The sequence below is a fragment of the Aplidium turbinatum genome, chromosome 1 (assembly GCF_918807975.1).
Source record: "Aplidium turbinatum chromosome 1, kaAplTurb1.1, whole genome shotgun sequence".
Lineage (NCBI taxonomy): Eukaryota > Metazoa > Chordata > Ascidiacea > Aplousobranchia > Polyclinidae > Aplidium > Aplidium turbinatum.
This window is the reverse complement of record NC_137472.1, coordinates 42149779-42204406: the sequence shown is the minus strand read 5'-3', so window position 1 is coordinate 42204406 and position 54628 is coordinate 42149779. Positions and strand designations below refer to the sequence as shown.

The 54628-nt window shown below is 36.8% G+C and overlaps 2 protein-coding genes across 2 annotated transcripts; one reads left to right on the top strand and one right to left on the bottom strand.

Moving 5' to 3' along the window:
* The first annotated feature begins 11527 nt into the window (after window positions 1-11527).
* LOC145773726 (ubiquitin-conjugating enzyme E2Q-like protein CG4502) lies at window positions 11528-17372 on the top strand. The gene is made up of 3 exons (XM_082584862.1): window positions 11528-11767; window positions 15060-15217; window positions 16448-17372. Exons 1-3 carry the CDS (start codon window positions 11584-11586, stop codon window positions 16982-16984), a joined length of 879 nt encoding a protein of 292 aa, XP_082440988.1. The 5' UTR covers window positions 11528-11583; the 3' UTR covers window positions 16985-17372.
* A 2317-nt stretch (window positions 17373-19689) lies between these two features.
* Window positions 19690-48342, bottom strand: LOC145779988 (protein FAM3C-like). The gene is made up of 8 exons (XM_082591686.1): window positions 48252-48342; window positions 47083-47208; window positions 45979-46080; window positions 41041-41167; window positions 37726-37835; window positions 28272-28356; window positions 27818-27944; window positions 19690-23684 (listed from the first exon to the last, which is right to left on the bottom strand). The coding sequence occupies exons 1-8, from the start codon at window positions 48268-48270 to the stop codon at window positions 23598-23600; spliced, it is 783 nt and encodes a 260-aa protein (XP_082447812.1). The 5' UTR covers window positions 48271-48342; the 3' UTR covers window positions 19690-23597.
* Window positions 48343-54628: the final 6286 nt, after the last annotated feature.

The window sequence follows — 54628 nt, the reverse complement described above, 5'->3', positions numbered from 1 at the left end:
TATACAGTGGGAAACAGATCACATGAGGTGTAGACTACAGGTACTGGACAAACAATTAGAACACACACAAAAGAAACGATGAGCCACAGACGAATAACTGCCGGTTGAGAGATGGATTGTTACATTTGATAGGCTTCCATGATCTTACTCCGAAAATCAGATCTGCCTCGAGAGATGATTTTAAATTGGTCGATCGAGACATTGTCAGTGCACGTTTCACAAGATGCGATGTGCTCTTTAATTGCACTTTTAGTTGTTAGGTTTGGGTTTAAGTGCTTTTTAGTCCAGAGTGTCGTTACAGTTAGCCTACAGTGCAAACTCAAATTTATCTTACGATTTTTCATTTTAAGTATATGCCTACTGCAGATTTAATTCCTGATGAGCACACACGTAGCCTACGTGTCGAAAACGTTTGAGTTCATTTTAATTAGCCTATGTAATGTTTTTGTGTGTAATAAAGTATGTTAAACCCGCTAAGGTTACTATGTTTTATTTCTCTATGGTTCAACATAGAAAAGAATCTATCCAAAAATGTTAGCCAATTAACCTTGAAACAGTTAAGTCATACTGAAAGATTGTTGGCAGTTTTGGAGTGATAAAACGAGCTCATAGTAACTTCTCATACTCAGGTTATTCGAATAAAACTTTCTACATGTAGATCGGCAGTGTATTAAAACCATCTGGATCATCTAAAGTTAGTCATCAATTGTTGTGTGATGAAATGTGGCCAGGTCTAAGTGCAAAGATAGTTTCTATACAATACATGCTATTGTATATTTGTGAAGCAAGTGAGTGTTCTCATGTTGTCCAATCGATTAAACAAACTGATTAACTTTAACAAGCAGTAAAACATACAGACATGGAAACAGTTAAAAATACATAAGCTGCAGAAAGCAGTAAATAGCAAAAGTTAAATACTTATTAAATAGGCTAAGTGAAGAAGATAAAACGAACTGGCTATTGCTGAAAACTTGTACCTGAGGGGAAAGGATATGCCAATATAGGCGAAAAAAGGAGTGGACTCTGGTTAGAAAGTTAATATGAGAAAATGGAATGAACGGGATTCGCAAACCAAAGTAAAATTAGTAGTGTTGTAGCCGAAAACGTTACCTTATTGTTTTGTTTTTTGTTTTTATAATGAAGAATGTAGTGTTGTTGCTGAATGCTGAGTTATGTCTGTTTATGGTTTAAAAAGTTATCTCTCTACCCAAATTGCATTACAAAGTAAAATTGCAAAGCAACAAAACAATGTAAAAGTTGAGGTCCAAAAAAGAAAAACCACATGAATGTGGCTTGCTCCAAAGAAAATTTAAAGAATTGAGTCTTGTTTTGGACATTTATTGTGCATTTTGAAGCCTAATAATGTTTTTAGACCAAGGCACAAGCTTTGCATTTGAACAAATTAATCAAATTAAAACTGGATTTCCGTAAAAGTTTGAGTGACAAATCTTCGTTCAAACTTGAAGTTACGTTTAAATAATTTTTATTTTACAACCACAAAAGGTTTTCTATCAATTATTTGTTGAAGGTTTGTGTAGTCTGTAGTCTTTCAGTAACATTTCCAAGATCTATTTATTGTGTCCCGACTTCTCATGTAATGTCACTACGATACAAGCAGGAGCGTAGTCAAGGGATTTCGCATCTATCTTTATTTTTGTCTATTATGAATCTTTTTGTGTTGGTTGTATCTTATTATTGCAAAAATGCATATAGCCCAGTATTATTGCTAATAGGTTAAATTAGAAAAGGATGCATGGCCAGGGTTAATTACAAATGCGTTTAATGATAATGGGTAAAATTTGGAATGTTGTAGACCAAAAAATGCCTGTGACTACATCTTCATGTCAAGTTAATATTTGTGCTTCTGGAGTGCCCTCTTCCCCCAATCAAATGAGTCACGCTACGTCCCTATGCACAAGACATATTTCATTTCTGTTGACAAGAAATTTCATTGTGAACTTGATAAGTAGGCAGTTAATTTTCTTTGGAATATTGCATTCTTTTTTCTTAGTTTTTGAGGGGCACGTAAAATGTCTATCCCTTAAATCCACTGCTGAAACCCTACGTCGGCAATATTGCCAGTTAGACTAACCAGACGAGGTTGAGCAAGCGAAGCGAGCGAATTACATTTAGAAAAAGAGAGAATAAGTACATGTTTTTTATTTTGATTTTGAGGGGTCACGTGACCAAGTGCTCCTGGGTCCGCTACTGTAGTGACCCAACCTCAAATGAAAGTGAAGGCAGAAGAGGAACGGTTACCCAACGCAGTGCAGCAACACCGGCAAATAGCAGTGTTGGTTTCTACATGGTACTTCCAATGTATGCCTACTAAAATCTAAGGAACACCCATTGGTTTAGTATTCACCTATATTAACTTAACCAAAAATAACAAAATCAACCAAAAGTTTTATCAGGAATGTAAATATGAATTGAATTTTAACAATCAAAGTAACAATTGGAAAAGTTCTAAGCTGCCTTTACTTATTTGTAAACAAAAGTTTTCACCAGCCAATATTAAATTTAGCCTTTGTGTCGTTTTTGACTCCAAATTCCTGGAATGGGAAGTACGTACTACTGGAAATAGGCCTGCTTTCTGCAGTGTACTTGTATGCTCTATCGTGAATTCTTAAAAATGTTGTAAAATGACCTTTCAAGACAAAAATATCCAAGTTTCTCCAAGTCACTGCATGCCAGTTGCACATCATCGACTTAGTCATAGAACGTAAAAAGTCGAATAAGAGCGAAACCACATTCTTGTGCAAAATTTCTTTGGCAAGCAAAATAGCCAAAGATGTAACCATCCCAGATTTGGCAAATGCGTATTTTTGTCAAAGCATTGTAATTTTTTTTGTATCTCAAATCTTTTCAGGCTTTATGTTTTATCAAAAAAATTTAAAGTCTGTTTCTACCAATACTGAACCAAGCTGATAAAAATACATACGAAACTAGCTTCAATTAATTTAATCACAGTTGCTTTGGGTTGGAAAGTTCTAGAATCGTACATGTTTACACGGAAAAAAACACTCTGACACCTTGCTTAACTCACGCTGTTAGGCTATTTGAGTTTATCAATACTTAGCCTACCTCAAAACTTGCTGACACCTGTTGTATTACTGAAGTCCTATTCGTAATATGCATTTTTATTAAACTTGTACTTTCTAAAGATAACATTGCACATTCGACAATGTTCTTGATTAAAGCATCTATATTGCACATAGGGATAGAGTACATTTCATTTACAAACAAATTATAGTTTTATGTCAAAAATACCACACAGCTTTCCAAATTCGATACATTTGTTCAAATTTTGGTGTTTTTCCGTCAACACAACTGGTTTATCATAAATATCTATAAAGCATAAAATAGAAAATAGATGAAGCCTCTAAAATGTGAATCTGTGGGTCATGGGCGTTTATCAAATGTTAAAATTCAAGCAGATTTTCCAGTACGATTTACCTCCTAAACTTTAAATTTAAACAATTTTCATCCCTTTTAGATCTGAAAAACATGTATTGTACAGTAGGCGGAGTTTCATCTTAAGATCTATTCGACCCCAAACGAGTTGCTATTGTTTAAAATTAGAAATTTGTTCATAAGAATTTTACTTTTGCATAGCACAGCGAAGTGAAACTAAAAAAATTATTTTTATTTAGAAATTCGAGCGCAATCCGAGCGTCATTTCCTGCCAAAATGGATTGTTTGTCAATCCTTATTAACTAAAACTTAGTCGGTTAGATTCAGGAAGTGTTGTCATTTTGCGAAACGTTTCATGGATTAATGAAAATAGGCTATTGTTTATTTTCATTACCGCCGTCTCGTGATAAACTGTCTTCTGACCTATGATTTCTTGCCACAATTCCAAAATTGGTTTCATCATAATGCACGTGAACAGACAAAGCTGGTACCGTAGAGACAAACTATTGGCAAAGAATTGTGTAGTTTTGCTTTATGCAAAGGTTAGCAGAATGTGGTTTGAAAAGTGGAGAACTAACTATTGATTAAGCCAGTTTAGTCTCGCAGTTCTCATGGAATCTTGAATGATTTCCAATTCTATCAACAAATATACGTAAGTTATCAATGGAGCTTCCAACTGCTGTAGAGAGGTGTTTCAAATTGTAATGAGCCGTAGCCTACATAGCGATCTGTATAAAGGGCGCCATGGAGCCGCATGAGTCAACAACTGCAAGCGTAGAAGTTGTTTTAAGTCACATTTGAGATATATCAATAAAAGAAAAAACAGTATCATGAAAACATTCCCTCTGCAACAGAGCATTGCTACCCCACTATAATCCATAATTATTGTAGTCACATGTTTGGCAACAATGCAGTGAAAAAACTGACAACATTGGCTGGAAAGACCAGAAATACTAACAAAGGAAATTAATTTTTAAAACACAATAACACTAATCTTTCAAAAGCTATAGGCTACTAATTGTAAGATTGACCGTAAACAGGATGAAAGCCCAGACAATTGAAAAGCTAAGTAGCGCAAACGTCTCGAGAGATGACTGGGATGCAGCCTACGATCCGTTAAGTTTTAAAAATAGACTTTGCTATCATTAATGTCAATATGGGTTAAATATGTTGCTAAATCACGACGATAAATTAAAGATCAGTCTTTCAGGATGGAAACTCAAGATAGTAAATCCGTGTTTTTACATTGATCCGGCTTCTGCAAACTAACTGGTTACGGTTGGAAACTGATGAAACGCTTTTTCTCCACATATTACAAATTTATCAGCGAGATAGCAAATACGTTGGTTTACTTTATAAAGTTTATCAGTCATGGGGTTATACCGCTGCACATTTTGTGATTTGTTGATCCATTATTTCTGCTTATTGTTTTGCACATCCTTCAATCAAAAGCTCATGACGGAAGTTATTTTCAATTTGTTTTAGTCCATACAGTTTCTCATTGATTTAGAACCTAAAAAGGTGAGTAACTCCAGAAAACACAAAAAATAAAAGTTGTTCAGAACAATTTTTGGATTTGCAATTCTTAACCTGGGGTAAATTTCTTGATTTGGAGTGTTGAAGCTACTGTATTGGTGCCATGGTTGACTAAAGAATGCCTTGATTCTGTTTCTTTCAGTACATTGCAGTGATGTATTTGGGTAAATCTGGCAGTCCTACTTGATGAAGAGGTAAAATGAGCAAAAAATTTAAGAACCCAATTTCAGATATTAACTCTAGGTGTCTATGCAACATTTATTGTCTCACACTCTCACTGTCAATGCTTGTACTGGTTGTTTAAGTGGAAGGCTGTTGTTACTGTTTTAGTTTCGCTGAGCTTCAGTCTCCATCGCTGAAGGTATACCGAAAGTGTCGACATATCCTGGTTTAGAGTCCCTTCCAATGTTTTCCAATCGTTCGACAGGTGTAGAATGGTCAAGTCATCGCCATAGGCGTACTTTGCGGATACCGTGTTTGGCGTGTCGTAGGTGTAGGCCTAGATGTAAAACAGAAGGTGGGCCAGGACAACAATAATAATAAACGGCTGTGTTGTTTCAAAAAAAAATAATGAAATTTTGTGTGGTTTCCGTGTTGAAATTTGATTTCAATAAAGCTTTTTTGATTGTTTATATAGATCCTTAACCTAAATATTTACTTCGATGCAGGATTTCCTGTTGCGATTAACCGCCTTTTAAGATTTTAAGCTCCAGTAAGGGGAAGATCCAGCAAGTAGCCTTGGGAGAAGCGATTTCAACAAACACAATGATTTGTAAATCTTGCAAATACACCGTGAATGAAGTCACTTTACTGTGTTTTAGAGGGAACGATTGCTCCAACCTTCCTCCTGGATCCGCCACTGCCCTAGTTGCTTATGTCAGCCATGTTTCAGCTTAGATACAAGAAATTAAGGCCATCGCTGCTGTGATATTGATTTAACTAAATCTCTCTTTTTAGTAGGAAAATGTTAAGTGAAACATGAACTACCTTGAAGCTTTTCATAGACGCACCCCAAGTTGTGGTGGAGATGTAGCATAGAATCATGAAAATAAAAGTTTTGTTGAAATGAAAAGCAGCACAGTACAGTAGGCCTACTTGCATGGTCCACGTTGTAACCTAATCGAAACTGTTTCACGTGAATTCGAGAGAAGGAAATAAACTAGAAGATTTTCTATTTCAAGCGATGTTATTTTGATGAAAAAGAAAGCGATTGGTGAATCCGATGATCTCCAAAAAAGCAAGCGAAAGTCGCCTTATTTATATCAATTCAGTATCTGCTTATGTTGCCATTGAATCAATGTAAAAATATGGAGTTTGTTTAGTAACGAAACCAGTTTCTCTGATTTCATGATATGCGTCATGTGGTCACTCAAAAAGAGATTAAATTTAGTCGAGACTCAGGGCTTTGTCAATGTGCACTGCACAGTATTTGACGTCAACTGAGTGTTAAACCCTTGCACCTTGATTCCGGAATAAAATCGCTGAAAGAAAATTAAAGAAGCAAATTTATATGTGGAAAAACAAGAAGGTCATCAAAGCGAATTAAACTAATATATTTGTTTTGTAGCCGTGTCAAAAATACTATTTTTGTGTCAACTATTCAATATTTGTTTGTTTATGTAAAATATCAAGTAGGGGCATAGTCGGCTATTAAATGATAATTTGTTGCACAAAAAACAAAAATTGAAAGCTAGCAAATTTAGAAACTTTAGATGGAACATATCAAATGCAAGGAACTACGTACTACGTAGCGCAATAGGTAGTTGGTTGTAATTTGACAGAGCTGAAGTTATGTTCAGCTTGTTCAGCCATACATAACAATGGCGCAACTGGTATGGCCAACTTACTTTGCATTTGTTGTAAGACTGGAAGTATTTACTTCAGTGACATTGAAATGTTTCAGTAGTCGTTAGACCGTGGTTCGATACCAGTCCGGATCTTAGTAAAAGCTAAGGATTGTACCAGCTTTGTGCTTTGATGCCTAAAGCTGTGTAGATGATGTAGGAGTACTAAACTGCTAATTCGATCCATTTTTCGTTTGATCTAAAAAATTATTTGATCAAAATTACAACTCAGTGCTAAACAATTCAAGCACTAACAATGATAATTGTGTGATTCATTAATTTTACGAAATTTTAAATTAAAAAACTTATTCTACAGCCTTAGGCTACAGAACAGAATTGGTTTTGCCCATATTTATTATTACCCGAAAGAGAATACGTAAACATCAACAAAATATTCCTTTTTTTGTGAAGCAACATTTTGCTAATTTTAACATTCACAATTTTAGTTCTATTTTCTTCCACAAAACTTTTTCAAAAGAGATCTGAGCAATAGAAATATACGTTGGCATGCGTTTAGTGACGTTACAAAACACCGAAGATATGTTGACTTTGTCGACTTTAGCGGATTCAGTGAGAGTAGTTCTTTGTTCCTATCATGTACGTGATGCTACATTGAAAAGTATATAATTGCTTAAAAGCTTAATTCATGGTTGAGCGACATTGCACACATAAACCGTATCATTATTATTAATTGTAGAAAATTATTCTCACATCTTTTCGTTTTGTTGTGATGGAAACACGTCCTTTTAGATTTTTCAGCACTGTTTTTTATGCTCTTATTTATAGTTTGGTGATAAGCTGTGTCAACATAAAGTGCTTTAAAGTACATGACGCAGTATGGTGACCAGCAGTGAAATGACTAAAAATGTGTTTACGTTTACATTATTAGATCAATCGAGATTGGATTAAATTAAATCTAATCAATAAATCATAGAAAGGTTTTTGATTCATATTACTTTAAATTTATATTGTTTAAAAAGGCGTTTACTTTATCTACGACGCGTCTATTGGAACTTCTCGATACAATTGTTGAAATTTTGCTGATGCGCACGTAGTGGCTGTGGGAAATTTAAAAAGCCGATATACAAACTAAGCTTATTTTGTAAAGTGCTTATTTACATTTCTGCTTCGGCACTGCCTCTGGCCCTGTTGTGTTGACGCGACTAAATAACAAGCGGAATTGTTTTGAGTTGACGAGCAAATAATCTTCGCCCAAGGCGTTGCACTTCTTACCTACGCTGCAAGCTTTCATTATTACCGTCACAAACCTTTTTGGATGTACAGGTAGCTCAAGTGCTTTATTGATTGAAAGTCGGATGTGGCCTTTTCTGAAGCTGTTTCCATATCCGTGCTTTCTCATCGTTGCAGCAATGTACTGCAGATTAATCGATTTACAATCAGTAATATAACAGTCAGCATAAAGCCAGCATCTTCTTGTAACAAAACCGAACAGGAAAGATCAATTTTCCAACTGAGTCTGGAGGCTAGGGTTTACTTGGACGCCAAAGCAAGACAACCTGCCGGCAGGCTGCACAGGTGATGATAAGTTGATAACACCATGATGCTTAGAGTAAAAGCGTCGTGGAGATAGACATGTTTGGGCTCAGTTGGCACAGTACGTCTCTTTTGCATTGATTTTAATTCAACGTGAGCAGACTTGGGCTTGACGGTTTGCGTTCATTGAAAGAGTACTGGCTTGTCATAAAAGCTTCGTTTTCGTTTTGCCTTTACATTTTGGTTTTTTGTCAGCCGGCAACATTAACATTATTTGGCTTAAAAATAACAAATGATTCAAATTAGTACAAATGTCAAAAAAATGAATACAAAGAAATCAGTATAAACTTCACCAAAATGAATACAGAAATTTCAGTAGCTGATCCTAGAATCAAGATACATGTTTGGTTAGTTGCATTTGTGTAGTCAAAGTTTTATTAAATTTTATGTTGTTTCAATGGTGGTGGATGCCAAAGTGTTGACACTAACAGGCTTCAGTAGGCAAACTTTGACATGAAAAATCGAAGGCTTGGGCTACAGTAGCGTGTTTTCAGTACTTGGCAACTGGCATATTGGAATCCAAAGAAGACAGAAAGAATAGAGTCTGTTCACAAAACATTAAAATTTCAGTTGAGTTTACCTTATAGTTTTAAATTTGTGAAGAAATTGCTCCTTTTCAAAAGTGCTTAATATCTCTGATAAAGTAATACGAAACAGTGAAACATTGTGTTTACCTGCTGCAACATAAACAAAATGTACGCCTGCAGTGCAGACTCTCCACTACAGTCTACACTTCTGAAACATCATGGCCTAACTGTGTAATATTCTCATAGTTAACTTAAAGATTATTTTGTCTACTTTGAATTAATTTCAAACTGTAATACCCGTGTTTGTTTATGTATGTCCTTACCTGCGTCATAAAAGAGACGCGTGGAAGCCTAAAGGTTCGTTATCAAGTTTGTGATGTCCTGCAGCGATGCAGAAACCTATTTATTTTTCTAATATTTAGATAAGCTGCAATAAAATACAGATGAACTTGACGTCGGTAACAGCGCAACCTGTGCCAACAATACGAATCAAAAGTTCAATCGATTTTCATATATAGTATCGATGCTTAAAGCGTTGCCATTTTTCTTCATAAGAAATACCAAAGGTTAAAATGCAGTTAAATATTTATGGTTTGATTTGAATAAGTTACGTATGAATAAAGTCACGAAGTCACAGGTTTATTTCTTCACAGGCTTCTGTTGTATGATAATAATACTTTCCATTGTTTCTATATTTACATGTTATTGAGTTGATCAGATTTGTATAAATGTTCAATGAGACAATATTTGAATAAAACGTTGATTGATGGGTTTTCATATTGTCTTGTTCGCTCGTTTCTCGAATTTGTTTTCACAGAATAAGATATAATGACGTAATTAAATCAATTTGGCGTTAAGTAAGATCACACCAAAATATCTTGCCGGTACTTGAGCGGCTCAGTACCGAGACTGAAGTAGCTTTCTAAGCAGTGGTGTAGAAGTTTGAGACAAGCGGCGAGTGGTGCAGCTTGGAGCTCACTGGTTGCCATTTTTTGTGCGACGCAACATATAACATAAACAAAAGCAGTTCATTTTTACATTGCTTTAACGTATGTAGATCTTCTTCTTGCGTTTGAGGCTGCCGCAGCCCGCAGGTCACGTTGTTACATCTACGGACAGCAGCCAATGGATTGCATGTTCATCCAGCGTTGTTAGGTCTACATGTCTATCTTAGGTCAGTATACAGGACACTGGTAGATAATGTGGTATGCAGTCTGAAAATGTGAGCCACATGCACAAGATGTTGAGTCGGCGAGGCCACATTGGAACATGTTGCTATTAAAACGGCCCACCCCAGTTCGCAAACGATTGAGCTTCTCCCATTCCTTCCGAGTTAGTTCTGCTCCTGGTGGAGTATTGGTACCGATATTTGGTATTAGTATTACATTATATGGCATTTCGTATTGGTATTATATGGTATTGGTATTTCAACATGTAGACGTTGAATCAATGTCAAAACGGACTAATTTGCTGCCTGAGTCTGTGTGGGAGGTTTTTTCTGTTCTTGTTGCAGATACGCCCATGCTACTTAAGCGAAGTAAAATCGATTTTTAATGGTAATAAATTGCAACCAATTTGTAGTTAATTTATAGTACGGCAACCCACCTTTTTATGTTTTCTTAGAACAAAAAGTACAATGCTGACGTCACACTACGCATTTTGCATGAAGAAAAAGTGATGACATCACGAGTTCGCTTCAGTTTATTACTTTTCAAGGGTTTTTGAAAGCTTGCTTGAATCGATGCTGGCGCGACGATTATTTTTAATTATTGCAGTTGGATGCTAGAAATACAAGCAGACGTTTCAAAGACTGTAATTCTGTCATCGACATATCTTCAACTTTACTGACATTAGTCACTGCAAAGCAGATGACGCAGTATCAACTGAAGAAATCGTGTCAAAATTTCTATAAATATGCAACAGACAGTTTTTTACAGAACAAAAGCGAGATGGGCAGTTGGGTGCTGACAGATCATGTAACTACTTGCAGTAGGTTACTGGTATAGAACAGCTGAAAAGAAAAGAATGCTTGCTACTGGTGACTTACTAATCTCTAGTCAAGAAGCTGTCACAGAGTGAAGTTTCCCATACAGTTTTTCAAAAGCATTTTTTGTTTTAACGACAGTATGTCAGCAGAGATACCTTACTGCAAATGTGCACAATAAGTTACAAGAAACGAATTCCCAATATGAAGAAAACGAATAAAACCATGCTTCTTTAGTGGCGTGAGTCGAGGTTTGTGCTTGGAAAGTAACCATAGGTCCACCGGCTACACTCTTAGTACAAATTTTGCATTTTAACCCTCTCATAGATAACATGACGATTTTCATCCATCATTTGTTTATTAGATACAGTGTGATAGTTTGTAACATGCTTTGTTTGTTTTGACTAATTACTGTACATTTCTTGGCACATGTGGACGCATTTTAGGTCGGGGTTGTCTTCCAGACAATTTATTAGCAAATAAACATTTTACAAGTTTTACAAGTTTTCAAAAATATTAAGTAAGTTATGTAGTAACATGAGGGTCATTGCCTAAAGTAGAAATAGAATCCTTGTTTGCTGCTTGAATGCTCATAAACATCTCAGAATCTTAAAACATCTACTTTTCAAAACTCCAGACTTGATTGACTCATATATTTTTTCTTTATTCAGGATATTTTAGCAATTTAGATTAAAACTGATTCAATACAGTCGTAGCTTTAAAAATGCCTAACACAATTCAGAAGTTTGCAAGGCAATTTTGCAAGCGCCTTCGTCGGGTTGCCTCCTCAACTTCTTCCCCACCAGTCGCTGCAGTTCCAGAAACTCAAAATGAGGATGGGACAATTGAATTTGAAAACGCTCCAAACACCCCGGAAATCTGCCCCACCACAAAGCAAACTGTTCAAAGTAAGATACATTTTTGTATGTTTGATGAGTGCCCCTTTCAATATTTTCCAAGTAGCATTGTTGTTTAAGTCAGTTTGACACTGTTCACTAAATTAGATGGCTGGTTCTTGTTGACAAATATCGTTTTCACTTGGAGTTGTAATACCAGCAAGCAGTTCTGAAATAGAAGATTCAAAAACTTCTGTATGTCGTTATCGTTTATTGCTTTTTTCTGACAAGTGTTTGTCGCTTTCTTGTCATTGCACCATCAAAACTAAAATGATATAAATGTCAAAACGATGCATCAAGGTAATTAGATTGTAGAACAACGGCACCAAATAGTCTATCGTGTTGAATAGACTAACTTAGATTGGCCAACAATGTACGCATTTGTTAAATAAGATTTCTATCGATGTGACATTAAAAGAAATTGGGAAAAGTATTTCGTGGAAATTGTGTCATTAAGGTCTTGTGATGAAAGGTACTCACTAACATATTTTCATCACGGGGAATATTTCTCACCGGAAATGTTTGTTATACCACGAGGATTTTCATCGCTGGGAATATTTTCCATGTAAAATTCTAACAGAAACGAGATATGCTTACTTGGTGGAATTTTGCCAAGCTTACATTCGACAATGAAATTTATGAAACTTTTCCATAGTAAAACCCGAATGGTTTTGGTTGTCAACCAGCGATGGATTCATATGACAATCCAATAGACAGCAACTAGTCAGAAACAATACCTTGTGATATCATAGTAGCTTTTTGTGACAGCATACATGAAGAGATTTTCTGCTCAAACGAACGGATATGCGTGATTTTAAAAAAGATAGCAGAAGCTTGCATGTCGACAAGATGCAATTAAGAGTTTTGATTTAACAAATTTCAGGCATCTCGCCTTACGCATCATTCCTTTTTCATGCGTTGCATAACATATACTAGTGGTTGTTGTGTTGGTTGATTTTCAAAGCAAAAACTTATCTCCAAACATGAGAATTACCAACCAAACAGTCCGCGTTTTATCATTTCTACTTCTAGACCTCTGTTATGTTTGGTGTAGGCCATATTGTTTTTCGTTGTGATAGTTAGAAACAAAAACAAAGTAAACCGAACAAGAGAGAAGAATCAAAACTGCTTCTCAAACTCATCTAACTGAAAATATTTTCAAGACGAAACGTTTGTCTGGTTTGTGATCCATGGCAAAACGCCAAATAAATTAAACCTTTCAAAACCGAAAACACAGTTTCTGACGCCTGATACATTTGCGAACTTTTGACAGTGGACGCGCAGATGTATTTACGCAGAAGAGACCACTCAAATATCAAAGTGATTTGTAAAACGTACAAGGAAATCTGAAGCTGCGGCAAGAAGTTTAAGTAATTGGCGTGAAATTTCAATTGGCTTGGCAACCACCTTAATTATTTGCGTCATAATGAGAATAGATTGCTCTAATTGAGTGGCGACATAATTTGAAATTATTCCGCTTATTTTGTCAGACACACTTCTTTTGTAAGTGCTTTGTGGTCTGCCACTGTAGCATCCATGCAACATTTGATGACGTCAAATCAGAATGACTGTTTTGTGGCGGCGTGCATCAACCTTTGTGGTATAAGTCATTGTTCAATCGCGTTTGTAAAACAATATCTTGCGACATTTCGGTAACTTCAATTTGCGATGATTTAGATCTCGGGCGGAGTCGCGTATAATACAGAACTGACAACTGACAAGAATCTCCACAGTTAGCTTCAGTATCAAATATCCGACAGCTTGCTACAATTACTTGGAAGTGGATATCATAATGCTTCGACGTATCTTCTTCCACTTTCGTGATTTTGTGTACATCAGAAACGTTCTAAAATTATTTGCAGTCTCATACGGAATTTTGGAGTTTCATTGAAAGACTATACCCGATAACATCATACAAAATTATTCAAAAATAAAAGTTACTGAAATTCTTCGGGGGCCATAAAAAAATGCCTTTAAAACTTAATTTAAATTCAAACCAAACCTCATAACTATTGAAAAGTATGTTAGATGGAAAAAAATGCATTGGAAAACAAAAGTTTAAAGATGATTGTTACTTTTATTTGATAAATTTAATCAAAAACAAAGTGTTGTCTCACTCACAAAAAACATTATTGTTCCACAAAATACGGAAAAAGCAACTAAGACAAGATAAGTTTGTCACAGATTTTTGGGGGGCAAGCTCCCCAGACCTCTGTCAGACTATTTTCTTCTTGGGACCTCAGCTTTTACGTTCGCTTTGTTTTACAATTTTTGCTTTGTTGAAACTCTGGTGCCCCCAACTTTTTCTTAGATTTGCTACTGGCGTGATATGACCTATGACATGATGCTACATATCTATGACACACGCGCGTAGCACACTAAGCACATCTAAAGTTTTGCGTTCCCAGAAGTGAAACACGCGTGTACTTGCTGGGCATCATCTCACTTATTGCAGCAATATTTCGGTTTTGGTGCAAAGTGTTAAACTAATATAAGTCACCGTTTGTAAAAATAGTGATACGAACAGCGTCTGTGGTGACTAACCTGCCTTAGTAAAAGAGTTCAAATTTTACTTTCTGAACAAAGCTTTTGTTTCAAGCTAAAAATTCATCGCTGTAAGCCCATAAAGTACCGGTCACCGTTGACGGTTGCTTATTTGTGATTTAATGTTTCCAAATGAATTGTCGTAACGTTCTGATGCTGTGATGCTGTTTTAGTTTAATACAGCAAGCTTTGTAAAACAACTTCGAAATGAGTCGTTTGCCTTTTGTTTTTTAAACAAAACCTTGCACTAAAAAGCTGAAACTTATAAGTAGCTCTAGATTAATTAGGCCGTGGACATGCATTCGTACCACACAAAACATATGTCACTGATTATGTATAATTGTGTAGCTTACATATTATGAAAACAAGATAGTATTAAAAACTTGCCCACACTCCCAATCTTTAGATTATTCTGTCTAGATTTTGTAACACTAGAGTTGTGTTGTGTTACTCAAAGGATTCATAGCCGATTAGCCGTGATAATTTTGAGGTATTACGTCATCACAGACCTTGATTGTTTCACAACTAATTTGTTCTTACCTGCAATGAGCCTGAATACTCGAATAAGAGGTCAAGTAGTCGATCAAGTTTAGTTCACCTATAGTTTAAAGATCAGTGTCGTTCGGTGACCAAGTTCACAACAGACTTCAAGCAAGCAGTGTTACGCTTGACAACAAAAGCTCCCCTGGCTATATTGTATTTTCAGTTTGACTGTTAGATTTTTCTCTTTTAGGTTTTAATTTAATTTGTTACTTCACAGTTACTTCGACCCCCAGGAGCGACGATCTTTCCCCCACGACAAACGACGATGAACCGGACATAATGATAGAATTAGAAGCCATCAAGTCTCTTCGTGTAGAAGAAGCCTTGGCAGAGTCCAGGAGAATCAAAGAGACTTATGAAGACAAACCCAAAATGGTACGTAACCAAATTATCCTTCAAGCAAAGTATATTGGAGCCAACTCTTTTATAATATGATTCTTTCGCTTCAAAAAATCGATGTTTAATCTTCGTATGTAAACACAAGAGAAATACGAAAAATGAAAATGAAGCAGAGCAGTAAATCAATTATTCATGACTTTGATACTAAGAATAAAATCGCTCGTTTTGACGTTTCAATTGGATCTAAATCACTGTAAAATCAGCTATTACAGTGAAATAAAATAAATTAATTTAAGTTTTCAAGCAAAAAATGTTAAATTAGTCGTTTCTTATGCTTAGTCAAAGCACAGTGCTTAAACGAGCTATTAACGTGTTTTTTAACTCATTAAATTTTGAAAGTCAATAAATCAATAATAATTCATTATTGGATTAACCAAAAGCCATGAGCGCCGATCTAGTTCTTGGTCATCTCAATATAGCGTTTTTTACGTTGATGTAACAACGTTTTTGCACATGCAAAAACCATGACAAACATACAGTAGAATGAGATTAATTAGTCAAGTATATCGGAATGTTTTCAGACAAAATAATCCTAATGGAAAACTGCTGTTTTGGCTGACTATGCATCGGATAATTCTGAGCTAGGAGTTCTAAAAAAACAATAAAACAATGATATAATCCGCAATTTTACATGTCGTAATGTTTATTGCGCATGCTGAGTTTGTTGTGTTGCATAGTGTTTATGTCAAACTAGTTTTCCGGGCACTATAGAATATAACTCTTGGTACTATGTGATAGAATTGTTCAAAACGACATTTCGACAAATGTTAGATTTGTTGTTCGTTGTAGTCCACAGGTCTCAGACCTTACACCTTTTTCACTTCGTTTATTGACAACCTCAATACAGATTAGTGGTAGGAGTCAGAAAACATAACATTAACGATCGAAACGTGATTAGTTGGAACCTGGTTCCAGCTTAGACATTTTTGTAAATACAGCAGCTCATCACTCATGTCTATAAAATGTTTTGTTGTTTTGTCGATCATTCAAACACTTCTAGGCTCTTCTTTCTTTTTGTAAAATTTCTCCTATCTAATTGTAATTGTTTTGTTCAAATTGAATGTCAAAAATTAGCATGTTTTGCAAGCGAAAACTAACCATTAAACGTATATATTTAACTTTCTTGAAATAACATTATTTATAGACTCGCTTGTAAGTGCTCTAGAATGTCACAGACGTGACTTATTAAACAACTTTTACCTTCAGGTTAATGTGAAGAGGCTGATGAAAGAGCTGAAGCTGGTGAGAAAAGCTTGCGAAGAGAGCAATGGAGCATTCATGGTAGAACCGTGCTCCAATGATGACGATGATACCGACGGTAGCGATCTTTCCGAATGGGAAGCGAGATTTTACAAATTTGACGAATCTTCTTGCCTTTGGCAGTCAATGAAAGCATTCGGCGTAGATTGCGTCACGTTTCGAATATCCTTTCCGGCGGATTTTCCTTTTTCACCCCCATTTGTAAGACTGGTCAGTCCGTACATTGAAAATGGTTTTGTAATGAATGGAGGGGCAATTTGTCTTGAGGTTTTAACCTCACAGGGCTGGTCAAGTGCGTACACGATCGAAGCTCTGCTTGTTCAAGTCGCTTCTGCTCTGGCACACGGTGGTGCAGTTGTAAGCAAGCACCAGAAGAAAAAGCAACAAAAGCTCACTAAAAAACGAGCCGAGGTAGAATTCCGCCGGATAATTAAGATCCACAACAAGTACGGATGGGTTAAACTTGACAAAGACGAGGGCTAGACTTCATATTTATTTCATTTGTGTCTATATGCAGGCTGCATGACAGCTTTTGCCCTCGAAGTTCCCCCAAAACAATAACGGTGAGCAGATTCCGGAGCGGAACGTATGATTTGTATCTTTTGCCAGATGGCAAAATCCATTCTTTTTTTATTGATATCGAGTCCGCAGATGTCGAATGAAAAGGGTGAATTTTGTTCGTTGGTTTGCGTGCAACTCTTTGAAGACTTAATCAACCCCTGATGCATCATTTAGTCACAGTAATCGCTAACAAATTTGCTACAATACGACTAGAACCTTGCAGTGAAATTGTACTTCCGAAAAAAAAAACAGGTATATGGAAAAAGGTTCATCTCACTGTGTTTGTAACTTGGGAGCTTACATGTATTAAGTTCAACTTTTTGCCTGAAATCTGGAGCCAAACCTTTTAAAAGCAATACGCTTGCATTACGTTTAGTTTCAGTCCATTCGAGTATTAGCAAACCATCGGTGGATATGCTTCTTTTTATGTTTTGTGGTTTTCTTTTGTTATTCATCTGCTGATGTTCTATTAATTTGTTTGATGAATAATCATTTTTCTACTTTTGCAAATTATTTATTTACGTCGATTCATTACACCACCACCGCGATTGTGTTTCGAGGAAAAAGAGCTTTGTTTTGTAAGTTGAAAATCGAAATGTTGCATTGGACAAAAATGTGACTCCAGTACGTTGCTTTCCTTCCAGCTCTTTATGTTTGTATCAGCGTCATCAAATAAGCTCGAATGTAGCAACCTTTTGCAGATAGAATAGTCTCGTCAAAACTTGGTGCGATGCCACATGCATTTTGCGTCGATTCAGTGATTCAAACGCGTCTTATTGTTAGTTGTTGTTTTTATTATGTTGGTCGCTTTTTTACTTTTTTGATCTGTTTGTTTAACTTATGATCCAATATAAAAAAAAATCGAACTCAACATTGCTTGAAGAATTGCGTCAAAACAGAGATTAGAAATATTCCAAGAGTGATGGCCTACGCAATTTACCGTTCATGGTAGAGTAGTCTACACTAGAAACCTGGTTGGAAGGTTTTGAATCTTCAGCCTCCGACTGACAAAGCCTTGATTGGTTATTCCTGGTAGTTTCGCATACTTGTAGAGGCTCTTGAGGCAGGGCCGATTACCGAGATTGGCAGAGTAAAGTTTTCTGATTGTTGAAGTGTTGTTGCCGGGAAATTATTCCATTCACTAGGTGCCACTGAATGGAGAGCAGTCTTAAATGCGTTGCTCAAGTGCACACCCCGAGAGTCGAACTTGAGCCGGGCGCGTAACCACTGAGCTAACGGGGCGGACACAAATAACCTGACCGCACACAAAGTGGTGAACGAGAAAATTGGCAACAACTCAACGAAACGTGAAGAGAATCCAAGAGAGTAACGATCAAAGAGTTACATCAGTCCAGAAGTTGCTGTGATTCATTGAGTTTATGTGGCTCAAACTTTTCGCCACTTTTTTGGGAAGCACTTGTTGAGCGTGACCTTTTAGCTCTGAACATGGACTCAGCCAACTCAACGGACCCCTTCGCTCTCGACAGACAAGCCACATCCTCAACATGAGGATTAATTCACGACCTACCAGTAGATCGCAATCGATTGGTTGGGCGCCCCTGGCCTACGTGCAGTAGGTTGACAAATTCAAAGTCAGTCGACCGCTTCAAAACATTCGCCTGTTTTTTCTAAGTTCAAAAAAAGATTGTATTTAGGTTGTTAATATCAAGATAATGTTTAGAGGAAAATATGAAGTTTCGTGGGCGATCGTCCCTCCAAACATAGGCTACGTCCCTCATCTAAAATAACAAAAAACAGGAAGACTGAAAAGATGCGGGGTGATGTAAAAGGATGTATGGCATACTGTAGATGAGACCACAAAATAGAATGATGAGGAAATACTGTAAATATCCAGGTCATCTGCTAATATTGGCAGAAACGGTTGATGATGAGACCTAGTTAGATCGAATACAAAGTTTTTGAAGATCTATCACGACAGCTACGAGCAGGAAGCACTCAGGTTTAATCATTGACATCGTGAGTTTGAAATCTCATCGCCTGAACTAGAGCACAAACTGAACTTTAAAAAGCGAAATAACTCGATTGTTAATAAAAATCTTTGTTCTCAAACTGAGAACATATCGTCTGGATCTTGGCAGTATCTAATACTTGGAGTTACTTGAACTGCACTCCTGGGTTCGTTCAAGTATGGAGAGTGAAGTTTCCGCTTGTGCTAAAGTTGCGTTGCCTGTAAAATTACTCTACCCATTATAAATAGGCCTACCACTGAATGAAGAGCTTTTCTTGACATGTTCTGCCTGCATATACCAAAAGTTGAACCGTGGTTACTATGTCTCAGTTCTTAGTGCGCAAATCAGGGTGATTGTCGAACTGAGCTTTCAGAGCAAGACTTGCTACCTCAACAAACAAACCTCCCCTGATACAACGTCTCCCGACGTCAAAGCGATTCAACAATAGAAACCTTTGGGCTTATCTTCTCAGCCAACAAATCAGCCCTTTTTGTACATTGATTCTACGACTGAAGACGTTGAATCAATGTAACAGGGCTGATTTTCTGGCTGGGTTGACAAACGACACGCCCACCCAAAGCAAAGGGCATCCAAACTTTTGCCGGGTCACTTTAAACACCTTGCTTACCGCCGTTCTCATAATCCACATAATTTCACTAACACCATATAACCTTTTACTAACGCAAAAATAGAATTTTCCACACGAAAAACTCGACCTGCAATATCGATAATTTAGAACGAAAACGTAGAAGATCGAGTTTTACGAATTGTCATCGATAAAGAAAGTGTCGCTTTTTTGCAAAGTGCACGGTAGGTCTGCACAATGTGGACACTTTCTTGAGAAATGACATTAACCTTCCTCGTATTCTAACGCTGAAGCACAAGTTTTAATTCTTCCAGTCAACAAAATTCATCTTTTTGCAGTGATTCAACGTTTGCAAACGTCCAATCGATGTACGGGTGAAATTTGCTAGCTGGTTAATGCATCTTAAATATACAGTAGATATACCAATAACTTTAAGACAGAAATTGAGTCAAGACTGTTAAGAGCAGAGTTTCATACAACAAAAGTGAAAAAAGTTTGATAACTTTTCTGTGGATTCCGTTAACTTTCGTGTGAGCTATTCGAAACAAAGCGCTCTTGGTTTCGTTTCGATGCAAAATTCCTTTAGTTTCTTTGGTTTTGTTTCGTTGAAACGTGTGAGAATGGATGAAATCAACAAAATAAGCTTCCACTGAAGGTAAGGAGAGGTCTTGACATACGTAGACTAGATTAAAAAAATTCCGTACCAATTATGTAAGCTGAAAAGTATTTCAAAACTGAGTTGAAATAAACCAACTTTCTTTCCCATGCAAATTCCTTGGGCATTATTTTGCTTTGAATTGTTTTTCTTGTATTTTTTTCATTTTGAGCCCTTTTTTAGAAGGTAAGATAAAATTTCGTTTCATTCCGTCTGAAGGCGCTCCGAACAGTCTGACTGACTTCAGGTAAAAACGCCACCTCCGCACATCTATCAGCAGCGACAAGATTACGCAGAAATCATTGAAACGTTAACGAAAACCAACAAAATATTTAACTGAAAATAGAAAAAAATCATGAAGAGGGAAAAGAAACACGCTTCTTTCATGGCCACAACATCACATCCCAGACAACAAAATCCGTCATTTTTACATTGATTCAATGTCTGCCAACGCTGAATCAATGTAAAAATAATGCATTTTTCTGTCTGGGTTGAGATGTCAGTTTGAGTAAGCAACACACAAAGTGACATTACAAATCGTTAGCCAAAAAAGCTAACTTTTACATCGCAATAACCACATTGAACGTGGCATCAACGCAGAAACGTTGGTTTTGGTGGGAACCGCTTCTCTCGCAGATTTGCTACGAAGTCAAGTCGTAAGCTTCCGGTGTCACTTCAACTCAGCTAGCAACGGTTGCAGTTTAGAATCGGCCACTTTCACGAGCCAGAAACTGCTCCAAAGAGTCAGTTAGGAAGACAAAAGATGCGATAGCAGTTGCCAATCGAAAAAACAAAGCCACCACAACCGTGTTTTCTGATGAATTTTACTCATCAGACACCAGGAAAACCAAGAAAGGGGTAGTCAGATCACTCAAATGGATGAGCGGTGACAATGTCACAATGGGAAAAATGCATTGGAAAGACATTACAGAAAAATATACAGCACACTACTACAATATATTACAGTTTGATAACATGGTATTACTTTGACGGTTATTTACATAAAAAAGTTTAAATAATTATCTACCAATTCAACCACAAGAATGGTGCCGCCAAAATCAGCGATTTCAAGCTAAAACATCACAAAACGTTTCCGAAATTTACAAGAGAGTTTGCTTGAGACGTTAACATGGCGGCAAGCGAAATGGCTATTTCTTAAAACAAAAATTGCACAAGTACGCAATCTCAGCACCCAAAAGTTGCCTATTTTACATCGTCTTCAACGTCGCTAGAATGGCAACATTTGCTGGATGAATGTGACTTTGCCATTCGACGGATGATGGATGAACCAGACTAGTAAGCATGTCCTTCTAAACCCTGTAGTCACATACCCTGCTTGTTAATGATATAATTAATGGCGTTTGCGATTACAAGAAATATGTTTACCCAGCCAACAAAAGTTACCGCTAGCACATCGTGTTACTGTCTGAAGACGTTGAAACGATGTACAAACAACACCTCTCGCTGGCTGGAAATGTTCTGGATCGTTGAAACGAGTTTTCAGGAACAAGTTGCGGCGAGAGCGAAACTTTCGACACAAACCAGTTATTTAAAAAGCAAATTTGAAAAGGAAGTTTGAATTGGCCACCAGCCCACCATAATATAAACTAACTAGAAAGCATAGCTTTGAGTGTGTCGATTTGGAACTTTAGATCACGGTGGCGAAGTAGGCTGAAAGCTCAATTTCAAGATCTAGCGAAAGTACATCACTGCACTGTCTCACAAATTACCCCATTCGAAAACATGTACAATATGTATTTCAAAATCCATGACTTTTTGTACTGACGAGATGGCTCATTTATGACGTTGCCTTCATAACAAAAAATTTTCTGTTCAATTTCTAGTTATATTCTATATTTAGATTCCTGATGTGCTCTATGGAAACTTTTGGCGCGCATTTAAAATTTTTGTAAAATTGCAACAATGGAAAAGTATGCAGTGATAACGCATTTTCGTATGTTTATGACACAGAGCCAAAATTATTACTTTTATGACAGAAATTGTATAGTGAGATATTTTTCCAGATACTTTTAGAAATATATTGCGCTATGTAACCATGTCACAACCCACACATTAGCTAAAAAATAGCTTGCAATTCTTTCATTGTTCAGGACGTAAACAAGGCTACTTTTGCTAGTGGAGCTTTGCTGAAATCAAATATGTCTTCCAATGAAATCAAGTTGATGAAAAGCAGTTGATGGGCTATCAGCGAAGACTAACAATCATAGGCAGTGTGCACGCCATCTACCGGAAATATATATAATATTTTTTAAACTTCAGATCTCTGCGCACGTATGACCTCACGGACAGATACAATTGTTCAACATAACAGAATAATACACAACCTAAACTTGCAGGATGACGAAGTAAATCACTCAGATAAACAGCAAACAGTTTTACAAGACAGACCTTCACAATGCAGTGACGAAAAATAGAATATTTTTGGAACATATGGATTATATTTATTATTTATAATACAGTACATTAACATAGAGCAGTGCTGCAATTGTAACTTCAATGAAAGTAACCTCATGTATGAAGAGGAGAAAGACCTGTGAGGTCCCATACTGAAGTTAATTTACTCTTAAAAAAACATAAATAATTCCGAAATAGTTTTCGCAAACTGTTTGCCAACAGAATAAAAGTGAAGAGCAATCAAAACTTCAAAAAGGTAAATCACAGAAATTCTTCATACTTGCATTCACATCTCTGGGTCTCAATCAGAACCATTGGTTGGGTAACACAACCTAGCTAGTAGCTCAGTCGTTTGAGGTTATTAATTTACAACCATTCAACGTCTGCAGACGATGAATCAAAGTGAACACACAGCTCAAGAACTGGATGGTAAAATCAGCGGCTGCCTAGAGCCTATGATACCCTGACGTCTCCCTTTCAATAATAGTTAGTTACCGGACTACACAACATTTTCAATCCAGGGACATTTATGATGCAAGCAAAATGTAAAAGCTCTAGCTGTGTCACAACCAGAAGTTCAACATCGGCAGATGGTAAAAATTGAAAGGAAATTTGTTGTGCCCTTCGAGACTGGTCATGGCGTGCAAAAGCGCCGCGTGCCATCGGCATTATAACATACCGTACACCACAGTACAGAGTAGCCCACATATGTACTGTGATGCTTTGTAGAAAACAATATAGCAATGTGTGATCAGAAGCTCTGTAATCTGAGGCACCATTACAAGAACTCAGCGGGAAAGCTTAGATTAAAAGTTTCCGGAGTTAGAATTTTAAAAACTAATCAAAAAGCACTCTGAAATCAAGTTTTGCTGGCGACAGGTAGTCAGCGATCGCTTGCGTGCAATGTCGTCACCTCAGCCTGGGTATGCAACCTTCCAACGTGATCGCTTCTGGCCAGTCGCCATACTTGTTCTTGTCTTTGTTATTCTTCATAATCTACAGCAGACAAAACAAGTCGTTAAAGCAAATATGCTTCTGTGCCTCCGAAAAAACTTACCTTTCACGAACATTCAATTGAATCACAGGGTCAATTACTCAATTTATTCATTTTAGGGCTGGGTCACACAAAACACCATGTCAATTTAGCTAATGAGATTTTGGAAAGAATATTTGAATACACGAATATTTTCGGTGCACTTAGTTTCACAAAAGCATGATGCCCAACCACACTCTTCAGAAGTAACGACCAAGACAGCAAATCAGTCCTTTTCTACATTCTACAACGTCTGATTTGCTGCTTGGAAACCGGTTAGCTACCACGCATGCGTGGTTGTTACGTCATTGCCGCTTTGATGTAAACCATCATCCAAAAATGAAAAACCGCTGAGAACGTTTTTACAACGCTAAATTTAAGATAAGTGAAGGTTTTCCCGGTCAAGTGCAACCGTAGCGAGTATATAGACCGTTATGGGTGCAACCTACAGTTGTCCTTGAAATAAAGCGCATGAATACACAAAAAGCTTCCATTTTTTTTTGTCCTAGTGGCAAAGGAATGTTAACACTGGGTCATTCCATTATATTTCAGGTCATGAAAAAACCAATACTCTTGGAAATGTTTCATACTTCGGCAGTAAGTTCACAATCATTAACTGAGCACACAAAAAAAAAATTTTTGAAATTGACCAAGTGGTTTAGAAGTTGTGGGGGTTTGAAATTCACCACCTGACAGGGGCATCGTGACCCCCCAAAATTCAAGTTTTGCTAATATCTCGTAATTTATAGCTAAAAAAACAACCAAAATATGTAGAATACCATTTTTGGGGGCAAGGAATCTGAATTTCTTGTCAAAATTGGTGAAAATATATCATTTATAGATGAAAACAACGTTTCAAAAATTTTGGGGGGGATAACTTTGGGGGGTGCTTTGGCCATGTAGCCATGACCAAACTCAAATTTTTTTTTTCTGAAATTATTTACCTGTTCATGTTATGTCTTTATGATCAGTTATTTTAGTTGTTCCATCTATTTTTTGAGAGGGACTGCAGTTTAAAACTGATACTCAGTTTGGCAAAATTCCAATTTCTTTGACGTGAAGTTTTGGCATTTTTGAAACAGCAAATTGCAATGTCTGTCATCTGACAGTGATTTGTTTCAATCCATATGATCAAAAAAGTTAAAAGTATAATTAAATCCCATAGGTACAGCTTAGAAATTATTGACTGAGGATCAAGTAATAAAAAATACACCAAACTGCACATCAGTCTAGTTAAAAAGTTTTTCAAGTTTGTTCAGTTCTTGCGAGCTAAAAGTGTAACTTCTACCATTGGATGTAACCATTGAATGTAGAAGGTGGAGTTAGTTTCAAAAGTGCAGAAATGGGTGGCATCCAGCATATCGTCTTTTCCAAACCAAACTGTTTAACAACTCTTTTCCTGCTGAATAATAAAAACATCATGGCCAGGCAGCTTTCTACTTCAATGAAAAGTTAGTTCAGAAATGATAAGGGTGCATGTGCTATTTTGATAAAAAACGGTAGTAAAATCTTGATCAGACTAGCTGTGTGATATCAGCTGAATAATAAAACATTGGTAGTTTGACACATAAAACAATTCTTAAAGAAATGGACCATAATATGGCTGAACCCTGCAAGTATTGTGACAAAGCATCAGTGATGTTTCAATTATTTTCATTTTTTCGATATATATGGGTTGATATTTTCTAAGTTGAATATTTTGGTTTATGCAAAACTTACATCAATCAAATTTCGTGAAAATATTATACTTCAATTGCTTTGTTTAAAAAAAAATTTTTTTGGGATCTTTTTCTCAACGCTCCGAAATATTCCCCCAAACTTAGCGTATCAAAAATAAATTAAGAAAAACTTTAAACCTAAATTACCATTTGAAATGTTCATCTTAGCATATTTTTAATTGCAATTTACGGTAAATGAATTCCTTGGATCTTAAATTGGTAAAATGCATGTTTTCCAGGGTTGTCGGTATTTTACCCGACCCAAAAAAACCTGTGTGGTTTTTTTTTTTAAAAACCCACTTAAAAAAACCCTTAAAAAAAACCCAGAGCATCATATTTGTCCAATTTTTATCAGAAAATTGAAAAAATGAACCAAACTACTACAAGGTACTTAAAACAAACTTCAAATTAGGACTTAAGGATGTGATTGTGAAGGAAATTTCCAAGGATAAATTGAAAACACAGTGGATATTTCTGTACACAAAAATCAAGTAATGCCACTTTGTACTACACTAAAACTCATTTATGCAAGAAGGCCTCATCAGCCCTAGTGCATTATTTTATTGAGTTATGCCAGCATGTACTGTGAGTGAGAGGCACTTCATTGGTAAAAAGTAGTATTTGAGGTGAAATAAGCATGAATCTACCTTTTTTGCATCTTTTTTCTGTGCAACCCTGATGTTTTCAGTGCGAAAATCGTTCAAGGTAAAGAGTTATTGTCAAAAAATGAAGGCGCAAAATGAAAAAAATGACTGTGCTCAGCTTCCAAAATTCTACTAGTAGCCGAAAATTCAAAGTGCTTTATCTCGGCCCCCAATGAAGATACTTCAAAATTTTTTTTTGCTACTTCCATCATTTTTTAGTATGTACAAAAAAAGCAAAATCTGTGACTGGTGGTTACAAAATTTGAAAAAATCTGATGATTATAAGTGGAATGCCCCACTGTACAATGTTAAAACAGCATTTAAAATTTGCAAAATTTTAGAAAGAATTTTGACCACCAGTCCAGGCAAGGAACAATATGGAACAACAAAATTGGAGTGTGTTTATCAAAATATAAGTCCAACTTAACATCCCCCCCAAAAAAAATGTTTATTTTTTCTTCGGCTACATGGGCAAATTTCTCCCCAAAATATATACCTCAAAAAATATTTATAATCAAATTACTCCAAAACTACATGTTTTTTTTATATTCTGTTAGCAAATTTGGATTCCTCATTCCCCAAAATGGTATTCTACATATTTTCATCAACTTCCTAGCTTCAGTATAACAGATATTGGGGCATTTTTACTCTTTGGAGCTGAAACACTGCCACCGTGTGGTTAAAATTGAAAATGGTGTAACTTTAAAACCCCTCGACCAATTTCGAAAAAAAAATTTTTGTTGAGCTCAGTGGGTTGCCATCTCTCACATATGTCAAAATCAACCAAATCGGAGAGGGTGGGTGGCATTTCCTCTAATTTTGACCTGAAATATAATGGAATGACCCCACTGTCAGTGACAACTCTGTTAGCAACAGCGGCCAATTTTATATAGTCAAGGTCGCTACACGTTGAAACGATGTAAAAATGGCAACGCTGCTTGGAAAAGAAAAAACCTAGACCGTTCGTTGCTGAGATGCAATGATAGACTTATGCAAAAGCGCCTCTCGCAAAAAATAACAGATCAGACAGTTTCCGGTGCGATTAAATGAACTTACATTAGCGATAAACTTACCATACTTGAACAATCTATAACAATTATCAATTATCATAATTCGAATTGCATAGGAAATTTAAAAAAATCTCAATAAAAGGCTTTAAATTCGTGTCAAATTTAAATTCATAACTTTGTAGATACAATTCATTACATTACTCAAGAAGAACAATAAATTGCATGATAGTTGATACAACTTGAGAAAGAAATAAAGAAAAAAGTTGAACCATGGTGATTTTTATACACAGGCGATGACAACGTACAGCTTAAAATTTGACCGAACGCCGATCTGTTTGCAGCCTAAATTCCTAACATAAGTTGATAGTTTAAGTATTAGCTAATAAATATAGTCTTTGTGTATTTTGTTTGATTTTGAGTTACTTTTGTGCTAATTGTTACCATTCAAATAACCGACTAGATTTTGGCACTTGTGCTGGAAATGCAAAAAGCGTCTGGCAACACTGGTAATTGCAAGAAATTTGTCATTTTTAACGTAAAATTATGAGTTTTGTAGTGATTTGAGATTCAGTGATCACACTTTGGCAACTTGGATTCTCAAAACTATCATTATAAAGGGCTATCAAGTAAAATTAGTTAAATTTTAATATCAAAATTACACCGGCCTTCAGTTCGCACGTTGTCAGTTGTGTATAGAATATAGATCGCTATGAGTTGAACTTACTTGTTCAAAACCGCTCGGCTTATTCATAGAAGAACCCCCGATAAACACCCAATTATCTCTAAATCCCAACTCTTTCGCGTGGGTGCTTCCCAGATCTTCAAACATCTTTCGCGCTGGCTCATCCAATCTGCAAATTAAAGCGTTACAAATGACAGCGGAGGAATTGAAATACTGCGTGGGAGAAATGTAGCAGCAACATGACACAATTTACAGCACGCTGTGACTGATCGTAATCAAAGGACACAGTTTAGAAACTCATGTTGCTAAAGTGGGTGAGTTGCTAGCATGCCACCGCCGCGATGGCAATGGCGAAGTCGTACGGGAAAGCCAAACATGCTACCGACATAAGGCAGATTTCTCAAGTGCATCTAGTTTTCACATGAAAAAAATAAAGTAAACATTACTCGTTGAACGGTTCTATGGCATAAATTGCTGGGGGGAAAAACAAGCTCACTTGAAGGCAGCGTCGTCGGATGTAGTTACTAATATAATTTCATCTTTCTCCAATGCTCGAAGGAAGGCCTTCAACTCTGTGCTGTCTGAAACGGAAAGCATTACTCTATAACAGTAGTTAGTTTTCAACTTTAATAACAACAGGTCTTTAAAAATCGTAAAAAAATATTTTACAGACCGGTGACGTAAAAACGGCATGAATTAAAGAAGAGATTGCTGGTCCTGGTGACATTTAGCTGTATATGTTATTGAGCATAACCCACTCTAATACAGCTTAGACATATTTAAAATTATAAACAACAAAATGTCAAATTAATGGACATACAAAATCACATATCTGAGTAAATGGGAAACTGGCTGATGTTTCATGCTTTCGTTGCCAGTGAGCGAGATAAAAGAGACGACAACTGACAACTGAGTGTCAGCAAAACAAGCCTCAACGTCGACACCAGTCAATTCCTTTTGATAGGGTTTAACTACAACTGTTGCTGAAAAACTCACCGAGTGAGCAGACGATTGAATATGTCACAGCAAATTTGCATTGTGACTGCGAGACAAACGTTTGCTTTTTTATTTAAAGGATAGCATCAGCAATCAGCATCTATGCTAGAGTGTTACTGTTGACTACACAGTCACATCATACACACTACCATTCAATTTTCTTTCTAACAGTGATCAAGGTGGCACGGAGCATGTCTTTTAGGTGCCTGCCAAATAGATGAGCACAATGTGGCATCGGGATATTTAGGTGCGGCGCCCGGTCATTTAGGTGCTATTCCCAGTAAAGTTTATTTCATTAGGTACTTGATGGTAATACTGCAGACAGTAGCGTACGCAGGATCTTCTCAGGGGAAGAGTACATAGATAATTTGTATTATTTATTATGATTTTAATTTGACGCACCGAAAAGCACCTAAATGACCGGGCGCCATAGTGCGCGCAGCTGTTTGGCAGGCAACCAACTGTCTGCACCTAAAAGACGTGAGCCCAGGTGGCATGCAGAGGATTGTTGATCTAAAAAATTTTGGTTCGGGTTTATCAAGAAAATGAAGTATCTTCTGACAGGTGTCAAACCCACAACAATGCTTGATATGAACGACTCGGTTACATGTCTTGTAATGCAAAGAAACGAGTCAGTTCAATCACATATACCTAAAAATCGATTTCGATCAGCTAGAAGCTAGATCATCTTCAGTTAAGCTTATTCAAATAGAATTCAAAAATTCAAAATCACATTTTTCAAATAGAATAGAATTCTATTTGAATAAGCTTAACTGAAGATGATCTAGCTTCTAACTGATCGAAATCGATTTTTAGCTATAGGCCTATATGATTGAACTGACTCGTGTGAAAATAAATTTCTTTGCATTGGTTCAGGTTTACTGCCTTTATAAAAAAAAAATGCTTGTCAAAAATCGTTGCCTTCCTTGAAGCTGATTAATGCGAATTTTTCTTTTGTGTTGACATCAACACTTCTCAAATCGTTTAAACTTGAAATACCTAACAAAGTATCGGGATAATGTCAATGTGGTTACAAGGTCAACTGCGGTTAGGAGACACACTTTGAGCGTATTTCGATACGTAATTACTTCAGGAAACTATGACTTCCAGTAACCGTTTATCAGAAAGGCCAATTATAGGCTACATAACATTCAAACAAATTTATTTCGATTATAAACTTTAAAGTACCAGTTACAACAAAAATGTTGTAACTGGTACTTACTTTTACATGTTTGCGGTACAGTCTTAAAAGCTAAAAAGTATTTCGCGTCACCCACAAGCAAACCCAAATTACAATACAGCTCATTGTCTTACCCCAACTAAAATGCCAACATAGGCCTACGTTAAAATGTCCTTTCTACATTGGTTTTACTACATGTTCTACTATGTTTATGTTCTACTAATTAAACGTAATTTAACGTGGAAAGTAACCGCTCACACATCATTGGCCAATTTTTAAAATATTGCGTGTTTTATTTTTTCTTGCCTTTAATCGCACTGCAGTATATAACCTGGTGAAATTTTATTTTGTATGTTATTCGCTCTGAGGATGCGCATTGCCATGGTGCGCGAAAAGTCAGTGAAGCAATAAACCATCTTGTTTGCTGTTAATTTTACTTTCAATTTCATCAGATGAACGTTGCAACTAGTGCTAGAAACAATTCACTTTACTCCAGATGCCCTCTGTGTATGAAAAAAACGTGTTAAACAATGCAGCAGCTGCAAAGTGTAGAAGTTTTAAGGTCAATTCAAACGGTAAAGCAACTGAAAAATTACTCCTCTGAAACTGATGGTTTAACAAGTAAGTGAAAGTTTTATGTGACGTCATTAAAAAAGCACATCGATATTTTTCAGTGAGTCGTGAGCGTGCTTGGTCACGCATCAAGGATACCACAAGGGTTAAAGTCGTGAGGTGAGACGTTGCACGAATGCCATGGAACGTAGACAAATTTGTTTCTATCATGGTAGCTAATGAACTCAACAACCACTAGCTTGCAAATACTTCGATCAGTCTCAGCTGACATCGAAATTCTTTACAAGGAAATTCAGTTCCAACAAAACGAACCCAAGACAAAAATATTTTTGCGTCGAAACAAAACATTTAAAAGTATTCCAAACTTTAAAATATTTTAGAAATTATGGCACACGACCTTGTGAAAGCAACAATCGATTGGGCTATCCTGACGACGTCGATGTCAGACACCCTCGAAAACTTTAAGGTTGCACAATGCTATCTGCGGCCGACCACAAACGTTGTGATGAAAAGTGATGGCGCAGTGCACAAAATCAGTCACCTACTACCTTTGCCACCATCACCCTTCAGGCCTTCAAACCTGAAAACGTTGGGCAGATATCTTGCAGTAGCTCAGGTCGATTCTCAGCTCAGAGTGCAGACGTATCTTCAAGGACTTTTTATCCGTCGTCTTTGTGATAGAAAATGATTTTCGGGTGAACATGATAATAATAAAGTGAGAAAACGAGCATCCATCATCTTGTGATCATTGTTAAACCTTTGGAAAACACGATACAAGTGTACTTTGAAGAACGAATTTTCAGCGCCCTCTGCGGTCCTTGTACGTTTCGAATGCATAACGAAACGAAATAGCTTGAATTTCGAGATGAAACAAAAATCTTTGTTTAGAAATCGTCTTCGAAACGAAACAAAGACAAAAAGTTTTGCCTTGAAGCATTGTCTAGCTAGTTTGTAAGTCTAGCTAGTGCAGCCGGCAAGAATGGTTCAGCTGACCAAGAAGGAGAAACACTTCTGAGAACACTGATACTTGAAGACGAGTGTGGAAAAATGTTTAGACGTCAGGGTAATGTCAGCACGGCCATACCACTCCTTCTCTGATAATGTTCTAAAAAAATTTGTTCGGAGATAATGTTTTGCTTAGTCTGAATTTAGGAGTTGCAATGCTATACCCATTCTAAACAAGGATGCAAAAACAAAAAACAATAAAAATTAGCTTATCGACAGAGCTATCTGCAATACACAACACACGCGGTCCAAGCAAACAAGAACTAGCATCAACGATAGGCCGTTTTCTCAATGTAAATTGATTAATGATTATGACTGTGAGCAAGGCGTCTTGATAGAAATTGCATCTGGGGGAAGATCTACATATGTTTTTCAAAAAAGGAAGCACTACTAAGACTACAAATACAGAATAACACGCTGAATATGATCTTCTTAGCTCCCTTGATCCCGGACCCAGACATGATGTTCCACCTGCAGGTCTTCTCGTAAGGCCTGATTGTGTAAGAACGTCACGAAATGAACTTGGGTTGTGACAAAATACGGTGATGTTGCGGTTTAACGCAGTAAATTTCTCAAAGAGAATGATAGTACTGCTATTTTGCATTCATCAAATGCTGGCATTTGCACAACAATCTAACCTCTTAGTGTAATTTATTAAGTTAAGAATCCATTTCACTATAGTAATAGCATCTTCAGCTAGCACATGTAAAAAAAAAAATTGAAAAATATGTAAAATGAAAAATGAAGGTGGCAGAGAAGCGTTTTGCTAATCTTGTTACAGGCTGCCAACGTAGATTAAAATAAACAGTAGTTTTATTTTTGCATTCATTGTGTCAACCTACACGAAAATATTGATCATACATCACAAATTAAATTATGATAAATGCTGTAGATGTATTTTGCAAGACATACGCCAACAGCAAACATCGTATTACAAAGTAAACTGCCCAAATTTTAAATGAGTACTGTATATCGGAAAGGAAAAAAACTACTGTATAAACAATAGACTGCTATCGCCATGACTGTTTATTGCCATTCCAACCCTCTTGTCGTTATTTGGAAAAATAAAATTAAAAGTTCTTCTGCTTATTAAATTTCTCGGCTGCTTGGCGTCAGAATTAACGGCCCAGATCAGTTCATTTTTGCATTAGATTACAGTCTGCAGATGTTGAATCAAAACAAAAGGATTGATATTCTGGGTCGGTTGGTACAGTACTTCAATGTTTCCGCAATTTTATCATATTCTTGCTGCGACGCGCTTGTTACGTGATGACTGGTTTGGGGGTACGCATTACGCAATCATCACAAGTTCTTGCAAACTTAACGTTCAGCCTTTGAATGAGCCCCCATCGCTCTGTCCTTTAACCACTCGCAGACAACGATATGCTGTGCGATCCACATATTCAAACTGTCAATTATGTTCAAGTGTCACTTGTCTCGGCTGCATTCTATTCCGGACAGCCATTAACTTCACGTTCACCACATACGTCACCAAACTAAATACATCATAGTACAAACTCATTTTGACATTTTTTTTTCAACAATAAAAAAAACCAGAAAAATAACATCGATCTTGGAGCAATATGTTTTTTTATTAGAGTAACATCTATCTTTTGTGAAGAAAGGGGCGTTCTTCCCGGCTATCAGCACAACTAAGGCTGAGCAGTGTGAGCACTCACTAGTACAGCAAGCAGAAACATCTATCTTTTGGTGAAACTTGTGTGATTCTCGAACATCGCGATACAAGCAATCACAAGCAGCTATATTCAATCTATCAATTTGGCTTTTGCTGGGCATAGTATGGCATTGGGAGAGACATTATTTTACAATACCACACATAATAATAAATTGATGACAAATTAATGGAACTGAATAACATTATTAAAACAACACAACAAAGTAACGTCCATATTAAATTCAAACGTTTTCCGCAACACTACGTTCTTATTTGGAAAATAATCTAATGTACACATAAACAAAAACAACTGTATCATATACAATATTGTATAACTATGGGATAAGTTAAAATTTGCAACAGTAACAACAGAAGAAACAGATACCAAAGCTACTAAAGACTATTCTGTAACAAGGCATTCACTAGAATGTAGTCACAAGAGAAATGTAGCACTGCGAAAGATAACGAGACGAGGGGAAACAATAATTAAGACTATTTTCTGGACGTAGTTGACAAGCTAATTTTAGTGAGACTTTTTGTTCTTTCAAAATTCTGACAAAAAATGTAAGTATAAATTAAAGCAAATATAGTTATAAGGACTCCTAAAGGACCTTCTGATGATTCTCCTTTTAGGTGAAACAGGCTGTCAAGGGTTTAGAGCAGAGGTGACGAACCTGCGGCCCTTCTTGCTCAAGTTGATTTATTTTTATTCTTTACTGTTGTACTATATGTTTCGATTCTGCGTAAGATAATTTCAACTGTGTGGGTTTTATCACTTTCATCTGCCGTTTGTTACTTTTCATGAATAATAACTTGTGTCGCTTCCAAAAGATTTCATAGTAGGTTACGATTAAAAAGTTGTGCGGCCCGATAACTCATGTGTAATTGACAAAGTGGTCTGCGACCGCAAAAACTGGTTTAGAGACTCACCCCTGGTTTAGAGACTAATAACTATATTTGATTTAATTCGCTATGCTTGGCTTTTTGCTTGGCGTTGAGCACTTTTTATAGTAATAGTATTTATTGTTTAAGTAAAAATTATAAAAATAATGATGTCATTTCGCAGCCAATGTAGTCACTTGTAGTGCTTACATCACACCAAAGGAGGGTAGGGTGTGCTCAAGAAGCAAACGAAAACATGAAGCAGTTGCTTGCTACATTCAAAAAGTTATGTCGACCATGTGTAGTTTTGTAACCGCACAAAGTGGTTGGAAATGTAAGGCAGTTAAACAGGCTTTGGCACTAATTTAAACAGTTCAAGAATCGATACGTTAAAAAAGACTTCACGAAACATGACTTGGAAACCGAGCCCAAAAACGACTTGCTTCCAAGCGACCGATCATGAGTTATGAGTTGACAGCATGTTGCTGTCACACAGTACATAGTCGCAATGGTGTGTTTGATAGTTCAAGAAAGCCTACTGTCCTAAAGCAGAGGTGGTCGACTTGTTACGGTCCATTAAAATGGTCTTTGTACCCAGTGGCAAACAAAAAAAATTACACAAAAAGACAACTTTAACTATTCAATGTGTATTTGCAAGGTCGGATTAATGTTGACTGGCACATCATTGTGTATAGTTGAAATCGTTCTCCCCTTTCCTAAGCCTATCGTCCACTTGCTTGTACAAAACTTGTGTAATCATATATATAACATCCGAGGTTGGGTATAACATCCGAGGTTTGGTTGGGATTTGAACTTAAGAATCGCGTTTATAAAGCGTAAGCGTGATTAACGCTGAAGTAAACTCAATCGATTGTTGGCTTGCTATAAAGCAGTGGTTCCCAACCTGGGGGTAAATTACCCCCGGGGGGTAATTTGCCTGTTTTTTGGGGGGTAACGAGACCCGATTTAGAAGCAGTGAAGCAAGTGAAGATTGTAAACTTTATAAAAGCGAAGGAATTGAACAGCCGTCTTTTCAAGGAACTGTGCAAGAAGATGGAAGAAAGATACGAAGCATTACTGTACCAGTACCACACAGATCGCCTTACCGATTACTGTACCACAAGTACGATGACTGTCTCATGGCAAAGTGATAACCCGTTTGATCGAACTTCGTGAGGCTGCTCATGTTCTTAGATAAAAAAGAAGTCCGACTTGGCTGAATACTTCTCTAACCAACAGTGGATTTCCCAGCTGTGCTATCTGGCTGATATCTTTGGTGAATTGAACAAAGGCAATCTTTTAATTCAAGGCAAGAATGTAGCTAATTGTGATCGACACCAAAGTAACCGTAGCAGCATTTATCTCAAAGATTAAATTGTGGAACAAGCGAGTTGGAAGAGGCACAGTTTCACACGCTTGACATGTAGCCTACCTCGAAGGCAATGGACTTGATTTGACAGCGGCGTTGAAGGAGGACATTGCTGACCACTTAGGCCAGCTAGCCAAGAAGATGGACAACTACTTTCCGAATTTGGACACGGCTAGTCTCCAATGGTGCACTAAGCCCTTCACATGTGATGACAGTCAGGTGGATGATGACGACTTTCCGACTAAAGAAGAATTTATCACTCTCCGAATGAACGAGGAGTTGAAACTTGATTTCAAGGGGGAAAGGTTGGAACCCTTCTGGTTTAGCAGATTCCAGGACACACCAACATTGAATGAAGACAAAGAAGCGCAATCACCTGGATGTCGAAAGCGACGCAAGAATCGCCCTCAGTACCACAAAGCCCAGGGTCACAAAGCTGGCGGCTGAAGTCCAGGCCTAACCTTCCCATTGAATGTTTACCACGCATTTTTATCTTGTATTCAGTATTGTATTGCATTTTGATTGTCATAGTTAGCCCTTTGAAACACATAGCAAATCCCTGATAGCAATAAACACTTTTGTTTTTGAAAATTGATCGTGGGGGTAATTGGCTCACTTCAGGGTGGAGATTAGGGTAACAGCCAAAAAAAAGGTTGGGAACCACTGCTATAGAGATTTAAAATGAAATGGTAAAAAAATTGCAATAGCGATGGAACAACCGCCGGCTCAGGGCGAGAGATGATAGCAGCTCCGGCCCGAAGATGTGTGTGGCTGTGATCAAGTTCATGACCTTAGGTAAATCTAGTCTTATGTATCATTGTGGTACTGTGGTAATGTACAACTACACTTATTGGCTGTAACATTGGTCTTAAACGTACGTGTTGATTGAAAGTGGGATTGAGGAAATCAATCAAAAATCTTCAATATCTTAAAAACGATACTACATCAGGTGGACAGAAAACATATCCAAACACAAAAGTCTACTCTTAAATGGACCACCTTTCAAAGGACCGTAAGCATTGCCATAAAGCGCCTTCTTTTATGTGCCTGTTAATCGCTTCACTGCTTGACAAGAAAGGTGTACCAACAACTAGCGCGGTTGAGAGGATAATTTTGGCCTGGTACCAATGAGATTCTCAGGCCCCAAATTCAGACACTTCTAAGGAAAACAAACCATATCCAACGAACACGAAGTCGTTTTAAGCTCCCAAGCCATCTGGAATGGTAACAGACTCCTAAAATCATCCTGTGTCCAAACCTGCCTGTCAACGCTACTGCCAACAACCGCTTGGTTAAAACAATGATTATATGAAGCAGATATCAACAAAAGCCGGAAGCTCATTTTCTCACCGGAACAACCTGTTTCCGGCCCTCGCCAAACTGTTGCCTCCGGTGCACCACTAAATTTCAATGTGTAATTGTCGGAAGTCTGACATGGAAAACTTCTTACTACCCTTTTGTGTAGCCCTTGTTCTCACATCTCCAAATCGAGTGTGAGTAGAACCAACTTTCCGCTGTTTTGTTTCTTTCGAGCACGCATTGTCGTTACCTGTTACCCTTTCTTGATCACATAAGTTTTTATTGGACGTAATAAAGTTTGCGTCATTGACGACGTAGCTTGATAAAATTTAATATTCACACGCACTGCTGGTCGTTGAGTCTATTTTGTATTAGGTAATATGTAGCGTAGCTGCTAAATGCACTTTAATTGTCAATTTGACCTAAAAATCAACCGTAAGGTTATTTGGTGATGCCGATCGTTTCTGCAATATACAGTACTGTATATACAGTTGTTTTTTTTCTTTTGTATGTGTATTCATTTTTGTCGAGGACTTGCAAGGTAAACAAAACATCTCTCTCATAGATAACAAATGATACGTTTCGCTAAGATTGGATATAGAAAAACAGAATTCCCTGACAGAGCTTGCCTTGCTGACACGTTGAGAGTGCCTGGACCAGATTATTATAAAATCCTGACGTGATAGCCAAATAATTCTAATTTCAGATTCGAGCACAGCGCACCAAATTTACTTGGAAATTATCGTTAGTTTGTCCTGTAAAACTTTTCTTGTAGACCAGTGTAATCGATCCGAATTCGTTGATTACAGACGCAAATGAGTTTCTGTTATTTGCTCAATATGATTGGGAAATGAGCACCCTTAAGCTAAAACGTTCTACCACAGCAATAAAATACCATAAAAACGTTGAGATGTTCACACGCCTGCAGGTAATGAATATCGTAGCAACATGTAATGAAAACATCCTCTCACCTTTCCCATACAGGTCGAAAACAATCTGGCGCACAGAAGCTCCAGTCCTTCCATTGACGACAGCAACGTTCATTCCCCGATCCACGTTGTTCAGTGAATTTTTCATAACTCTGTACACAGGATGACGTATGCAAGCATCGTTGTTAAACATTGTAAATTATCACTGTTATTATCAGCACTGACATGACATGAAACAAGCTCTGATCATTTTGGTGGGAAATGTAGACCTAACTAAGACTGATGGAACATGAAACAAACATTTTTGCGAAAACTTAAGTGTCAAGTGTAAATTATTTGAAATGAAAACTACAGTGCATAAAAAAATGAGATTTTTCATCAGCACAGATTTTTTTTGCCAAAAAAATGTACAATTTTTAGCTGGTACTGTATTTGAATTTGGCTGGGTATGATTCTTTTGCACAGAAAGCATTGTGTAACCCAGGGGTCACCAACTGGCGGCCCGCCACGCTGTTATGTGCGGCCCGCGGAAGGTATCAGCGCACAAGTATAACTAAAAATACTTTTTTGAGGAGTTAACAGCATGAAGGCAAAAAATACTTTCCGGGAAGCATATTTTCGCTTAGCTTACGATTCCACCAACCGACCAATCAGATTGTTGTTCTAGGAGGGGTCGCTTAAAGTTATGCCAATGCGATGTCCAGCCACACTGTCCCAGTGGTTGATTAAAACGTCTGTTTTCGAATTTCGAAAATGTCTGTAAGCATGGGGTTGCTTATTTTAAGTTTGTAAATGTCATGTAAACACTAGTGTGCGTTTCACCGTTATTGGGTTTCACGAGCAGTGTTCCTTTATGCAAGTTTTTGTTGGCAAAATTGGTCGGTGTCACGGTGTGCCAACTCAACTTATAATAAATTGGAAAAATATTATATATAAATTTTAAGACTTTTTCTGGTTGTATTATGAAAATATTTAGCTTAATACTGCAAAATGTTGTTAATCAACGATTCTTGCCATGCTAATAAGCACGGCAATTGACAGTTGTCTAATAGTCAAAGAAAGACGGTTTCGAAGACTCTAAGAAAAAAATGAACAACAACCTCATTGTTTTTTTAGAGGTAACACTTTTCATGAGTTAGCCTACCATATAGAAACGTTTTTCCGGTGATTTCCACAAGCGTTTGTTTAATGGTGCCTGGTTTCTTTCTCCTTGTTATTGGAGCATATTTTTCGCTGATATGTTTGCAGGTCACTATTGTTGCCTGTATTGCGATGTGTCAAACATTTCCATGTTTACTGAAACTGTTAATGGTAAGATATCTTTTGTGAAGCGAAGTGACAACACCACTCTTAATTGCTTGGCGATGAATATTCTGATGAAACCGCTCGCCTTGCTATAAGTGCGCAAAGCAAGTGGCCTCCTTTATTAGGCATTGTTAAAGAAGTCAAAAGTGTTGTTAAAGAAGCTTGGCCTGGTAGTACCGTTGTTCGATTAATTTTGTTGCTGCGGTATTCTAAGATAAATATTAACAACATGTAACGCTGGATACTGGGTACGAAATGCGTTCTTTTCTAGCATAAGAATCAACCTATAATACATAAGATTTTATTAGTGCGGCCCGCCACAGCTCTCATAAGTGCCAAAGTGGCCCGCATGCAAAAAAAGGTCGGTGACCCCTGGTGTAACCCATTCAATTTTAAAATAAAAATTTAGCGAGAAAACCTTTGGATAATTGTTTGAATAGTCAATTGGTGATGTCAAAGTCATCCACCCTGCGTGTAACATCTGGTCAATAAAAACAGCTTGGCTTGTCATCGGCAATTAGGTAAATATTGCCATTTGCCAATATTTGCTTCTCTAGTTTTTTTTTACAATTGAAATATACCACAGACAGTTAGCTTCATGTAAGAACATTTCGTGCTGTTGTGCTATTATTAGTCGGTATGTCTACTCTTCAAGCAGAGTTGATCTCTAAGTGGTCAAAACTGGTTTTGACCACTAAGCAGTTTAAACCTGGTTTTAACCGGTCAAAACCCAGAAAATTATTTTTATGTAGTGAATGGTCGGCTACCTGGGCTATTTAGGAAATATAAAAACAGTTGTGAGTTGTGACCATTTTGATATGCAGGCCTCGAAATAGCTGGCGGCCATGGCCGCCTGAACTGTCATTAATGGCCGCCAATACCGACCTGTCAAACAGCCACAGATGGTGCTGTTTGCTGCCTGTAGAATTCGTACAAAAGATTATATTTATCTTGGATTTTTCTCTTGTTTCAGCGCAGCCAAAAATAAGACATCAAACAGCGTTAAGACTACTACCTTAATTACATGTCGTGCTACGTCTTATGTGCTACGCAACGGGAGGGCAAATGTTGCGCAAATTTTATGGCAAAAGTTTTTCATAAAAAAAAAAATTGTTGGAATAAATTCTTGTACTTCAGTTGGCTGTGCAAATGGTTTATCTTTCTACCAAGCATTTTTTGGTTCATCAGAAACTTATTTTTAGAATTTGAATTTTCTCAATAATTAAAATAACCAACTGATTGAAATATCAAAAATAAACAGAGAAATTGAATATTTTTTGTTCCAAATCCAGTATTTAGGTTATTGTTGATCAAAACAAAATATAGTTGAACATCATTACTAAACATGGAGGGTAATATTTTTAATTCAATTGAAAAGCAACTTGATTCATACACTAAAGGTGTTTTGACCCGGAATGGCCCGTTTCGGTGAGTTCGATTCGGTGAGTCCAATCCCTATTCAGTGATTTTTTCAATTTTTTTTTTTAAATTATTGGGTACCGTAGCCTAATTATCATTGCCGTTTTAGGGTTAGGAGTTAGAGGTTAGGAACTCACCGAATAGTAGCAGACCCTTTTGTTTTGACCAGTAATAGGTGGTCAAAACTGCCCGGTTTAAACCAGGTTTTAACCGGGCAGGTTTTAACCAGGTTTTAACCACGGTTTAAACCGATCAACCCTGTCTTCAAGTGTGATCGCTACATGCCCTACTCAATAAAACACACTTGAATCAGTTGTGATGCCAACATACTGTGACAACAAACCAAGCTAGCAAAGTTGGTCTTTTTTGCGTGCCAATCTAATCCATGCCTAAGTGATTTCGCCAAGTTTTATGTTCCGTTAGAGAACTTTTTTTCTCGTAACCTGCAGTTACAAAATGATTTGTGTATGGTGGTGAAAACATAGCAATAGTTAGTTAACATGCATAACTTAACAAGCTAACAATGCATGACTGCTAAAATTCACAAAAATGTATGCAATGCATATAAATTAGCGTTCGTATCTTTATGTAAATAATACAGTATGAGCACAATCAAAAATTCTCAACACATACATGGAACCATTGAAGCAAATACTTGGTCCAATCACGTTAGCAGCTCCAGTGATGACTTTGAAGCTAAATTCTTCAGCAGTGCATTGTGTCGATACAAAACAAGGATTCTTATTCATTTTCTTTATACCTAATAAAAAAGAATGCATGCTTTAGTCGATGTGAATTACATCAATTCAGCTGAGAAGCTGCAAACATAATCAAGCCAATCAAAAGCGATGAGTTTAGTTTCCTATTTCTTGTTGAAGATTTCAGGTATGACAAAGAAAGTTCACTGGCATATTGAATTGAAAAATTGGGCAGTTAAAATTCAATAGCGGCCCTTATTATTACCTAGTAGTGAGCCTACAATTCCTACATCCAATATCTCGATACACAAGAAGCTTGTGCCATGCGTGATGTAAATATCAAAACAGTTTTGGACACGTAGGGCCTATGTAAAAGCAGTTTAATTACAAAAAGCTTACTTGATATTCTACCCAACCAAATGCAAAAAAAAATCCACTTGACCAATCAAATTGAATGAAATGACCAAAAGCAAACAATTCCGTTTGACAGATGTTTGCATTTTTAGTCCTATTACTTTATATTGATGTTCAGAAGATAAAATCATTTGATTTGTATTGTTAAGCATATTTGTTCTCATTTATTATAATGTAAATATGCCAATTTTGGTGTGTTGTGGTGATGAGCCATGTGAACAGGCAGCTATCAAATTGTTTTTGGCGTCAAGTCGTGTGTCGTCTTAAATGTGGAATTGATATTGAGCATCGAAATAGGTAGATCCACATCCCACTTTATTATTGAACATATGCAGTTGGAGCTGTGAAGGCACCAATGGACACATAACTGAAGAAAACAATCGCTCTACACTCTACAGCCTACAATTTATGCTCTTGAAGTTTATTACACCTAGTTGCAAAAGTATATGTCTTTGTGCATAAAAACGACTAATCAAAACGATTTGAGGATTGCTTTGGCTTGGGAAACATGAGTTTCATACTTTCATCATCCATTTTTAACCTCTCGTCAACAATTAAAAGCACTAACAGCAATGTACCATACTTTTCTGAACAGCAACACAGTTAAGTGTGGAAAAAATATACGTTATCTTTAGGCTGCAGCATTCGATATACCGTACAAGGCGTACATTAGGGTGAGGCTGGTGCCCCTTAAAAATTAAAAACTTGAGCTAGTCATTCGGCCCTTTGTACATATGTTCTACAGCCTCTCTACAATCACTATTTAAAAAAAAGGATGTAAAAAATTAGCATTTAAGGGTGCCAGTTTTGATCTAAAAATTTGAAAAAAATGTTATTTTTGTTAAAAAAACCCACATAAAGTGCGTTTCTAATACAATCAAAAATTTGTTTTGCCAAAAGGAACTTTATTGTCAGTACCATTTTTCACAGTTTGATGTTGTTGAAAAGACCCAAGGATAAAATAGGAATGATTTATGAAGTCAATTTTAGTCGTTTTCTTTGGTTAGAGAAAGAGATTTGGTTCTGCTCATGTTCCACAACTTGCAGCACGTTTTGAAAGTTTTCTTCCAGCCTATATCCACTGATAAAATCACTTGTGAGCTTAACACCTCTTTTTGAACAATCGTTGGTAACCAGCAGAGATTTGATAACATATTTGGCATTAAAAAAATTGATATCCGTTTTAAGACCGTTTTCCACGAGCAGACGGGCTTATACAAAAACTCTGTGTTAATGTTCAGCAATTCAAAGAAAGACCAAGAGTCTCGTTCGAACCAATCCTTGTATGTAATTGAGTAGGTGAAAGTGCAAATATCAGGAAACTGTGGTTTTCCAAACCCAGTGCTGTATCTTTTTAAGGGTTTTGATGCTTTCTCAAAAGACAGCAGTTCTGTAGCTTTGCTTGTCATTTTCATTTGCTTTGTCACTGAACAAGATCACAGGAAAGATTCTGCTGTCAGATACTAAAGATGTTTTTTGAAAGCAAATAAAGCTGACTCTGCAATTTCTTCATCAATTTCTTTAACATGAAAAAACACAACAAATTTTACAAAACGTTGAATTTTCTACAGTTGTTTTGGGGTACATCTGGCTTCATGCATTGCCCCACAGCTCAAGAACCTGGACTTTTTGTGTACATCGGAGATGTCTGCTTGTAGGTAGAAGGCTGTGAGCTCAATTAACTCTTTGTAATCATCTCTTGGTGTTTTCTTGGAATGTGAGATAGCTTTCATTACTATCATCAGCTCTTATTTGTACTGTATATATCAAGTTCAGGGTGAGCACTGAGCATCATCGATATACGAAAATGAAATTTTGTCTAAACCACTATACGACTAGTCGTTGAAGTTTTCTTTGAATCTTTAAAATATCATAACATCAGGAGATTTTGATGATTCTATTCGCAGGTTATTAAACACCCGGCAGACAATTTATTCACCTGCGTTATGTCTGCATTCATGCCACAATAACGATTTATTTAACTTATTTTGGATGGCAATACAGCTAGCTGTGATGTGGCCAGTATTGGAGCTGGTGGTATCAAACACCATAGCTCCAACCGATGCTTTGCAGTTCCAATCATCAAGTAGCTTTTCTGTTGCAGTACTGATCAATTCTCCCATAGGTTCTGATGAGCTAGCAGGCGACTTAGGCATTCCTAGTAGTTTAACGCCACTCGGACCAGAAACAAGGACAGGTAGCAGCCTTTCATCAATGACCTTTAAATTGAGGCTGGACATCAGCTTTCTATCCCAATGTAGGGATCTAGTCCCAGGTAACGGAGGTTGCCACTTTTCTTTAATGGCACTGGCAGTTTCTTTAGCTGTTTTGGTGCGATACCTCAGTGCCTGTGTAGTGTGTATAATTAAGGTTCACCTTTGATATCTCCACCACACGCAGTGATAAATTCCCTTATCATTATGGAAGCGGCCACAGGGCTAATTTTGTTCCTCAAACAACACCCAACTATCGAAGGGTATTTGAGGACATCATAAGGCACCCAAATCGTTGTGCCATCTTTGACGATGACACCTTTTGTAAGATGTTGGCAAAATAGCTTCAGTTTCAGAGACATTATCAGATGAAAAGTCTGCTGTTTCATCAAGTGTTGTGTCTATGAATTGTCTAACTTTTTCCAGTTTTCTTCCTTTTTAGCTAATTCTACAGAGTGCTGCTCGGTTCTATTTTTGTTTTTTCTATTGTTACCATGTCTCGACCTGCAAATGTGGCAATCCTGTTTGTCATCATACTTTCTAAAAATTTGACATCTTCTTCCTCCTTAAGCAACTTGAACATGTTTTTAAGCCAAATTGGCAAAGTTTTGCTTAAAACATTCTGAAAATTTATTATTGCTGTATTGTGATCACGATCAGTGGCATTTATCTTTTGCAACTTTTTTAAATCTTAGTCGTAAAAATTAACAATTTTTCCATCCATCTTCTTTTGGGTAATTGCGTTTATGTTTGCAAGTGAATATGATCTAACCATTTGATTAGCAACTTTTTTGACAGCTTCTCTTTTATTTCATGTTCCACCTGGATGCAATGCTTGTATTTCATCAGTGAAAGCAATACACCACTGCACTGCATGCACTTCTGTACATAGTTCATAGTATCGCCATAGTACATAGTTCCATGCTCTATGTTTCTGTAGGCTGAACTGAAATGAATTGAGAACCTACAGCAAATCGTTGACCACATTAGTACATTAGCCTTATATATAGCGTATGTTGCTGCCTTGTTGTTCTGCCATGCTGATGGCAGATAGCCTCCCTCAAAGCAATGCCTCCAATTCACATGTATTTACAAGCGGTATGACCATTACCTCACCTTGATCAATTGATCATATTCATGGCCTGTTGAGTAGATCCAAAATTGACTTAACATTGCTAAAAATGGCAATTTCTTTAGATTTTGCTATACGAAGCTGGAGGGTATGCACAGCACACCACTGCAGGAATTTGAACATGAAACTGGCACCCCAAGGGGTCAACCAATTTTTCTGAAACTTTGGATTTTTACTATTTATATGATATAGAACATTTGTTGAAAGGGCCAGAAAAATTGGGAGTCATAGGGGCATCAGCCTCACCCTAGCGTACATATCAGAGGGACAGAGGCAAATAAGAAGTTAGTCAAAACTGGATAAAACAGTGATATACCAGTGAAAAAGAAGTGTGAGAAAGCATACCGTATTTAAAAAGTATTAACCATTTCTCGGCCATGTAGTAAGAAAGCAAAAACTGGAGCATCTCTCTTTAACTGGTAAAATTTTTGGAAAGCGGGCACCTGGCAGACAAAGACAAACACATCTGGAACAATTTAACGACAAGACAGAAACAATCATCCATGCAACATATAATAGGAACATTTGGTCTAATTATTCATCTGAGGCCGTCGATGCCTGGTTCAGGCAAGGCAATTGAAGAAGAAGAACCAAAAAAAGGAAAAAATATTTTAAAAAAATACTAACCAATTGTAACCAAATCTCAAAAACAAACAGTTTTAACAGGTCCACTGTAACCTTGACAGATTGTAAGCTATATTCATACAATTAAAATATGATGTTACAAAATTAAGCTTAGGCCTGGTTTAAAACTATTCACACATCAACATAAGTATGAGGAATGTTGAAAAGCTTATTCACAAAATGCATCCACATGACTTTACTTTTCAACATTTTTACTATTCATTTTATTTTCAATATTCAAAAAGTTCAAAAATAATCAATATTCAAAAAGTTTATTAAATATGTTCAAAAGCATTCCTGGCGTAAAATGTGCTTGACACTAGCGTGCTTGACATTTTTTTTTTCAATTTGCAACGTACGGTACCATTCAGTTTACACAAAACGTATAATTCCACTGAAATTGACAATGCAAAGTGTTAGACATAGCCTGAAGAAACCAAATGCTTGCTTTCCTTTTGAAAGTGAACTTCAATAAGTGTAATTTACGAACTTGGTTGAAATAGCAATTGCTCATTGTCCCAAAGTTTGTCTGCTGCTTCAATTTTTTCCTGATCGATGAGTGCATCTGGATCCTCAACGTTTACTTTACTATCTGTAACAAGACAAAACAAGTTAAAAAGTTTCTTAAATGCAGAAACTAAAATATTTATTCGGTAAATATTACAGAAAAGGTAAACAAACACAGGCAAATACATACACTAACTTTACTTTAAGTGTTACCTCAGTCGGGTATTCTTCCTTTCAATTAGTGTACTGTATATCATATATAATATAATATGAGCTTTTTAAATCATTAATTATGCTACAAAGTGACCTCACAGCATGCGATAGTTTACAACAAGACATTGATTCAAACAATTTCATAACGTTCAAATAATTTCATAACAAACCAATGCAAAATGGATACTTTATAATCATATGTATAATTGCATATCTACTAGATTAATTAGCACTAATACAGGGTCCATGTCTTTTAGGTGCAGACAGTTAGGTGCCTGCCAAATAGGTGAGTGCACTGTGGCATCAGGACATTCAAGTGCGGCGCCCAGTCAATAAGATTTTAGTCGAGGTGTTGAATTACACTTATAATCATTTTGTCAAATTATATGGAATGCCCCTTCCCTCAGTAACAAAACTCTGCGTATGCCACTAAACATACCCTCAAAAACAAGTTCACTGGATTGAGTTAGTCAATTACATTAGGGTAATAACTAATCTTCAACAACATTATATATATGTATACAATATAACTTGCTGGTTATAGTTAGCAAATAGTTTTTTTTTTTTCATTTTAATTTGAAAAGCATTTTGAATACCCACCCCTCCTGAGAAAGTCCTGTGTACACCACTGTCTGCAGCATTACCATCAAGCACCTACTAAAATAAACTTTACTGGGAATCACACCTAAATGACTGGGCACGACAATGCATTCCACCTAAATATCCTAATAGCACAGTGTGCGCACTTATTTGGCAGGCATCTAACTGTCTGTGCACACCTAAAAGACATGCTCCACTAATAGGTGAACTGTTGAAACTTTAAATAGCAATACCATAGTTTTAAATAAACAGATTCAGATTCTCAGAAACTTACCTAGTGGTTTTTCAGAATTTTTCACTGTTGTTTTTACAGTCAAGCGACCAAAAAGCTCAGCATAAAGTTGAAACGTGTACCAACCAAGAAAGGCAATCACCAATACAAGCAAAACACGAATCAAAGCTGTAAACAAAAATGTGAGGTTACAAATTTATAGATACAGAATACCATTGTGTGTCATATTATGCTTAATTGATTCATTGTATTGACTGCAAAAGGCAAAATATGCGATAGGCCAACAGAACATCAACACTCAACAACAAAGCTGTGGAAGCTAATCAGTGAAATGATTATGTATATATCGTTGAGGTAAAACCAAACTGGGTTATGTCCACTTTTAGTTTTATTGCCGTGTCTCGGTTTTTGAGCGTAGTTCTTTCCAGCACTCCAGGTTTGCAAAACAAAGTTGTAAGTATTGTGGCACTTACATGGTTGTAAGTATTGTGGTACTGGTTGGTTTGATCCATTTGAGATATCAAAAACATTCAAACAATTTTTTTGCGGTTATCTCAGTTTGATGATTTTGGACACAACTCCATTTGGTTTTACGCCAACGATATAACGGGTCTGCTACTATTCGGCTAGTCCGATTCGGCAAGTCCGATTCGGCTAGTTCTCTATTCGGCTAGTCTGATTCGGCTAGTCCGATTCGACTAGTTCCCTATTCGGCTACAGTTTTGAATTGTATTTTGTATTTTATTCCACAATATCGTTTCTTTTGCATTCCAACAAAGAAAAATAAATTGAAATGAAATTTAGCGCAAAATATTTGAACTATTAAATTGAAATGTTTGCTCACATAAAATCGACATGTATCCTATGTCACCGTCTGTATGCAAACTTAGAATATGTTAGAATCCTCAACTATTACAAAATTCCAAATCCAACGACGCCTTCTGTTTATTTAGAGAATGTTGTATTTTATTCCACAATATCATTTCTTTTATGGTTGAATTTATCGAAGCTTTAGATGAGTGGGGTTTAGACCTAACCACTGTAGCCAAATAGAAAACTAGCCTAATCGGACTAGCCGAAATGGGCCATTCCAATATATAACAAGATGCTATTAAGTGGTTGTGTCTACAGAATTATAGAATATGAACCAGACTAGTTAAATCTATTTACTTAGAGTAGGATGAATAAAAATTAAACTAAAGTTAACTTACCAGTACTTCGAAGAGCCATTTAGAAAATAGCACAATCAATTCTATTTCACGTTATACCGTATTATTACTAATTAAAAAAGTAAAGCATTTCTAAAACACATTACAACATTGTAATCTTTCTCAAGGAAAAAAACTTTTTTTGTAGCCTATAGTTGTTGAGGACAATTTTACGTTGCTAGAGATGTAGTCACTTCCACGTAAAATTATTTTGTTGTGAGAAATATTGTTTGTGATGTGTTTGGTACAAAACCCAAACTTTAATAGTACTTTTAACAATGTATTACAGTATCATGTTTTTTCTACTTTTGCTCCATAATTAAGTTATAAACTTAGTTTTTAAAATTTTCTGTCAGCTTTTTACTTGTTAAAGGTGACCCTTCAACTTGATCAATGACCCTTCAACTTAGGCCATCTTTTCACTGTCTCTTTTTTGTTCAGTAGTAATCATTGATTAGCAGTGATGTACGCGCATACAAAAAATATCGACGCTGCCAGCGTAAACGCAAACATTCGAAAAAACATACGCCGTATGCGTCAACGCAACTTGTGAAAAAAGTTGGCGGCGTCAGCGCATACACTAGCATAAACTAATTTTGTTTGCTTGGTGCCAAACATTCACACGGTATAAACCACTCGAAACCAACAAGTTTTATTTTGAATTTCCACGAAGAAACACAAGCATCTGAAAGTGTTCATCTGACATTTTGCTGTGTTTTGGTTCCAATATGTCTTTGCCCATTGAAAACATTCTTTCAACTGCAGCACTGGAAGGTATTGGCGTGTTGTAGAGAAAAAAAATACATTAAAAAGTATGCGTTGACGCTATGTGCAAAAAATGTGGCCGCAAGCGTTAGCGCAAACAAAAAGTCTACGCCGCAGGTATGCGGCGTAGACTTTTTGTTGTAATATTAAATATTAAATATTGTAATATTAAATATTACAACTGTAATTATTAATTATTATTACAACTGTAATTATTATAGGCAGATTAAATTACAGTTGTAATATTTAATATCTTTTCAGAATTATCGATTCTTTACTGGTTGCATGTTTTTTCAGGCCTTCTGATGATCCGTTAGGTGAAACAATTTGTAAAGGCTTCAGATAGTAACAACTATATTTGATAGAATATATATTATATAGAAAAAGTAAACAAAAAAGGTTGAAAGATAGCAACAAGTTATAGCCGTGCAAGAAAAGGAACTCTAGAATACCATAGACAGATCACAGACAATGACTTCAGGTTTAAAATTTTATTTTATTAACAACAACCCTCTGCAGTCAATGATAAAGAGGTGCAACCTAGTTCGTACCCTGAACAGTTCGTAAGCTCAGTTCGTACCCTGAAAAGATCGAGAGAAAAATTTTAAAAAAGCCGAAGTCCCTCATCGCAGTTTAATAGCACAAAGCCAAAGTCGCTGATTGGAGTTTCCGCAAACAACTAGAGGGTTAGCGGAAACTGCGTAAAAATATTTGCGGAAACTGCGATCAGTGAAGGTTAGAGAGCATAGATTACTCGATGGTTAGAGTTAGGGTAAGCGGAAACTGCGGTTAGCGGAAACTGCGGAAAAAGGTTTGCGAAAACTGCGATCAGCGAGGGTTAGAGCATAGATTAAATTTCCTTTCCAGGGGTGGCAAGCTCGTGGTGGGGCAGACGAAGGAAACGCGAGCAGAATGGTTTAAAAATGGGGTAAATGTCTTACGTATTTAAAAATAAATAGAGATTTTTAACGTTTATAGACGCCTTCAATTAGGCGTCTATAAAAATATTTTCCAGAAATATTTTTCGGAATTTTATTTTTGAATCGTGTTCAGAATTAAATTTCCTTTCCAGGGGTGGCAAGCTCGTGGTGAGGCAGACGAAGGAAACGCGAGCAGAATGGTTTAAAAATGGGGTAAATGTCTTACGTATTTAAAAATAAATAGAGATTTTTAACGTTTATAGACGCCTTCAATTAGGCGTCTATAAAAATATTTTCCCGAAATATTTTTCGGAATTTTATTTTTGAATCGTGTTCAGAATTAATTTTCCTTTCCAGGGGTGGCAAGCTCGTGGTGGGGCAGACGAAGGAAACGCGAGCAGAATGGTTTAAAAATGGGGTAAATGTCTTACGTATTTAAAAATAAATAGAGATTTTAACGTTTATAGACGCCTTCAATTAGGCGTTTATAAAAATATTTTCCCGAAATATTTTTTGGAATTTTATTTTTGAATCGTGTTCAGAATTAAATTTCCTTTCCAGGGGTGGCAAGCTCGTGGTGGGGCAGACGAAGGAAACGCGAGCAGAATGGTTTAAAAATGGGGTAAATGTCTTAAGTATTTAAAAATAAATAGAGATTTTAACGTTTATAGACGCCTTCAATTAGGCGTTTATAAAAAATATTTTCCCGAAATATTTTTCGGAATTTTATTTTTGAATCGTGTTCAGAATTAAATTTCCTTTCCAGGGGTGGCAAGCTCGTGGTGGGGCAGACGAAGGAAACGCGAGCAGAATGGTTTAAAAATGGGGTAAATGTCTTACGTATTTAAAAATAAATAGAGATTTTAACGTTTATAGACGCCTTCAATTAGGCGTCTATAACAATATTTTCCCGAAATATTTTTCGGAACTTTATTTTTGAATCGTGTTCAGAATTAAATTTCCTTTCCAGGGGTGGCAAGCTCGTGGTGGGGCAGACGAAGGAAACGCGAGCAGAATGGTTTAAAAATGGGGTAAATGTCTTACGTATTTAAAAATAAATAGAGATTTTAACGTTTATAGACGCCTTCAATTAGGCGTCTATAAAAATATTTTCTCGAAGTATTTTTCGGAATTTTATTTTTGAATCGTGTTCAGAATTAAATTTCCTTTGCAGGGTTGGCAAGCTCGTGGTGGGGCAGACGAAGGAAACGCGAGCAGAATGGTTTAAAAATGGGGTAAATGTCTTACGTATTTAAAAATAAATAGAGATTTTAACGTTTATAGACGCCTTCAATTAGGCGTCTATAAAAATATTTTCCCGAAATATTTTTCGGAATTTTATTTTTGAATCGTGTTCAGAATTAAATTTCCTTTTCGGTGGTGGTAAGCTCGTGGTGGGGCAGACGAAGGAAACGCGAGCAGAATGGTTTAAAAATGGGGTAAATGTCTTACGTATTTAAAAATAAATAGAGATTTTAACGTTTATAGGGACGCCTTCAATTAAGCTTCTTATAGCAGCAGTTGAATCTCTAAGTAGCGGCGATACAAAATTTTGCAATGGCCATGCTAACATGTATTGCAAGCACTCGCGTTGTTGTGAATGCTCAGTAATTGGGACCATTCGTATATTTTTGTACGTTGATAAAGTTGAAATAGTCGTAAGTGTGAAGGGGAAGCGTAGCCATGAATCGCATTGCGTTAAACGAAGGCCGGTCGCAGGAGAACAACGTAAATTACTTATGGAACAATTACAATGTAAACATCCTAGCGAAGTTGGCAGAATGTTGGTAGATGACTTAACTGAAGATGAACTATTTTACGGAGCGTATAACTTTGCTCCTGCCTAGTCTGTTTTGAGAAATATAAAAAGTGAAGGTAAGCTTTGCAATAGATACTCAAAAAATTGGATGTAAAACATCCTCGGACTGGAAAAGCTTCTTCAGAACTTAATCCTGGCAGTTTCGCATACTTGTAGACTAAAGGGTTTAAATCACTGACGCAGGCCCGGTCACCGAGATTGACAGAGTGAAGTTTCCAATTGTTGAAGCCTTGTTGCCGGGAAATTATTCCATCTATTAGATGCCGCTAAATGGAGAGCAGTCCTTAACGTGCGTTGCTCAAGAGCATGCCCTGAGAGTCGAACTAGTGCAGCTTGATCTTGAAGCTTCTTCGTTCCAGAAGTGAAGCGCTAACCAATTGAACTATCGGGACGGACATCATCAATGACTGTAACATCTTCAAGCCACCTAACGAAGTGGAAGGTCTGCGTGTCATGAATGATGAAATCAAAGACTGGCTGCTCTCTAGTAGCCTTCCAGTGTAGTCCGGGAACATCGTGAATCTGGGGCGGTAAAAGAATAGACTCTCGGGCCCAGAGGCTCACACGACGACGACGATTGGGAAAGGACATTTTAAAGCCCAAAAGGGCAGGCCTGAGTGACGAGCACTTTGAAATGCTCGTATTTCTCAAAGGAAATAAACATATAAGCCACTGAGTATTTTTTTTAAATAAAACCTTGTTGGTTTTGTAGGCCTACTTGTGCTGTTATGTTATAGCATGGGTGGCTCTAACACAATATATCAAACATTGCGGTTAAACTGGACTGCATGCAGAGTTGGCCAGGTGCAGAATTTTAGGTTTAGATTTGTGAGTAACTGAAAGTAACTAGTAACTGTAACTAGTAACGGTAACTAGTTACTTTTTAAAATCGGTAACTGTAACAGTAACTCAGTTACTATTTTGGCCAAGTAACTGTAACTGTAACTCAGTTACTTTTGAAAGTAACTTTGCCCACCTTTGGTGATGACAAACGGATAAATAATTTTTGGACTGCTATAAAAAAAGATTTCAGGTACATGAAGGAATTTTTAACAAAGGTGTGGCACGGTTTGGCAATAAATCGTAACTGTTTATGTGATACCGCTCTCGTAATAGACAAAAACCACGAAGTGTCTTGGCTAGATTTACTTACGGCGTGTAATAACCCCTGTAGGAAAATCAAGAGCGAATTGGAAAAGCACTATACAAATCCATCGGCCGTTGGTTGGCTAAGCAAACGTCTGGTAGACGCTTACATTTTGCTAAAAGTCAATGAACCGAGCAACATTAACGCCATAGGGGCTTTAGACTGCGATTCCACAAGCAAGCTTCTTCAAGGGACACCCGTAAAGTCAATAAAAATTTTCAAAACGGCCATGATAGAAAACGAGGACAAACTGCGACCCGTCGTTCTTCTGCCTTTCTTGTGCAATGGTCATTTTTGTTTGTTACATTTTTCCATCCAAAAGGAGTTGTTACATTGCTATGATTGATTAAACAATGGCATGTCCAGTGATGTTTCAAAGTTCTTTCGTGACGGCGTAGATTGTTTATTAAATGTCTTGGTTGCTTACGGGCTATGTAAGGACGATTGTGCCGTAGACACTAAACACATCTTGATGCAACCAGACAACAATACTTGTGGAGTGGCCGTTTGCATGACAGCGGATATTCTTTGCAACAACAGCGATGAAAAGCTTAACCAAAGAAATTTGGATGTTGATTTTTTCACAACCTATCGACATTGGATGATATATTACATCGTTACAAACGCTATCAAAGCTCATCCCGATTTAATGATTCTATCTGGAACTCCTAATAGCAATCTTCCTCCTGGCTTAGTAAATGTAGGTAACTCCTGTTGGTTGAACGTTGCATTGCAAGCGCTTAAATTTGTAATTATAACATGTGATGTGCCAATATCGTGGCTGGAAAGCGACAAAGGTATTGCAAAACTGGACAGAAATTTATTTCTTATAATGCATAATCTTATTGTTAACAGAAACGTAGAAGAAAAACTACTTAAAAACACGTTGAATGATATAAGAAGTAAATTTCCACTGGACTTGCAATATGACCCTGCCGAGTTTTTTAGCGAATCGTCATTGCCATTGTTATTAGAGCGCTCTGATATAACATTGGCACTGGAATACGGCACGTATCACCAGTGTATTGAATGCGGTTCAAAAAGTGAGCTTCATAGAAATAACGAAAAAGTATTATTTCTACCAATGTACCACTGGATTTCAGAAAATAATCTTTTATCCTTATATCTAAAGAACTTGCTCGTTGACAACGAAATGTCACCATGTTGTAAATGTACAAGTGTGAACTGCACTACGAGTAAACAAATATTTAGTTTCCCCAAAGTTTTGGTTCTGTCTTTAGGTCGAAATACTGGTGTAATCAAATCCAAAAGATGTGTCACAGCAGATGAAACTTTTACTCTTGAGGATGCAAATGGCGTTGAATGTAATTACAAATTCGTAAGTGCCATTGCACATTTTGGTGTAGGGAAGGAAAACGGCCATTACATTTGTTATTGTCTAGAAGGAGCTAATGTAGTTTGGGAATTTAATGACAAAAAAGTTCGATGTATTTCATTCTGCGAAATGACAAAGGTAATACAAAATCGCGGATACTTATTTTTCTACGTAAAAGCTAATGACTGAATATAGCAAAAGAATCCACAGCATCCTACTCGATTTGCTGAACAAATGTTTAGAAGTTTATGTTGTGCTCAGAGCATGGCTTACTATATTACAGGCCTTCCAGACGCGCAGTGCCAGCTAAAAACTGGAGGCGAGTGTTTTAAAATCACATTTAACGTGTAATTGGTACAGACCAATCATTTTATCGTTTTGCAACCATTTTTA

Excerpts from the sequence above, each read along its gene's own strand:
- LOC145773726 (XM_082584862.1), top strand. The coding sequence starts at position 11,584 with ATGCCTAACACAATTCAGAAGTTTGCAAGGCAATTTTGCAAGCGCCTT. Across the intron at positions 11,768-15,059 it reads CACAAAGCAAACTGTTCAAA|TTACTTCGACCCCCAGGAGC; the intron begins GTAAGATACATT and ends GTTACTTCACAG. Across the intron at positions 15,218-16,447 it reads ATGAAGACAAACCCAAAATG|GTTAATGTGAAGAGGCTGAT; the intron begins GTACGTAACCAA and ends TTTTACCTTCAG.
- LOC145779988 (XM_082591686.1), bottom strand. Across the intron at positions 41,168-45,978 it reads GCAATTGCTATTTCAACCAA|GTATAAAGAAAATGAATAAG; the intron begins GTTCGTAAATTA and ends CTTTTTTATTAG. Across the intron at positions 23,685-27,817 it reads AGCCGAGCGGTTTTGAACAA|ATTATGAAGAATAACAAAGA; the intron begins GTAAGTTCAACT and ends TGTCTGCTGTAG.